Raw genomic sequence first — 68,067 nt, 5'->3', positions numbered from 1 at the left:
TCAACTCACAGGCAGAGCGGTTACACGTACTTGTTGGGTCATTTTGGGATCTCTAGATTCCTTCCACACCGTAAGGAAACTGCCTTGGGTTTGTATGAAGAGAAATTTGCTATCTTCTGGCCTAAGGGTGGTGGATCAAAGCCTGCTTGGGAAGCAACTCCTCACATGCAATGTCCACCGGGCTACAACAATCCTTCAAGACCACTGCTCAAAGCCCTCACCGTCTTTGAAGACCTGCTGGCAGCCAGGCTCACGACTTCTGCCTTCTGTGGAGTGAGCCGACTGATCTGCCTGCAACAGAGAGGGCAGGGCAGGTGCAGGGCAGGGCAGGTGCAGCAGCAGGAAGCCTCCTGTGTTTGGACGCAAGTCCATCAGCCTGTTCAATTTAACCGAGAACAGATTTCTCCATTCCCACGAGAGAGACAGACAGACAGAAACAGAAACGTGAAGAGAGATTGATTTAAAGGATTGGCTCATGTGACTGTGGGGCTGGTGGAGTTTACCTGCAGGGCAGACCAGCAGGCTGGGGACCCAGGGAAGAGTCAATGTTGCAACTTGAGCCCAAAGGTGTCTGCTGAAGTCCCTCATCCTCAGAGAGCCTTAGTCTTTGCTCTTTAGGCCTTAAACTGACTGGGTGAGGCCCACCCACATTGGGGGGAATCATCTACTTTCCTCATCGCCCACTGATTTACACATTAACCTCATCTTAAAAAGTGCCTGCACACCACCACCTAGATTGGTGTTTGATCAAATATACAGGCACCATGTTCTGGCCACGATGACACAAGAAACTCTCAAAGGCTGAAAGGTCAACAGGTTGAAAGATCTCAGTATTCAAAAAGTTGACAAAACGAGGGGAAAGAAGGGCCAGACCCCAGGTCTCCTTGCCACATTCCATCACTGCCTCACAAAAGCAAAACAAGACAGTACATTAAAAAGAGAAAGCAACAAGACAGATTCTGACAGAAGCGGCAGGACAGATGTCACCGTGGGCCAGGAGCCCAGACTCCGGGCTGGAGGCGGACCTGCTGCTGGGTGCCTCCCCCAGGCCGGTCCCTGCAGGGGCTGTTGCTGGTTCAATGAGGAAGATGAGGGAGCCTCCTGCAGGCCCCCACCCCGCATGCCAGTCCTCCAGACTCTGGAACTGGTGTCCCAAGCAGGGAGCGCGAGCCGCCCCTGGGCCAGAACTGCAGCGATCGTGGCCAGACTTCCAAGGTCTGCAGTGAGCTCGGAGACGCAGTCCCAGAGGGGGGGTCCCCCCGGGCATCTTATCACCCCAGGGCTGGAACACTACTGGCTGGAAGCTACACAACTCCCGTCATAGGAGGGGCTGGAGATGGACTCACAGGCCGGATAACTGCGAGGAAACCAGGGAACACCTTAGCTTTCCAGCTGCGGACAAAAAGGCTACCCACGCGCACTGGACTCACACGGAAACAAGCACCCAACATCCTGGCGCAGTCAAGAAGTTCTACGGATAATGGTGTGAAGGAAGACAAAATTGTTCCCCGACGATTACCCAGACCAAGTGTCTTTTGTACCTCGGCTTGAAACTTGCACAGTCTTCAGGATCGGTGGCAGCGGCTTGGAAGCGCCCCCGCTTGCCCCTTGCTGCTCAGCTGCTCCTGCCGGAGGAGCGCCCGGCGGGCAGGCCCACTGGGCTGGGGCCCCGCTGACCGCCTCAGAGCCAGCCTCACCGCGGACAGACGCACGTCCACAGGCGTGTTTCCCTATTTACTTTTCTGGTCAAGAGCCAACACTCACGGCTGCTCAGAACACCCTGCTCGATTCCTTCCCAAACGGCAGGAACAAGGTGTTTGTGTGACACCCGCCCTGACAGGACAGCTGTCCCCTCGTCGGACCCGCCGCTGCCCGCGTCCTCTCCCAGCGCCTCACTAACACGCTGTGCGCCCCGTCGCCCTCCGCACACACCCTGCAGGCTTTCCGGTGGCCTCGCAGGCACAGCACTCCTCTCCGTGAACGGAAGGCTGATTTGCCTCACTCTGTTCTTAACGCTAGCCAGTCAGCACACTCGACGGAAGGCCGTATTTCACATCAAAACTCTGTCCCGTGTGAGTACAGTTTACACGCTTACACCAACAATAAGGCGGACCTTAGGACTCAGCGTATTGACTGCGGGATCAATAAACGGTGAAGAGCTGGAAGAACACATCGGTTACAGCGGTTTTTCCGCGGTTCTGCTCCGGCCAACGCAGGCGGCAGCCGTGGACTCGCCGCGGGACCCCGGCCGCAGCCGGCTGTCGGGCCGGCAGACCTGCGTCGCGGCGGGACCCGCTCGTCAGTCTTGAACCCCCCCCCGCTGACGCGCCCTTCGCTGCGGCTGCTTCCCGCACAGGAAGCTCCGCGAGCTCTCGGGCCAGCCGGCCGGGCGCCCTCAGCGCGTGCGCGAGGCCCTTGCTCTGCGGCCGGCGCGCGGGAAACCGAGACTAACCCTAGTCTGAACCGTGATCGCCGCAGGCAAACGGACGACGGACTGCGGATAGTCACTCTGCAACAGGCGAAACTCACGGGCAATAACCCTCCATCGCCTTATCCCCCGGGAGCCCGCGACTTCCTATCAGGAGACAGCGAGCTCGCACGCCGAGACACAGCGGGAAAAGTTTCCCCGCGCAAAATAGAAAGTATGGCGTTGACAGGACGCGAAAGGGAGGCCGCCGCAAGAACAGCGCAGCACCGGCGCCCCCGCGCCTGCCTCCTGCACCGCGCCGACCACTCGGGCCGCCCGCGCTCCTGCCGGGGAGCCCGCCCCAGCGACAAACCCGGCCGTCACCCTCAACCGGCGGCCCACACGTGTCTGCACAGCTCGCCCGCCGTCACCGAGGCGGCGCCTGCTGTTTTCTCCCCTCATCAGTTTCCTCCCAGTTCTTCGCGGGAGCCCGGCGCCGCCCTCGCGCCCGTCCCCAGGCCGACTGCACCCCGCCGCCCCGGCCCGGCCCCGCGAGGCCGCGTGCCCCCAGCGTCTCGGCGCACAGGTGAGAGAAGACCCGGCGGAGAAACAGGCCCCGCGCTGCCTTCCCCGGCCCTCGCGGCGCCCGGAGCAGAAACCCCATCTCGCCTTCGACCGGCCACCCAATCCTCTCCCGTGGGGCGCGGTCTCTCGGCGCCTGTGGGCAGAGCACCCGCGCGCCACCCGGAGAAGGACGCTCGCTCAGAAGGAAGCCGGACAGCCCAGCACGGCCTCCGTAGCCCTCCTCCACGTCCGCGCCTGGGGCTGTGGCCCGGCGTCCGCAGGAGGCTCGGCACTCGAGCCTTCTCTCCCCAGCTCAGGCCTTCGCCAGCCGGAGCGGCTTCACTTCCGCAGTCGCAAGAGACGTCTGGGGACTGACGTGACGCACGTGGCACGGTGACCCCACGTCCGTTGACTTCTCACACAACGGTCGCCGCGCGCTCCTCAGACCACGCAGCCGAAGCCGCAGCCCCGGCCCCTGCGGCCGCCCGCCCTCACGCCCACGGGACGCGCCGCCACCATGACCAGCCCGCCAGCGCGTCAAGTGAATACAGGAGCCCCCAGCCCAACCTGGGCTCCTCCTCGTGCGCAGGGCTCCTCAAACGCGAACGAGCGATGGAAACACCCTCCGCGTTCGTCGCCCGCTCCTCAGGCCGCGCTTGGCGTCCCAAAGGCTCCACCCGCGCTGAGCCGTGCCCACCCCACCGCCCCTGCTTGCTCCGGGTCGAGTCCGAAAAGGCCGCCTTCGCTGCCGATGGAGGACGCTGCTTGGAAGCCCCGTCGCACTACCGCAGACCAGCGGTGGTCCCGGAGTGGTAGCATAACCAGCCCTCGAGCCCGGCTCCCCCGCTCCATCCCCGTGTCGCACCGGAGCCCGGCGAGGACGGGCGCGGGCCGCAGGGGCGCTCAAGCCTAACCCTAGACGGGGACAGTGTCTGGCTCGGCCCGAGAACCGGCACGTGAAGCCACAGGAACCCCAACTTGAGAAGCTAGTTTTCTGCCATTGAGTAAAACCGGACTTGGCTCTCCACTAACGAACCACCACGGACGCAACACGCAAACACGACTCTCCCAGAGAGAACCCGTGCCTCAGTAGCAGGAACACAGTGAACAGCCAGCCGTCAACGACGGGCTCGTTCTCCCCTCGGGGCGCAGTCTGCAACGGCCCTGAAAAGGGCCGTTGGCGGGAACGGACGGTGGAGCCCCGGCAGCCGGCCGCGCAGACGCCCAGCCCGGAGCGGAGCGTGCACCGTGGAGCGCAGCACGCACTTCGACTCCGTACGTCAGTCGAGGCCGCGCGCACTCGGCGAGATTGGAGACGGTAGACTGCTGTTCACGCCCGTCAAAATGAACAGGCGGGCGAAAAAATTGACGAGCAATAGTCGATTTTCTGACTACCATCACACAGGACTCCCGTCAGCTTTTCCAGATGCCACTTCCGCAAAATGCAATGACAAATGACTGCCGTACATCGCGTGTGCTCACCGTATTTTATTAGCAGCTGTCGGACCAGACTGAAAGCCTCAAACTTAAGGTCCGAATTTCCCGACTAAACACCATCCTTTAGATTTGGCGCCCTCTCTGGAGGAGAGTGGTCCTACAGCATGTTCTGTGCTCTTGGATTCACAAGTTACACCCAGACTCAGAAAACTGTAGACAGTAAGAAATGAAAATGACATATCAGTTATGGTTCATATATTTTTTTAAAGATTTTGTTTTTCCTTTTTCTCCCCAAAGCCCCCCGGTACATAGTTGTATATTTTTAGTTGTGGGCCCTTCCAGTTGTGGCATGTGGGACACCGCCTCAGCATGGCCTGACAAGTGGTGCCATGTCCACACCCAGGATCCAAACTGGCGAAACCCTGGGCCGCCAAAGCCGAGCACGCGAACTTAACTACTCAGCCACTGGGGCAGCCCCAGTTTTTGTTCATATTTTAACTTACATTTCAATTAAGAAAAACAAAGTAATACTCTTCTTTCTGTAGGGCAACATCTTTTGTTAACAAATCGATTTCTAAAGTTTAGCCAGGGGACGAAATTTGGGAGCGACGTCAGTGAGTGACACATCGCACGTTCTTTACAGATGCATGTGGCCTCACCCAGCACCGGCGCAGTCCTTTCAGCCGTGGTCAGCCCTTCGCTCCCAAGAAAGGGAAGCCAAGCATCATCCCCTCTGTCCAAATCTTGCTTGCGGTGACTGACTCCCACAGAAGTCATCAGGACATAAGGAGACACCGTAAACAGCTTTCCAAAGGCGTGAAATCAGGGAATTCTCCGTATGAAAGATGACATGAGTGGAGCCATATTAAAATAGAGCCACAGCAGCCATTTCAGAAGAATTGCCGTTCACGTCTTGTTTTCTTTATCTTCCGAACTGAACCAAATTGCCAAGATTCCAAGAAGTCAGCAAGGACAAGAATATCCTGTCTGGAAGGACTGATGGAACTGCACGTTGCTGATGACTGAATCTCAACCAATCAAGGAAGTATAAGTCTAGCCTTTTGCCTGATGACGGAAGCTCAAGCCAATCTATGAAGTACAAACCTAGCCTTACCTCATCCAGCACCAGTGAACTCTTCTTTAATACTACTCACCCGTCCTCCCCTTTCCCATAAAACCCTAAGCTCCTTTCTTGTCGGTAAACCGAAATCGGGTCACTATTTGGGTTTCTACCTGAATCTGTGCTCCCTGAATTGTAATTCTTTGATCTCAAATAAACGCTTTGCCTCTTAAACTGGTTTCTGTTTTTGTAGGTTGACATCTGCAATGAGTACTTAGTAAAATGTTTGGGGGGAAATGGTGTTGACTTCCTTCTTTCCCTTCACGTTGGAGCCAATAAAAGCAGTGGCACATTTCTGCTGTGCCTACCGTCCGAAAGAAAGAGAGAGGGAGGGAGAGATGTTCCACAACCTTCTGGAGCTGGAGGTGGCTGGGGGGTGGGAGGAAAGAGAATCTGGGTAGACAACTGCATTTGCCTGCTGGCTAGTTGAGGCTCCTGATTCCTTCCCGCCAACTCACCCCTGTCACTCTGTCCAGCGAGAGGCTTCCAAAGGTGAGAGAAAGTCCCCCACCTCCAAATTCTCCTGTGCATTTTTTTGTTTTGTATCATGTCCTCATTTGAGAGTCCTATTAAGAAAATTCTGTCATTTTGTGAGTTGCTGGGATGAATGGTTAGACAAGATGGAGAGACAAGAAGATTTGGGAAGTTTTTGTTTGTTTTGCATGACTGCTCAAAGCTCAGATTGGCCTACATAAGTGAGACCTAAGGTCCCTTCTCAAGGTGAGATCCACAGTGGCAGCAGCGCCATCAGATGCCCCTGCTAGGAACTGGCTGTTTGTGTCCCTCCAAATTCACATATTAAAGCCCTAGCTCCCAGTGAAACAGTGTGAGGAGTGGGATCTTTGAGAGGTAATGACCTTTAGACTGGGTCATGAGGGTGAAGCTCCCATGATGGGATTTAGAGTCCTTGTTGATCAATAAATGGAAAGCAATAGGGTATATTGGAGTATATGAGGAAGACATTTGGTGTAAAACTAATTTGGCCTGACCTTGTTTTTCCAAAAGGGCCTGATGTGGCCTGTTGAGCATGCATTGTACATCTACTTTAAGCATTTGCTATGTCCCAAAGACAAGAATGACTCCCTTAAAGATAGGGATGTAGCTTTCACCCATATCGGCATTTCCTTAAGGACAAGCATCTCTTCCTGGAAACCAACGATTAATTACCAACCTGCTGTGCTCACTTTGTCACCACTGACCTGCTGACCACTGACCTGCTGTGCCAGCTAAGCATCTCGTGACAGTAGTGAAGAGATATTCCTCTCATATGTGATGTAGGCTCTTTGTTCCAAGATGGCATATAACCACTCTGTACACCCCACTCCTTTGGTGTGCTTCCTTTTTTGGGGAAGGAAGGCCCAAGCCTCCAAGCTGGGTGGTAATGAATTCATCCCAATTTTGATTTATAGATTGATTATGGATTATTTGTGTCACGATTATAAAAGTCAGGAGAGAGCTTGCTCTTTCTTTCTCTCTCTGCTGTGTGAGGACACGGTGAGAAGGCAGGTGTCTATAAGTTGAGTAGTGAGCCGTCCCCAGAACCAGACCATGCTGGCACCCTGATTTTGGACTTCCAATCTCCAGAACGTGAGAAATAAATTTCTGTGTTTAAGCAGCCCAGTCTGTGGTATTTTCTTATGACCACCCAAGCTGACTAAGACATCCCCAAGCCGGAGGACCTTGCCTCTGTCAGGTCCTAGAGAACTGACTAGGCTAAGAGTGCAGCCAGGTGGGGCCACAGGCCACATGGAAGTCACCTGGGTCGTCAAGAAATTCCTTCTGCCCAAGCTTACCTTCAGCCTTCATGGGGTGAGAACCGTCTGAGATCACCCCATCTGGCCACTCTCCGATGCAGGGAGTCCTGCTGCCTTCTGGAGAAGTGGGCAAGAAATCCTGGCAGAATGCTCCCTGGGCAGAGGCTCACCTCCTCACAGGTCAGCCCTCCCATTGTCAGGTGGTAATTTGTAATTCTACACATTAGAAAAGTTTCCCTTGTTCCAAGTTTTAGGATCCAGATACTCATTTGTTCCACCAAGTTGTCAATTCTAAGTGTCCGGTGCTATTTCAACCTCGTCACTCATAGGAGCTCGTTTCACCCTCTCAACAGCCCTACAGAACATACCATGTTGAATATAGACCCTTTTACAGACGTGGAAGCCACACAAGACGTTAAAGATTGATCTCAAAGCACGCGGCTCGTAGGCAGCCCCCAGCAGCCTGGCTTCAAGCACTGCTCCTGGTTTGCACTGGGGTGAAGGCCCGAGGACGTGAGGACTCGCAGCGGGCTCTGTATCCCAGTCCCAATCTCACTGTTAGTCCACCTTCCTCCCAGCCGCACCATCTGGGTTAGCTCTCCTCTTTAGGGTCAAAAGCAAGAGTGACAGTCCTAACCAGTGTCAGTTAAATATGAGACGATGTATCAACTTTAACTTTGAAAATGCATCTAGCATCAGGAATCATGCATGCACTGGCAAAGAAAAATCACGACTTATTGGGATGTTTATGCCCCAGACAGGGACCCAAAAGAGAACTCCAGATGCGTGGTAAAACTGTAAAAGAGAAAGCTCACAGGCAAGTTAAACAGACAAAGACTTTATTCAAGACTATTGCAATAGGGCAGAGAGAGAACACAATTCTGAATACGAGTGAGGGTTTACAGCCCACAGGCAGGCAGAATGAGGGAGATGATGGAAAATTACCCTCAGGACCTTGGCTAGGGATCAGGGGTGGGGGGATTTTTGGTAAACTGGCTTAACTGAATTCTTGCTAAAAATTGATTGGGCTGGCCAAGGATGAGGTCTCATTGAGAACAGAGCTCAGAGGAGCCTGACTAAAGCTGCTCTCCTCAAAAAAGTCAACTCACGCTGGCCCATCCCTGACTCTAGAGATTCAAAACAACAATAGACATGCAAAGACGAAGGAGAAAGAACAGGTGGTCCCAGCCCGAAGGCTCTCCTGATGGGAAGGTCAGGTTGACGTAGTGATCATTAGAAGATATTGTTTTAGGTGCCGTGTTGGATAGCCATCATTTTCATGTCTTGGTTTGAAGGTTACAAATGTTGAACTCCAGTAGCAGTAAGAATTCCATCTGGAGATAGAGGAGTTTTCCTTTGATTCCATCAACATCATCAATACCATGTGATAAAGGAAAGTCCACAGGTTCATGGCACAATGCTGATGCAACCAAGACAGAAATAACTTTTCAGAGTTTGGAGGTGTTTCCAAGTATCCACAAAACTTCCTTTCTAAATAAAGGAGGGAGAGCTTTGCAGACAGGGAGGATCAGGAAGCACAGACCTGCCCTCCCGATGAGGGCAGGCAACTTCGAATCTCCGGGCACAGCTCTGCCGTGGCTGGCCTGCGAGGTTGTGTGTGTGGCCCGTAGACAGAGAGACTGCAGTCCTGAGCAGTGTATCGCAGGCCTGATCATCACTGCGATCTGCAGGAGGGACGTGTGCAAAGGTTGTTTGTAGAGATCTGCAAGAACCGTATTTTAAATCACATATGAAAGTGTCTGTGGTTTCCACGGATGACAAGATCACAGGGGCTGCAAATCTTACTGTGGAGTGTCACTTACATCATCACCAAAGAAATGCTAAATTTTTATTACAGGTTAGTGAAAATGAAAAGTTTACTTTTTTCTCCTCCAAGTTCACAGATGCGTGGAATTAATAACTCGTGCAGTGAACTGTGAAGGAGAAGGTGGCAGGAGATGCGCCCAGAGCTGCCAGGAAGGGTCTCAGGGCCACATCCAGGGACTTTAACACCTTCGTGGTCAGCAGGACATGCCGTTCAACAGTGTCAAATGAGAAAGTGATGGCTCAGATTTGGGTTTTAGACTCTGTGGAAGGGGGATTTGAGGGGTATACAGTTGGAGACAGAGAGATGAGCAAGGAGACTATTTTAGAAATTCACTTGAGAAAAGATGGGACTTGAACTGGGGTAGTGACACGGAAGGAGGTTTGAATATACAGTTTGTATATTTAAGCATTATGTTTACACATGTGTCTATAGTGATTTATAAATGGTGCATTTAATATTTATATATACCCATGTGCTTTGGAGATAAAACGAGTGGGGTTGGTCATTTATTTGATGTGGTGAATGTATGAGAGAGAGAAAGGAGGCAAGAAAGACTCCTGGCTTTTTAGCTTGAGTGACTGAGTTCACAGTAATGACCCAAAACAGCAGATATAAAATGTGCGATTGGGGTCAGCCCGGTGGTGCAGTGGTTAAGTGTGTAGGTTCTGCTTTGGCAACCTGGGGTTTGCCAGTTTGGATCCCGCGTGGGGACATGGCATCGCTTGGCAAGCCATGCTGTGGTAGGTGTCCCACATATAAAAGTAGAGGAAGATGGACACAGATGTTAGCTCAGGGCCAGTCTTCCTCAACATAAAAAAAGAGGAGGATTGGCAGCAGTTAGCTCAGGGCTAATCTTCCTCAAAACAAAAGAAAACAAACAAACAAAAAAAAAGTGCAATTGATTTGAGGCATGTTGGGCTGGTGGTGGCAGGGGGGTGCTACTGTACACTCCCAAGGTAAAAATACATTAGGTGATGAAGAGGTGACTGAACAAAGAAAACATGGATGGAATGAAGTTGCTTAGAAGAACATGCAAGTTAATAAAAGAATAAGCAAAGTTTCCACACAGGAGCAGGACGAGGAGGACATTTCATGGGGAGGCAGCCATGTTGGAATACGGAGGAATGAGGAGGACCCCCCCCCCCACCCCCACCGCCTGCTGGTCATGGATGGGCACACAGGGCACAGGCACAGAGAAGGCACATCCTTAGATCTGCAAAATTCTAACTCACACCTTCCCTGAGTTGGAGATCCAACAGTTGACATTCAATAATGAGGGATGTCTCCACGTGGGTGATCACAACAATGACAAAATCATGACAACTGTATCAACTGAATTCTTACTATGATTCATACATGGTTTTACTCAGATTGTCTCATTTGATCTTCACAAGTGCCCAATGAGTAATTTCTAATTTCTTCTCCTTTTTTCCTGAAGAAGCTGCTAAGGCTCAGAGAGGTATGTGACTTGTCCAACATCACACAGTTAGTAAGGCAGTTGACTGGCAGAAAACAGCCTGTTTTCTTGGCCATCAGAATCAAAATGCCCCAAACGGACGTCCTCATCCTTCCTTCCCTTTTCTGTTGTCAACGTCACCCCAGATCTGGCTCTGTTCCTGGCTGACGGCAGCAGTCTCTAGTGGCTCACCCTGTGTTCTTCAACCACAGTCCTTCATGTCCCTGTTCAAGAAGTTAAAAGGCCTCTTTACTGGCCCAGGCTGTGTCTCCCACTAGAAGATTCTGGAAAACCAGGCTCAGGAGGTGTTTATTAGGCATCACACAAAGAAAAAACCTTGTAGTCAAATACATTTTGTTTTTGTTTTTTTCCAGCTTTACTGAGGTATGATTGTTACACAAAAAACTGTACATAATTAATTAAATGATTTGGTGAGTTTGGACATATGCACACGCCCATGAAGCCACCACCACAATCAAGGTAACAGACCAATGTAATATCCATTACCTCCAGAAGTTTCCTTGGGTCCCTTTTGTTGTCCGCAGCCACAAAGGGCAAGGAATGACAGGTACCGCCAAGGCTACTTGGTTGGTTAAGGAATCAAAGTTTATTGATAAAGGGAAACAGAACGAGGAGGGAGGATAAATGGGAACGACAAATTGGTACTTACAACCTCCACACCACAATCAGCCGGGGAAGTCCCAATAGTTTGTATGGCGGGTGGGAGTGCCGATTGTCTGGGTCTGAGGCAAAGTGTCCTTTCCTCAGTGAGACTTCCAATTGTTCTATGCTGTTATCCCTTTTATCCTAAGGTTTCTCCAGGTTCTGACTCAGGGTTTCAGCCATTTGGATACTTTGAGTTATTTCTTCTTGTTCCCATGGACGGGATGTTTCTAAAGTCCAGTCAGGTGCCCGTCGGGGTGGCCAGCCCAGACAAGGAACATGACGCAGGACATATTCTTTGTAACTTGCGCCTTAGAGTCAGGGCCGAAGTGGTCATCTTTGGCCCCAAGCCCAGACACATTCCTTCATGTAGGGCCCAGGCCCAGTGTCCTTGAAAGGCGGGGAGGTCAAAGAACTCTGTACACCTTTGTTGTGTTGTTTTTTAATGGTGGTAACAACACAACATGAGATCTACCCTCTTAACAGATTTTTAAGTGCGCAGTTAGCTATATAAGTTGTATTATTAACCTTGGGCACTGTGTTTGACAACAGATCGCTGGAACTTACTCATCTTGAATAACTGAGACTTTATACCCACTAGACAGCAACTCTCCTTTCCCCCTCCCCCATCCCCCGGTAACCACCATTCTACTATCTACTTCTACATGTTTGACTATTTTCGATGCCTCACACAAGCGGAGTCATGCATATTTGTCCTTATGTGTCTCACTTTTTTCACTTAGCATAATGTCCTCAAGGTCCTTCCATGTTGTTGCAAATGTCAAGATTGCCTTCTTTTTTAAAGGCTGAATAATAACTCAATAGCAAAAAACTAATAACCAATTAAAAAATGGGCAGAGGATCTGACTAGACATTTTCCCGAAGACGACACACCAATGGCCAACAGAGACATCAAAAGATATCAACATCAGTAATCATCAGGGAAATGCAAATCAGAACCACAATGAGATATCACCTCACACCTGTCAGAATGGCTACTATTAAAGAGACAAGAGGTAACATGTGCTGGCCAGGATGTGGAGAAAAGGGAGCCCATGTACACTGTTGGTGGGAATGTAAATTGTTACAGCCACTATGGAAAACAGTATGCAGGCTCCTCAAAAAGTTAAAAATAGAACTACTGTATGATCCAGCAATTCCATTTCTGGGTGTATATCAGAAGAAAACAAAACTACTAATTCAAAAAGATATATGCACCCCAAGTTCATCCCAGCGTTATTCACAATAGCCAGACATGGAAACAACCTGAGTGTCCTTTGATGAATTAATGGATAAAGAAGACATGGTATATATGTATATGCAATGGAATGTTATCCAGTCATAAAAAACGAGGAAATCCTACCATTTGCAGCTACATAGACGGACCTTGAGGGCAACATGCTAAACGAGATAAGTCAAACAGAGAAAGACAAATACGATCTCATTTATATGTGGAATCTAAAAAAACCCCCACCAAACTCCTAGAAAAAGAGATCAGACTTGTGATTACCAGGGAAGGGGAGGGGGGGAGGGGAATTGGAGGCAGGTGCTCAAAGGCACCAACTTCCAGTTATCAGGTAATAAGTCCCGGGATGTGATGCACAGCGTGGTGACTGTAGCTCACGCTGCTGTGTGTCATAGAGGAAGGTCGTCAAGAGAGCAGATCCTGAGTTCTCACCACAAGGAGAATTTTTTTCCTTTTTTTTGTATCTATATGAGGTGATGGATGTTAACTAAATTTATTGTGATAATCATTTCACAATATTTGTAAATCAGATCATCACTCTGTAAACCTTAAACTTATACAGTGATGTAGGTCAATCATACCGCAATAAAACTGAAAGAAAAAATATGCAACTGCTTTTCCAGAAAATCTACATCAGAGAATTTATACCAAGGAAGATACTCTGGAGCTGTGCAAAAATGTAGTGACTTGGCTGCTTATCATAGCAGTGTTCACAGCAGCAAAAATTGGACACAACGGAAATGCCAAGGTGCTGCTTTTTTTTCTTTTGTGAGGAAGATTCACCTTGAGCTAACATCCATTGCCAACCTTCCTCCTTTTTTTTGCTTGAGCAAGATTAGCTCTGAGTTAACATCTGTGCCAATCTTCCTCCACTTTCCACATGGGATGCCTCCACAGCGTGACTTGATAAGCAGTGTGTAGGTCCACACCTACGAATCCGAGGCCACCGAAGCAAAGTGCATGGACCATTAACCACTCAGCCACGGGGCTGGCCTCCCGAGGTGCTCTTTAAACAGAGTCCAGCCACTCATACAGGGGATTGCACATGAGAAAATTGCTCAGGGCGTTCCACAACAGGAGGTGTGGTTTATTCCACGTTCCTAAGAGGATTTCAGGATCACACGCAGCACTGGACACAGTCCCATTTTCCTGCAGAAACAAGAAGCCTGAACTCCACCTGCAGATGCGAACAGCGCCCTCCCTGGGTCTGCGTGATGTGCTCGTCCGTGGCTGACTTTCCTGCGTTTATTAATCTTTCCTAAGTGCCCAGTAACTTACAGCTCTGTCTGCACAGACCAGGAGGGACTTGAGCATCTGGGTGGTGATGCGGGGTGGGACCCCTGTGGTGGCACTGCTCACTTGGGGACAGTGCAGGCAGCCGGACAGCCGGGGTCTGGGACACAAGTGCTCTGTTCCCTTCTACATCAGGTGCGTCCTCACACAGTCACTCATTTACCTTCAGAGACCTGCACACACTCACACACATGCTTGTGCCCTGTCTTCACACACTTACACACTCACAGGCTGAGCTAATACAATAGGCAGCCGGTCCCCATGGTCTCGCCAGGTCACCTAGTGGGGACAGCACAGCCAGAAGCCTCCTCTGGGTCTAGTGGGTTATTGAAACCCCAAGAAGACAAAATAGAAAAATCTAGGAAGACTAAGGAAGGCAATCCAAGTTGGATAACGAATGAAAAAAACACAAGTGGGAAGCAAAAAATAATAGGAAACAATTAAGCCAGGGATCAATAGTTTGATCATTATTTGTGTGAAGATTCTGATCAGTTTTCAACCACTGTCTGATGTATTGGCGGTATTTAGATGGCTTGTCAGGGCTTTGAAAAATTTAGATCTTAGGATGTATTATGCATAATTTTAATTAGATTTTTATAAATTTTTGATTAAGTATATAACCAGTGTTTAAAGTTCAGAAAACATAGTTTGTAAGATTGAAAAGTTTTAATTTTTATACTTGTGCAAATAGTCTATTTATTGAGTATTTACGTCAATTTGAGTACTGAGTATTTAGGACAAAATTGATTATTGGGTATTTTTTAAATGACTGTTTAGTAAATTCACATTATTTTTTATAGTAAATTCACATTATTAATATATTAGCCATTAAGCAAAAAAGCAAAAAAAAAAAAAAAAAGTGAGTAGAGAATGACTATTCACACACAAACTTCCAGAACACTAAAGAATGTCAAAAATAGCAAGCCAAAGGAAACAGGTAAAAATATATCTGCTTAACTTATTTACTTTTAAATTTAAAGTTATTTTAAAAATTAAAAGAAAACATATGGCTAATAAATCCAATATAGGATTTTTAACGACACCAAAACCACAGATCATAAAGGAAAAAATGAAAAAAATGGATCATGCCCTTGTCAATATGTAGTTAAGAATAGGAACCACTATGCACACATGGGGCAGAATACCATAGTGTGCACGCTAAAGAGCTCACGATTATATTTGTAAAATACTCCTCAATAAAGCTGAAATTAAAAAGAAAAGCAGAAGTGAAGCCACATCGATTCAACAGAGGGCTCACAAGCGTAAATACGGAACGGCCCTGAGCGCACGAGGAACCCCTGCAATTCCATATAAGACAACAGCCCCATAGAAGAAATGGGCAAAGGATTGGAGCCGGCAGTCGCGGGAGGAGAGAGAGGACGCCGCGAGCCGACGGAAGGATGCCCGTCCCCGTCAGCCGAGGGATACGAACCACAGCACGCGCAGCGCCCGCACACGCGCTGCAACCGCGAAAGTGGAGGAAGATGCTGCGGCCGCGGCATCACCCCTGCGGGCGAGGGTGCGGAGCACCTGGAACCCTCCAACCCGCTGGCGCGAACGCAACGTGGTGCGGCCACTCTGGGGACCCGGTGGCAGTTCCTCAGGGGCTTCAGAATAACGTGCCCCTCGCTCCTAGGGGTTTATCCAGGAGGAAGGAACGCACACGTCTGCACGAGCACCGTGCGCGAGCGTTCGTGGGCCTCACTCGGAATAGCCAGCAGCTGGAAACGACCCGAATCCGAGCCGGGGAGCAGAGGAGGTGGGCGTCGAAGACCCGTCAGCGATGAGGGGACGAGCGATGCTTATGATGTCAGTGTAATGTCCAGTGGAACTCACCAGCAAAGAGCACGTGCGTGTGATTCCATGTATTTGACGTTCTAGAACAGGAAACACTGCAGAGCGCGCCTGGGCGGGGTGGGGAGGAGGGACCAAATGGAACAGACTCGGGGAGGCCGGCGTGGAGGCTGTCCCTCTCCTGGTGGAGGTGTGGTTACCCCATTGTACACAATCTCCAGAGTTCCTCCAACTGTGCTGTGAAACCTGGCAGGTCTTATTACAGGTCAATGTGACCGTAATTAACAAAGAAGAGGCCTTTCCACTGCTTTCCTGGCCACTCCATCCACTGACCACCGTGGTGCTCCCAGCTCCGAACTCCTGGAACCCTAGGTGCTGGGACGCTATTATAACCTTCATCCCGGCTTCGTGTGAGGAACTGGACTCTGTGAAGCAGTCGTAGATTCCTGGGGTCCTCGTTTCCCATGTTCCTCCGTCAAGCCCTTCTATCTCAACTCCACACCCCCTGCGGCGGGCTGAACGAGACCCCAAAAAGATGAGTCCAAGTCCTCACCCCCGCTACCTGTGATGGGCCCTTCTTTGGAAATGGGGTCTTGGCAGCTGCAGTTCAGGTAAGGGTCTGGAGGCGAGACGACCCTGGAGGAGGACGGGCCCTGAATCCAATGGCAGGTGTCCTGATCACAGAAAAGAGACAGACGTATGAGACCCAGAGACTCAGGAGACGGTCGTGTGACAATGGAGGCAGAGACTGGGGTGATGCGGCCACAAGCCCAGGAGTGCCCGGAGCACCAGGAGCTGGGAGAGGTGTACAGCAGACTCTCCCTCAGGCTTCCAGAAGGACCAACACCGCCGACCCTTTGATTGTGGGCATCTGGTCTCCAGAACTGTGAGAGAACAGGTCCTGGGTCTTAAGCCCCCAGTGCTGGTGCTCTGTTGGGGCAGCCCCAGGCACCACCACAGGCCCCCTGTGCTCTGCTGTGGGGTAGGGGCCCCGACCCAACAAAGTTCACATCGGCTGCTCCCCATTAGGTCTGGCAACGGGAAGCAAGGGGGAGCACGTAGGATGGGACAGTCCTCATCCTGTCCCTCTCAGGGCCACCAGGCTCCCAGCCCCAGACCCCCATTTGCGTTCTCCCAGCACCCGAGGAACCAGCCACACTGGGCCTCTGAGCAACATCCCAGCTCCTGGGCTCCTCCCAGCTTCCCTCTGCCCCCAGACACAGGGTGGAAGTGGCTCTGACAGCACGAGGCTGCCATCCCTCAGAGTTCCCTCCTTGTCCTCTGAGCTGTTGCATTCCCGGCACTTAAGGTCTAGTCTGTTCTCCCTGTCACACTGCCCCTGTGGTCTCCACCCACCTGGACCCTGACCGACACCAAGGGCAGCCTGGGAGGTCTGGAGTCTGTGGCTTGGCCTCCACCTGGCCCTGGGCCAACCCTCCAGGGTGAGGGAGGGAGAGAGAGGGACCCAAGGTCGACCAGACATCTGGGGGTTGTGAGGAGATGGAGGGGGAGGAGGTGTTGGAGGGGGAGGGGGGATGAGGAAGAGGAGGGGAGGAGGTGGAAGGCTGGGTTTTATTGAGCTACTAGCACGTGCCTGGCTCTGGGGTCAATGTTTTACAAATGCCCCAAGCACGTTTCCCAGAGTCACCCAGTGGTGTATAATAACATGGAGGCTCAGTCAGCTTGGGCTGCGTAAGAAAAATCACAGACTAGGGCTCAATCCACAGTGTTCATTGTCTCCCAGTCTGGAGGCTGGAAGTCAGAGGCCCAGGTGAGGGCAGGGCTGCTCCCTCCTGAGGCCTCTCCTGGGTGTGGAGATGGCTGTCTTCTTCATGTCCTCACATGGTCATCCCTCTGTGTGTGTCCGTGTCCTCCTCTCCTCTTCTTATAAGGACACCAGTCGTGTAGGATCAGGGCCGCCCCCCAGTGACCTCATTTTACCCCCATCACCTCCTTAAATGCCCTGTCTCCACATACACTCCCTTTCTGAGGTCCTGGGGTTTGAGCTCCAACATATGAATTGGTGGGCGGGACACAATTCAGCCTATAATGTATTGTCATCATTTTACAGAAAATAAAGGTAAAATAGGATAATTCACAAAGTTGCACCCTTGTGAGGGGCCCCGCTGGGATATAGGAGATTGGATGCATCTCCCAAAGATCTGGGCTGGGCTGGGCTGGAGAGGACATGGGTGCTGTTGGAGGAAGGTTCCTGTCCCTCTCTTGTCCCTGACCCTGGGGAGGGTCTGAGGCCTCAAGGGCCAATGTCCTCAGCAGATCGTCAGGGGGCTGGAGTCGTGTGTCCACAGGCAGAAGAACGGCCGCAGAGGGACTGAGCGAGAAAGTCCAGAGAATGTGCAGATGAGGCATCTGTCATCCACGCTGTAGAAGGAGACCCTGCCAGCGTCACAGTCCAGGAGAATGCCCACCCGGTGCAGGGGCTGTGGAAGCTGGAGGCGAACCCTCGGGTAGGTGAGGGCCCAGTACTCCTTCTTGGACAGTTCCACGGCCCAGACCCCATGCTGGGGTGCCTTGGCGACCCTTCCCTTCCGATTTAAGCTCTCCACACACACTCCAAGGACCCAGGCCTCCCTGCGCCCCACCTCGACCTCCCAGTAATGCCGCCCAGAGGAGAACCGCTCCCGGCCCAGCACGCAGGGGTCCAGATCGAATCTGCTGGGGTCATCAGGCAGCTCCAAGTCGAAGGGCAGTCGCATCACACTCTTCCTATCATCAAACAGCAAGAGTTTGGAGCTTGCAGTGTCAGGGTCGAGGGATGGGCTGACTGTGGGAAGAGAAGAGGGTCAGCTTTGGGAGTTCTGGCCCCTGACCCACACTCTTGCACAGAGGAACCCCAGGGCCTCTCCCTCACGTCTCTGGGGAGGTGGAGGCACAGCAGCCCTGCGAATCCCTGTGTTTCCCTATTTTCTGCCCAGGACCCCATGCACAAAGCCCGCCCCAGAGCAGGTGAGGTGACTCCAGGTGGATCCAAGGGCCATTGCCCGGGAGAATAGGAGACATGGCCAGGGCAATGTGAGCTCTGCTCATTGCCCAGGGTTCTGGTTCCCTGTGCATGTGTGTGAGAGAGACAGAGAGACACAGAAACAGAGAGAAGAGAAAAGGAGACAGAGCAAGGGAGAGACAGAGAGAGGCAGAGCTGGAGGGAGGACATGAGATGGTACCACAGGGGCACTGATGCAGGTGCTGTAGGACAGCTGGGGTGTCAACCACTGGGGAGTCCCGTCTGGAAAACCTGAGAGGGATCTCATAGCCCTGAAAGCTGAGACCAACATCTTCCACAGCAGCCTACTTTGCTCCTGCCTGTGCTCCCTGCCCGGTGTCCCTCTGGGAGCTCTCAGGCCCCCAGCCTGTGACCTGGGTGGAGGGTCCATCTACACTGGGCTCCCTAATGAGAGGCAGGGAGGGTGTTTGGGGCCAGGCTGGGGCTCCTCTCTTCTGGAAGCTGCCTTTCCAACCAGGGGAAGGTTCAGGGCCCCAGGACCAGAGCCAGTGCCCGCCCTCATTGACCTAAAGCCCCACATGCTTGAGTCTCCCCCTGGATGTCCCAGACACTCACATTTCCTGCACTGGAGAGGACCACACTCTCCTACTGTGAAAACCTCCACGTTCCCCCAAATGTCCCTTCACCTCCTTCCTGGAGTGGCACCCTGCACCCTCTCACCTTCTACCAAAGACTGTTTCTTTGTTTCCCCAAAAATTCTCACTCCATCTTCCTGAATTCTCCCTGCTCTGCCCACCCAGCCCTTCCTGTAGAGTCTGAGCCTGAGGATGGAGGCACCCACGTGGCATCTCCATTACAGTCAAACTCAGACTCCTGTTTCCTTCTCTTCCACATCCTCTCATCCTTTAAAAAAATTATTCACATTAAAAAATAGACTCACAAAAAGAAGCAAAATGGCATAAGAATATGCTTATGACACCATCCTGCATAATGACAGTGAAAGGATGAAAACCAGAAAATCAGCATTGACACACACTGTCAATAACTACATCACAGCCTCCAGACCGTATTCAGATCTGGCCAGCTGCTCCAATCACCAATCACGCCCTTTCCTGGTCAGTCTGTTCTTTTTCAAATTGCTACATGGCACTCTATTGTTGATCCCACACACAACACTGGATGGACAACAGGATTGTTGTCAGTTTTAGCAAATCTGAATGGCTGCTAAGGACATCCTTGTCCTGGTCTTTCTGGGGACACACTTTCATTCCTCCGGGGTCTCCGGCAGGAATTCAGTCGCAGGGGTCACGGGGTAACTGAACGTTCTGCCTTCTCATCAGCTGCCACCCCGTTCCCCAAAGTGGTTGCGCCATTTTGTATTCCCATCGGCATCTTGGACAACCCCGACATCCAGGAGGACCTGACTTCCTCTCACCAGTCCTCCTGCGTCCTCCCCCCACCCTCTTCATTCCCCTTCTCTTCTTGCTGGCGCAGATTCTGTGCTTATGAACCCTTATAATCCTTCTCTAGTGAGCATTCTCAAGTACGTCCCTCAGGAAACCCAAAAGCTAGAGGAGCCTCTGAGGCTCCAAGATCAGAGCCTGTGCGATCCCGCGCTGGACTCCTGTTCCGCCCTCTCCTGTTCGTCTCCCGACAGCTGGGACCTGCGCCCATCCCTCCCACAGCCGCAGGCTGCCCTCCCTGCAGAGACGTCGTCTTCGCTCCTTCCTCATCCCTGCAGCGTGGTCTCTCCTCACACTGCATCATTCCTTTCAGGGAACAAACATGTTTACTGCCTTTTCCTTCAGCTAAAACCAAGCCAGCCACACTCCAGCTGATTCCCACTCTCCAGTTTTCAGCCCAGCCTAACATCAGTAATTTTGGAATTTTCTACACAGAGCTCTCCGCAGGGGGAACCTCACTCATCACCCCAGTGGTGGTTTTTCCGGGTCATTTTCTGTGCTCCTCTCACTCCACTGCTCAGCTGCATGGACACCATCAGCCACCCGTGAACACACTGTCTCTGATGTCAGGGTGAGGCATCTCCTGGTCCCTCCCCAGCTCTGTCCACGTGTCCTGACTCCTTCATCAGGAGCCATCCTGCTCGGACAGACCTCCAGACAGTGAGGTTCTCCAAGACTAGAGCTTGGCTCTCTCTTCTTTGTCCTGGGTCTTTCCCTTACTTGTTTTTAATTCTTATTCCTTTCTTAAAAGAATTTGTTAAAGAATAATTTTAGGTTTACGGTTAAATTGAGGCCCCAGCAGGACCTGGTGATGCCATGTGGCCAACTTCATTATTGCACCCAATCATTCCTGTAATATTCACCCTGACCTATTCCAGTCTCAGCTAAAATTTTTCATTGGTTTATGGCGTGCCTCCCCACATAGATTCGATGCCCCATGAGGATGGGAGGAAGCCATTTCACTCCCTAATAAATACCTGGTTGCTCGCCCACTAAGCCATCGCTCACTGTTTGTGATGAATGAATGAAGGGATGAACGCATGAGTTCTCTCTGTCTCCTCCTTGGTCCTGCAGCAGGTGGCCATGTTTGGACCAGCTCCCCGGCTTCCCTTAGTCCTCTCACTTGCCCCGTCTCGTGCCCTGCCAGTTTCTCCTCTCCAGGTCCTGGGAGCTCCAGCCACAGATTCTGCCCCTTGCACCCTATCCCTCCCGCCTATGAGATGGTGTCCAGGGGCCCAAAGTCACTGGTTTCTCCACTCTCCAGGGTAACAGTGTGCCCCCAGTGCCCTTTCTCAGAAAAGCTGACCATCCTGGCAGCTCCCACAGGCAGGATCCACTGCCAGAGGCTCTCCCAGGGCCTCAGGAAACAAAACAGAAGGAGGTAAGGTGTCTTGGGGCCACTGAGACCAGACATTCACAAGGATGGAGCTGCCTCTCACCAGCATGTAACTCAGCATTTCTGCACCCTGGACTAGAACACATGGACATGCACACAGATGACCACACACATGCACACTCACACGTGTCCACATACTTATGCTTATGGACACATGCACTTAGACATGCACACACGTACATGCGCACATGGATGCACATGCAAAATGCACACGCTTATGCACACTCATGAGCACACACACATGGGAATGAGCATCGGAATGCAGACTGAAGCCAGAAAGGGTCTGGACTTGCCCCCTGGGGCCCTTCATCGTCCCGCCCTCACCATCCTCTTGAGTAGCTCTGACCTTCCCACACTATCTCCATCAGAAGCCAGTGTGTGAGGGAGAGAAGCCGAGACACGTATGTCACTGAAGGAGGCCCCTCCTGCCCTTTCCTGTTTCCCCGAGACCAGCTCTGATTGTGTGGTCCCTAGGACAGGCCTCCCACCCTTTCACCCGTGCTCTCTGGAATTGGGGCTGCACTTCTGGCTGCCTTTGCCTTTAGGGAGCGGGACTTGGGGGTGTGCTGGGGGCAGAGACCCCCCAACCCTCCAGCATGGCCCTCACCACCGAGGAGGCCGACCTCTCTCCAGCCCGCCCTGAAACAGAAGGATGGGAAACCGAGGGCCTCAGCGTATAAAGTGGGGCCAAAGCTCCTGTTCTGGGAAGCTACGTCAGAACAGGACTCACCGAGCTCGTCCCCTGGTCTCTTGTAAAACAAGAACAAATGCACCTCCTTTAGTGCTCAGGGAAACAATAGTGGGGCATTTGTCCCCGGGGAGGGCAGTTTGTGGGCCCAGCCCCCTGGCCTGAGGCTTCCTCTCCACCTTAAAGCCATAATGAGGCTCTAACACCAGCCAAGGGACAGTCTGCTCTGCTCCTCCAACTGGGCCTGACCTCAGGGGGCAAGTCCCCAGCTCCTGAAATGGCACAGGAGGCAGGGCTGGACCAGTGGGGAGGGAGACGGTCAGTGAGGCTGACGGTCCTGACGACGGCAACAACAGAGGCTCACGTGCCCGGCTCGCTGCCTCGTGTCACCACTGCCCAGCCTTTCAGGACCAGGCCCAGCCTTGTCTATTCCCAGAGGGAGTGCTGCCAGCCTTCGTGAAACCTCCTGGGGAGGAATCACCGGGCCTCTCGGAGAGAGGGGGCTTCCCTGGGGCTGTGGGGACTGGGCCACCCATGGGCTGGGCCTGCACAGGGCGCTCCCTTCCTACTGAGTTTGGGGCACACAGGTGAAAGTCAGTCCAGGGCTTAGCGTGAGCACCCATGGTCTGGAGGGGCAGGCCTGTGCTGTTGGGGTCCCTGCCCACCAGACAATGGCAGGTCCCACTCCTCTGCGCGCGAGCTCCCTCTTCTTCCAGCAGTTTCCTGTTCTTACCCCTTTGAGGCTTCCACAACAGGGAGATGATTGTGGCCACTCCGAGAACTGCTGCCACAAGAATCAGAGGCAGAGCTATTTTCCAGGCTGTGGACCGGAACCATCTGGAGGTGGGATCTGCAGGGATTCCAGGGGTGAAGAAGACAGTGAGAGAGCTTCAGTGTTCTCAGGGTGGAAACGCTGCAGGGTTCACGGGTCGGGGGTACGATGCTTACAAACCGCTCTGAAATGGTTCAGAAAACCGTGTGTGTTCTGTTTGTACAGACGGATGTAGGTGGATGCACAGGAGAGAGACAGTAGACGAGTGGAGAGAGATGGTCAAACAAAGGGCAGGACGTTAACTGTTGGGTGAATCTGGGTAAAGTCTGCACAGGACTCTGTGTATTAGTCCTGCAAATTTTCTGTAAGTTTGAAATCATTTAGAAATGAAAATTTTATACAAAGTTGGGCATCGAAGCCATGGAGGGGTCCTTCAGAAGCCACCAAGGGGTCTTTCGGGGGACGAATGGATAAGTGAGTGAACTGTGCTGCAGCCCGACAATGGAAGATTCTTCAGCGCTGTACAGAAATGAGCTGTGAGCCCATGAAAAGACATGGAGGAAGCTGAAGTGCACAGGACTCCGTGAAAGAGGCCCGTCTGCAATGGCTCCACACTGCACGATTCCAAGCATGTGGCGCTCTGGGAACAGCAAACCAGGGAGACCGTGCAATACCCTTCCAGTGGTCTCAGGGGCTGGGAGAGCGAGGGATGAATGGTGGCGCACAGAGGACTTTCCGGACAGTGAAACCACTCTGTCTGATACTGTGATGGTGGATCCAGGTCACTGTGCATTTGTTCAAACCCACAGAAGGCACCATACCCAGCGTGACCCCTGATGCGCACCACGGACTCGGGATGATGATGTGTCCACGTCGGTTCATCAACTGTAACAAATGTACCTCTCTGGTGGGGATGTGGATTAAGGGGGCGGCTGTGTGAACGTGAGAAATCTCTGCTCCTTTCCCCAGTTATGCTGTGCACCTGAAACTGCTCCAAAAAGTAATGCCTATTAAAAAAACTTTTAAAAATGTGTATGTGGAGCCAAGGTTTCTGTTTCCCCTGGAAGAGACAGCTGTGCTGGGGGCTCCCTCTGCACCCCAGCTCTGCTCCACCTCAGTAATCAGCACCTGAAGCTGTACATCTCCCCTGACCCCCGGGCAGGCTGTGTACAGGGCCCTGCCTCCTCGTCCACTCTTGCTACAAACCTTGGGATTCCCTCCTAATGTCCTGGCATCCGGGGACACGAGCGCCCGTGCTCAGAGCTTTTGAGGTCAGAACTGAACACTCACCAGACAGGTGGTGCCTGGACACCTTCTTCTCTGGAAAGGGGGGGCTAGAGACGGAGCAGGCCAGGCCGCCCACAGCCTTGTTGGGGACGGTCAGGCTGGAGGCCACAGCCCAGAGGCCAGTCGTCGGCGAGACCGAGATGTTGGTCTCAGAATGAAGGGTCTGTCCCTGGAAGTCTCTCCACTCCACCTGGGGCTCTGGGTACCAGCCTGCCGAGGTGCACTCCGCCTGGACAACTCCATCCTGGTCAACTTGCACTTGGATTCTGGGCTCAGAGCCCAGCCCTGCGGGAAGAGATGCCCCAACCTCTGCAGTCATAACTGCTTCCATCAGAAAAATTAAAATCCTGAGAATTTCCAATAGGTCATTAGGGAATTTTTACAAACTATCTCCCTTGTGTCATATTTACATGCCAAATATGTTACACTTACTCCCAGAAAGAAAACAAAAGCAGAACCAATCAGAAAAGACTTGGAAAGATTAAGTACCTCGCCTGTATCACAAAATTAGTAAATGCAGGAATTCAGCAGAGGTTTGTTGACTTCAAACACAATTTCTGGATCACCGAGGAGACATCTCCATCTTCAGACTCTTCTTTCTGTCTCTCTGCCTCTGACTTTGTCTCTATCTCTCTCTTTGTCTCTGTCTCTCTCTCTCTGTCTCAGACTCTCTCTCCCTGTGTTACTTTCCCTCTCACTGTCTGTCTATCTTTCTGTCTCTGCGTCTCTGTCTGTCTGCCTGTCTCTCTCTGTTGCTCTGTTTGTCTCTGTCTCTTATTCTGTCTCTGTCTTTCTCTGTTGCTGACTGTCTGTCTCTGTCTCTCACTCTGACTGTCTCTCTGTCTCTGTCTCTTCTTCCTCCCTCCCTCCCCCTTTTCTCCAGGGGGCAGAGAAGAGAAGGAAGTTAGAAAACAGAGCCGCGTGTTCAGAGACACATTTTCTGGGAAGACCTGGCTGTGACAGCGCCTGGAACACGGGATGCCAGGAGCACCTGTCATGGGAGTGCTCAGGCTTAGGAACATGGGCCACGACCTGGAGCTGGGACGAAACTTCAGGGAGAAGCTCCCGGGGAGACCAGGGACTCACTGGCCGGCCCTCACCTGCCACCGTCAGCCAGAGCGTGGCCTCTGCAGTCATGGTGCTGTCATTGAACTGGCAGTGGAACATCCCGTTATCGAAAGTGGTGACGTTGTGTATCCTCACCGAGGCCTGGCCCTGGGCCACACCATCCTTCAGGAAGGTGGTCCTTCCCTGATACAGTGCCATCTGCTCTTCAGGCACGTCCTTCCCTTTCCAGTGCACGTGCACGGCGGGGGAGGGCTGGTCCCTGTACCACCGCATCTCCATGTCCTCGGCGCTGATCTCGGGGGACAGATAGCATGGCAGGTCTGCGTCCTCCCCCACCTTGGCCAGAACAGGCTCACTGGGCCCATAGACCTCGAAATCGGCTTTCTGTCCTACAGGCAGATCCGAAAGGACTGGTTAGACCAGGGGCCAGGAGACCAGCCTCTCCCACCCACGGCTATGGTCCCCTGGGCTGGGGTCCTTGGGTCCTGAGTTGACCCGGGAAGGTGTCGGCCTGGCTCCCCTCTGGCCTTCCCCTCCCTACACTGGGGCATCCTCCTAGCACGGGGAGGGAAGCTCTCCTACCGTTTCCAGGGATGGCGCCAGACAGCAGCTGCAGGAGGAGGAGGGGAACGGAGCCAATGGGCCGAAAGGCATCTTGTCCATGGGTCTTGGCCATGCCTCCTGGGGACAGAGAGAGCCTGGATGCCAGAGACAAGGTGGGGACTGCATTAATTTCTCTCACTGTCTCTGTCTCTCTTGCTATTTCAATCTCTGTCTCTCTGTATGTCTCTCTCTATCCATGTCTCTGTTCCTCTCTCTGGATCTCTGTCTCTCTGTTTCTTTCTTTCTCTGTCTCTCTGTCTCTGTCTTGGGGGGAGCCACTGCACTGCCAGGAGGCTAATGGGAGTGAAGTAAAAAGGATCTTCGAAGAGAAAGGTCATTTTTAACAATCTCAGCCCCTCCCCATCCCTCACAAGTTATGAATCCCAGACAGAGAGACCACAACTCAGCCAGTCCTGTGTCCACCTGCTTATTGGTAAGGTGTCTTTTATCAGCATCCATCCACAGAGTTCCACGGAGACCCCTCTACTGTGAGGAGCTTCACTTCCTCACCTGCTCAGTTAAGATTATTTTCCAATCTCTAGCCACGATCTGTCATGAATCACAAGCAGTCTGGAGAAGAAAATGTAAATCCAAGGTCAAAATCATGTCCACAGAGCCCCTTAAAGCCTCCTCTTTTCCTGTTGTCCTCAAGAGGACTTCTGCAGTTGGAGAGGGGACACAGAACCCTGCGTTCCATGGCAGCAAGAGCTTGAGGCCAACACACCCCATACTTTAGTCCTTATTGTGAACTCGGTTTAGAGAGTCAGATTCCAAACAGGTGTGCTGGCCTGACTGCTCCACCCGGGGTCTCCCTGGAACTCAATGATGGGAAGAAAGCGGAGAAAGGAGAGATGTAGGTGAAGCCCCAGGAAAGCCCAAGGTACCCTGCCCTTGAGGATGGGAACAGAGAGGAGAAAGCAGAGATGTGGATGAGGCCCCAGAAAAGCCTGAGGTGCCCTGGCCCTCAAGGATGGGAGGAACGTGGAAGAAGCAGAGATGGACACGAGGGCCCCAAGCAGCAAGTCCTCACCCAGCCCGAGTCCAGCCACAGGCTTCCTGGGAATCCTGGTGGTGGTGAGGAGCAGTTTAGTTCTCTGCCAGCTCCCGGTGGGCCATCGAATTAGTGAAGCTGGCCGTCTGCAGGTGGTGTGAGGGGAGCCTAGAAACAGCCCACGCAGCTGAGTCCCCGATCTCTGGAGGATCCTCCTAGGACTTTTCTGCCAAAATAACCAACTGTGCCTCTTTGGGAGCTGCCACACAAAACACCCCAAACCTGAGGGCTCCCTGAGGGGTGTGGTCACCAGAACTGAACTCCTGAGGGCGAGGAGCACGACCCTGGCAGCAGGAGATAAGGGGGGAGACGGAGAGCGAGTGGGGCGGCCGGTGGCGGATGGCGTCGGGGTGGTGTCAGGAGCCTGAGGAGGAGACTCACATCTCGAGGGCTCAGACCCGGGCCAAGGGCAGAGGCTGGGCCTTCAGATAAAGTTGCTCCGTTACCCAAGACCTCCATCCTTGCCAAGGTGGGCCCGCCTCCTTCGGGAAAGTTTCTCATGACCAGGTTTAACTTGACCAAAATCTGGCATTTCACCCCCAGAGACCCCTGGGCGGATTTCAGGCCAGCCCCTTCCCCATCCCCTCAGCTGTGGCAGTCTGTCCTCGCTGGGAGTCAGACTCAGATGGCTCAGAACACCCACCTGAGGAAGATGCTGGGCTGGACCGTGTTCCTGCCTCTTCTTCCTTCTGTTGACTCAAGTCTGGAATTCTCCAGAAGGGTTTGGTGGGAAAGAAGAAGGGCTGCTTGACTTTCTTGGAGGTGGGGTGTCTTCTTCTATTTGGCAGAATGCCAGGCGCTGAAGGTCTGTGTCCCCCCAAAGTCAGAGCTCACACGGGGGCTGGTGTTGCCCCCATTCCTCCTCGGGGAGCCGCTGACCCCAATGGGAGAGCCGCCACGAGGAGGCGAGGGCTCCACACCTGCAGAGTGACCGTCCTCCAGGTCCACAGCGGCCACATCGCTGAGTGGCCCTCGCTGGGCATGAGCTCCTGTGTGGCCCAGGGCCTTTCTCCGGGCGTCGAGGGCTACGAGAGACGTCCACCCAACTCGTGAGGTGCAGCCTTTACACGGGGTGGGGAGAGGCCCCCTAAAAGGGCCGAGGGAGGAGAGGGTGGCAGGCAGACTTGGGGCCCCGTCCTGTAGGTTCCACGTGTGTGAAGTGTCCAAGAGGCGACTCTAGAGACACAGACCACAGATTGGTGGCATCAGCCATGGGGAGAGGGCGAGAACAGGGTGTGTTGGCCTGGTGGTTTGGGGTTTTAGTTGAGGGTGATAAAAATATTTTGGAAACGATAGTGGTAGTGGTTGCAAGGACTGTGAATGTGCAGAATACCACTGAATTAGCACTCTAAAACGGTTAATTTCATGTTATGTGAATTTCACCTCAATGGAAGAATGGAAAAAGAAAAAAAGAGAAATCAACAAAGAAAAGAGAAAAACAAAAAATTAGAAAGAAAATTAAAAAATAAAAAAGAATCAAAAAATGGAAAAAGGAAGTCAAGGAAAGATAGGAAGAAAAGAAAAATAATAAAAGAGAAAAGATTAATAATGTAACGAAAAAATAAAAGAAAGTTGAAAAAGAAAAGAGAAAATTAAGAAAAAGGAAAAAATATGAAAACTAAAAAGTATGACAGAAAAGAAATAGAAAAGAAAATAGAAAAATAAGACAAGAATGAATCAAAAAAAGGAGAACTGTGCTTACATGCTTGCAGATGTATTAAGTTTCAAAGGAACGCATACCCAAAGTCCCATGGACCCCATTAAACATTGCTGCTCTTTGGCGCCCCGACCAGGAACATGTGTGCAGTCCGCCAGCCCCCTTCCCAGGTTCTCGGGGGTCCCCAAACAGGGCGTCTGTCCTCCCACCTCCTGCGCTGGGCCTGGGCACAGCTTCCCGCCGGGGCCCTGGGCACACAGGCCTTTTTGTGCTCTCTTCTCCCAGAACCCCCTGGAAACGCTCTGCCAGGACCCCCTGCAGCCCCCTCTGTCCCACAGAGGGGCTGGTCTGGGAGTCTCAGAGGACACAGCGCTCTCTCTTCCATTTCGCCCCCACCTCCCCGCACAGCCTCCTGCTTCCTGCCCCTGGACTCTCACAAGGTGCTTCCAGATCCTCCAGGCACTGAGAGTGGTGTCAGCCCAGATCAGGAGCCTTTGGCTCAACTCCCTCTGGGACCTAAATTCAGTCCCCGTGGCCTCACGGCTCTCAGACCCTCCTGGCCTGGTCCAGGTCCCAAGGGCAGTTTTCAGGAGCTGTCAGGTCCTCATGGTTTCCCTGGGCCCCCCGTCCTTTGATGGGAAACCTTCCTTGTTCACAATATTAGGTCAAGTGCTCTGTAAATGTAGCTGGGAGATCCTCCTTAGAACCAGAGCTGTCACATTTCTGAGTTTGCCTTGTGTCTTGGGCTTTGGAAACGGTGATTGTCAGACGCCCGATGGCTGAACACAGTGAAGACAAACGCCTTGGCTTGCTCAGGGCGTTCCACAACAGAAGGTGTGGTTTATTCCACGTTCCTAAGAGGATTTCAGGACCACACGCTGCACTGGACACAGTCTCGTTTTCCTGCAGAAAGGAGAAGCCTGAACTCCAGCTGCAGATGTGAACAGCGCCCTCCCCGGGTCTGCGAGATGTGCTTGCCCGCGGCTGCCTTTCCTGCATTTATTAACCTTTCCTAAGCGTCTTGTGAAGTGACGTCCCACCTGCCCAGTAACTTACACTCTGCACAGACCAGGAGGGACTCGAGGGTCTGGGTGGCCACGAGGGGTGGGATCCCTGTGGTGGCACTGCTCACTTGGGGACAGTGCAGGGAGCTGGATGGCTGGGGTCTGGGACATGTCGGCCCCCTTGCCTTCCACACCAGGTGCGTCCTCACACAGTCACTCATTTACCTTCAGAGACTTGCACACACACACACACACACAGACGTTTGTGTACCATCTTCACACACTCACACACAGGGCTGACTAATACAACAGGCAGTCCGTCCCCGTGGTCTGGCCAGAGCCCCCAACGGGGCACAGTCCAGCCCAGAAGCCTCCTCTGGGTCTAGCAGGATAATCGAAACCCCAAGAAGACAAGATAGAAAAATCCAGAAACACTTAGGAAGGCAATCCAATTGGGATAATGGATGAAAAAAATACAAGTAGGAATCAAAAAATAATAGGAAACAATTAAGCCAGAGATCAATACTTTCGTTACTATTTCTGTGAAGATTCTGATTAGTTTTCGAATCACTGTCTCATCTATGGGTGGTGTTTGGGTGACTTGCTATGACTTTGAAAAATTTAGGTCTTAGGACATAATGTATAATATTGCTTAGCTTTTTACAAATTTTTTATTAAGTTTGTAACCTGTCTAAAGTTTGGGAAATACATTTTATAAGATTGAAAAGTTTTAATTTTTATACTTGTGCAAATAGTCTGTGACTATTTAGGGCATAATTGACTGTTGAGTATTTTTAAAATGATGATTGTTTAGTAAATTCACCTTACTAATATATTAGCCATTAAGCAAAAAAGTGAGTAGAGAATGACTGTCCACACAGTAACTTCCAGGACACCAAAGAATATGTCAAAAATAGCAAACCAAAGGCTACAGGTAAAAATGTATCTACTTATTTATTTATTTTTATTTTTTGAGGAAGATTAGCCCTGAGCTAACATCTGCCACCAATCTTCCTCCTTTTTGCTGAGGAAGACTGGCCCTGAGCTAACATCCGTCCCCATCTTCCTCTACTTTATATGTGGGACGTCTGCCCCAGCGTTGCTTGACAAACGGTGCACCAGTCAGCGATTGGAGAAACCACCAAACCCCAGCCTCTGAAGCAGAGAACGCGAACTTAACCACTATGCCACTGGGCGGACCCCTAATTTATTTCTTTTTGAACTTAGAGTATTTTAAAAAAATTAAATGAAAACATACGGCTAATAAATCCAATATAGGATTTTTAAACGGGACACCAAAAGCACAAATCACAATGGAAAAAAGAAAAATATGGATCATGCCCCTCTCAGTATGTAGTTAAGAATAGGAACCACTATGCACACATGGGGCAGACCACCACGGTGTTCACTTTAAAGAGCTCGCGATTACATTTGTAAATTACTCCTCAATAAAGCTGAAATTAAAAAGAAAAGCAGAAGTGAAGCCACATCGATTCAACAGAGGGCTCATAAGCGTAAATACGGAACGGCCCTGAGCGCACGAGGAACCCCTGCGATTCCATATAAGACAACAGCCGCATAGAAGAAATGGGCAAAGGATTGGAGCCGGCAGTCGCGGGAGGAGAGAGAGGACGCCGCGAGCCGACGGAAGGATGCCCGTCCCCGTCAGCCGAGGGATACGAACCACAGCACGCGCAGCGCCCGCACACGCGCTGCAACCGCGAAAGTGGAGGAAGACGCTGCGGCCGCGGCATCACCCCTGCGGGCGAGGGTGCGGAGCACCTGGAACCCTCCAACCCGCTGGCGCGAACGCAACGTGGTGCGGCCACTCTGGGGACCCGGTGGCAGTTCCTCAGGGGCTTCAGAATAACGTGCCCCTCGCTCCTAGGGGTTTATCCAGGAGGAAGGAACGCACACGTCTGCACGAGCACCGTGCGCGAGCGTTCGTGGGCCTCACTCGGAATAGCCAGCAGCTGGAAACGACCCGAATCCGAGCCGGGGAGCAGAGGAGGTGCGCGTCGAAGACCCGTCAGCGATGAGGGGACGAGCGATGCTTATGATGTCAGTGTAATGTCCAGTGGAACTCACCAGCAAAGAGCACGTGCGTGTGATTCCATGTATTTGACGTTCTAGAACAGGAAACACTGCAGAGCGCGCCTGGGCGGGGTGGGGAGGAGGGACCAAATGGAACAGACTCGGGGAGGCCGGCGTGGAGGCTGTCCCTCTCCTGGTGGAGGTGTGGTTACCCCATTGTACACAATCTCCAGAGTTCCTCCAACTGTGCTGTGAAACCTGGCAGGTCTTATTACAGGTCAATGTGACCGTAATTAACAAAGAAGAGGCCTTTCCACTGCTTTCCTGGCCACTCCATCCACTGACCACCGTGGTGCTCCCAGCTCCGAACTCCTGGAACCCTAGGTGCTGGGACGCTATTATAACCTTCATCCCGGCTTCGTGTGAGGAACTGGACTCTGTGAAGCAGTCGTAGATTCCTGGGGTCCTCGTTTCCCATGTTCCTCCGTCAAGCCCTTCTATCTCAACTCCACACCCCCTGCGGCGGGCTGAACGAGACCCCAAAAAGATGAGTCCAAGTCCTCACCCCCGCTACCTGTGATGGGCCCTTCTTTGGAAATGGGGTCTTGGCAGCTGCAGTTCAGGTAAGGGTCTGGAGGCGAGACGACCCTGGAGGAGGACGGGCCCTGAATCCAATGGCAGGTGTCCTGATCACAGAAAAGAGACGGACGTATGAGACCCAGAGACTCAGGAGACGGTCGTGTGACAATGGAGGCAGAGACTGGGGTGATGCGGCCACAAGCCCAGGAGTGCCCGGAGCACCAGGAGCTGGGAGAGGCGTAGAGCAGACTCTCCCTCAGGCCTCCAGAAGGACCAACACTGCCGACCCCTTGATTGTGGGCATCTGGTCTCCAGAACTGTGAGAGAACAGGTCCTGGGTCTTAAGCCCCCAGTGCTGGTGCTCTGTTGGGGCAGCCCCAGGCACCACCACAGGCCCCCTGTGCTCTGCTGTGGGGTAGGGGCCCCGACCCAACAAAGTTCACATCGGCTGCTCCCCATTAGGTCTGGCAACGGGAAGCAAGGGGGAGCACGTAGGATGGGACAGTCCCCATCCTGTCCCTCTCAGGGCCACCAGGCTCCCAGCCCCAGACCCCCATTTGCGTTCTCTTAGCACCCAAGAAACCAGCCACACTGGGCCCCTGAGCAACGTCCCAGCTCCTGGGCTCCTCCCAGCTTCCCTCTGCCCCCAGACACAGGGTGGAAGTGGCTCTGACAGCACGAGGCTGCCATCCCTCAGAGTTCCCTCCTTGTCCTCTGAGCCGTTGCATTCCCGGCACTTAAGGTCTAGTCTGTTCTCCCTGTCACACTGCCCCTGTGGTCTCCACCCACCTGGACCCTGACCGACACCAAGGGCAGCCTGGGAGGTCTGGAGTCTGTGGTTTGGCCTCCACCTGGCCCTGGGCCAACCCTCCAGGGTGAGGGAGGGAGAGAGAGGGACCCAAGGTCGACCAGACATCTGGGGGTTGTGAGGAGATGGAGGGGGAGGAGGTGTTGGAGGGGGATGGGGGGATGAGGAAGAGGAGGGGAGGAGGTGGAAGGCTGGGTTTTATTGAGCTACTAGCACGTGCCTGGCTCTGGGGTCAATGTTTTACAAATGCCCCAAGCACGTTTCCCAGAGTCACCCAGTGGTGTATAATAACATGGAGGCTCCGTCAGCTTGGGCTGCGTAAGAAAAATCACAGACTGGGGCTCAATCCACAGCGTTCATTGTCTCCCAGTCTGGAGGCTGGAAGTCAGAGGCCCAGGTGAGGGCAGGGCTGCTCCCTCCTGAGGCCTCTCCTGGGTGTGGAGATGGCTGTCTTCTTCATGTCCTCACATGGTCATCCCTCTGTGTGTGTCCGTGTCCTCCTCTCCTCTTCTTGTAAGGACACCATCGTGTGGGATCAGGGCCTACACCAGTGACCTCACTTTAACTTCACCACCTCCTTAAATGCCCCATCTCCACATACACTCCCTTTCTGAGGTTCTGGGGATTGAGGCTCCAATATATGAATAGGAGGGAACACAATTCAGCCTACAACATATTGTCATCATTTTTCAGAGAAATAAAGCTGAAACAGAATAATTCACAAAGTTGCACGCTTGTGAGGGGCCCCACTCTGATTTAAGAGATTAGATACATCTCCCAAAGATCTGAACTGGACTTGGCTGGGGAGAAGGTGGGCCTCATCGGAGGAAGGTCCCAGTCCGTCTCTTGTCCCTGACCCTGGGGAGGGTCTGAGGCCCCTGGGGCCAATGTCCTCAGTACATGGTCAGGGGGCTGGGGTCGCGTGTCCACAGGCAGAAGAATGGCTGCAGGGAGACGAAGCAAGAGGGTACAGAGAATGTGCAGATGAGGCATCTGTCATCCACGCTGTAGAAGGTGAGCGTGTCGGCGTCACAGTCCAATAGAACGCGCACCCGGTACAGGGGCTGCGGAGGGTGGAGGCGAACCCTCGGAAAGGTGCGGGCCTGGTGCTCCTTCTTGTACAATTCCACAGCCCAGATCCCATGCTGGGGCGACTTGGGGACCCTTGCCTTCTGATCTAAACTCTCCACACACATGCCCAGGATCCAGACCTTCCTGCGCCCGACCTCCACCTCCCAGGAATGCCGCCCAGAGGGGAACGGCTCCCAGTCCAGCACACAGGTGTCTGAGACAAATCTGCCAAGGTCGTTGGGCAGCTTACGGCTGAAGATCAGCTGAATCACACTCTTCCCATCCATAAACAGAAAGAGTTTCGAGCTTGCAGTGTCCGGGTACAAGGGTGTGATAACTGTGGGAAGAGGAGAGGGTCAGCTTTGGGGGTTCTGGCACCCAACCCACACTCTTGCATGGAGGGGACCCCAGGGCCTCTCCTCCACATCTCTGGGGAGGTGGAGGCACAGGAGCCCTGCAAATCCCTGTATCCCTGTTTTCTACCCAGGACCACACGCAGACAGACCACCCCCAAAGCAGCTGAGGTGACTCCAGCTGGAGCCAGGGGCCGGCTCCCAGGGGAGAAAGAGACACAGCCGGTGCAATGTGAGGTCTGCTCAGCGCCCAGTGTTCTGGTTCCTTGTGCATGTGTGGCAGAGAGACACAGAGAGAGAGAAACAGAGAGAAGAGAAAGAGAGACAGAGGGAGAGAGAGACACAGAAAGAGAGATGCAGAGAAAGACAGAGACAGATAGGGAAAGAGAAGGAGAGACAGAGAGAGAGGAAAACAGAGATAAAGGCAGAGAGAGAGTGGGACAGAGAGACGAGAGAGACTGAGAGACACAGAGAGAGATGAAGAGGCAGAGAGATAAACAGACAGAGGGTAAAATAGAGAGACAGTGAGGGAAACAAAGAGAAAGAGAGAGACAGAGACAGAGACAGAGACAGACAGACACAGCTGGCAGGAAGATCTGGGAAGACATGAGATGGTACCACAGGGGCACTGATGCAGGTGCTGTAGGACAGCTGGGGTGTCAACCACTGGGGAGTCCCGTCTGGAAAACCTGAGAGGGATCTCATAGCCCTGAAAGCTGAGACCAACATCTTCCACAGCAGCCTACTTCACTCCTGCCTGTGCTCCCTGCCCGGTGTCCCTCTGGGAGCTCTCAGGCCCCCAGCCTGCGACCTGGGTGGAGGGTCCATCTACACTGGGCTCCCTAATGAGAGGCTGGGAGGGTGTTTGGGGCCAGGCTGGGGCTCCTCTCTTCTGGAAGCTGCCTTTGCAACCATGGGAATGTTCGGGGCCCCAGGACCAGAGCCAGTGCCCGCCCTCATTGACCTGAAGCCCCACATGCTTGAGTCTCCCCCTGGATGTCCCAGACACTCACACTTCCTACACTGGAGAGGACCACACTCTCCTACTGTGAAAACCTCCACGTTCCCCCAAATGTCTCTTTACCTCCTTCCTGGAGTGGCACCCTGCACCCTCTCACCTTCTACCAAAGACTGTTTCTTTGTTTCCCCAAAAATTCTCACTCCATCTTCCTGAATTCTCCCTGCTCTGCCCACCCAGCCCTTCCTGTAGAGTCTGAGCCTGAGGATGGAGGCACCCACGTGGCATCTCCATTACAGTCAAACTCAGACTCCTGTTTCCTTCTCTTCCACATCCTCTCATCCTTTAAAAAAATTATTCACATTAAAAAATAGACTCACAAAAAGAAGCAAAATGGCATAAGAATATGCTTATGACACCATCCTGCATAATGACAGTGAAAGGATGAAAACCAGAAAATCAGCATTGACACACACTGTCAATAACTACATCACAGCCTCCAGACCGTATTCAGATCTCGCCAGCTGCCCCAATCACCAATCACGCCCTTTCCTGGTCAGTCTGTTCTTTTTCAAATTGCTACATGGCACTCTGTTGTTGATCCCACGCACAACACTGGATAGACAACAGGATTGTTGTCAGTTTTAGCAAATCTGAATGGCTGCTAAGGACATCCTTGTCCTGGTCTTTCTGGGGACACACGTTCATTCCTCTGGGGTCTCCGCCAGGAATACAGTCGCAGGGGTCACGGGGTAACTGAGCGTTCTGCCTTCTCATCAGCTGCCACCCTGTTCCCCAAAGTGGTTGCGCCATTTTGTATTCCCATCGGCATCTTGGACAACCCCGACATCCAGGAGGACCTGACTTCCTCTCACCAGCCCTCCTGCGTCCTCCCCCCACCCTCTTCATTCCCCTTCTCTTCTTGCTGGCGCAGATTCTGTGCTTATGAACCCTTATAATCCTTCTCTAGTGAGCATTCTCAAGTACGTCCCTCAGGAAACCCAAAAGCTAGAGGAGCCTCTGAGGCTCCAAGATCAGAGCCTGTGCGATCCTGCGCTGGACTCCTGTTCCGCCCTCTCCTGTTCGTCTCCCAGCAGCTGGGACCTGCACCCATCCCTCCCACAGCCGCAGGCTGCCCTCCCTGCAGAGACGTCGTCTTCGCTCCTTCCTCATCCCTGCAGCATGGTCTCTCCTCACACTGCATCATTCCTTTCAGGGAACAAACATGCTTACTGCCTTTTCCTTCAGCTAAAACCAAGCCAGCCACACTCCAGCTGATTCCCACTCTCCAGTTTTCAGCCCAGCCTAACATCAGTAATTTTGGAATTTTCTACACAGAGCTCTCCGCAAGGGGAACCTCACTCATCATCCCAGTGGTGGTTTTTCCGGGTCATTTTCTGTGTTCTGCTTACTCCACTGCTCAGCTGCATGGACACCATCAGCCACCCGTGAACACACACTGTCTCTGATGTCAGGGTGAGGCATCTCCTGGTCCCTCCCCAGCTCTGTCCACGTGTTCTGACTCCTTCATCAGGAGCCATCCTGTTCAGACAGACCTCCAGACAGTGAGGTTCTCCAAGACTAGAGCTTGGCTCTCTCTTCTTTGTCCTGGGTCTTTCCCTTACTTGTTTTTAATTCTTATTCCTTTCTTAAAAGAATTTGTTAAAGAATAATTTTAGGTTCACGGTTAAATTGAGGCCCCAGCAGGGCCTGGTGATGCCATGTGGCCAACTTCATTATTGCACCCAATCATTCCTGTAATATTCACCCTGACCTATTCCAGTCTCAGCTAAAATTTTTCATTGGTTTATGGCGTGCCTCCCCACATAGATTCGATGCCCCATGAGGATGGGAGGAAGCCATTTCACACCCTAATAAATACCTGGTTGCTCGCCCACTAAGCCATCACTCACTGTTTGTGATGAATGAATGAAGGGATGAACGCATGAGTTCTCTCTGTCTCCTCCTTGGTCCTGCAGCAGGTGGCCATGTTTGGACCAGCTCCCCGGCTTCCCTTATTCCTCTCACTTGCCCTGTCTCGTGCCCTGCCAGTTTCTCCTCTCCAGGTCCTGGGAGCTCCAGCCACAGATTCTGCCCCCCGCACCCCATCCCTCCCGCCTATGAGATGGTGTCCAGGGGCCCAAAGTCACTGGTTTCTCCACTCTCCAGGGTAACAGTGTGCCCCCAGTGCCCTTTCTCAGAAAAGCTGACCATCCTGGCAGCTCCCACAGGCAGGATCCACTGCCAGAGGCTCTCCCAGGGCCTCAGGAAACAAAACAGAAGGAACTAGGGTGTCTTCGGGCCACTGAGACCAGATGTTCCCAGGGATGGAGCTGCCTCTCACCAGCATGTAACTCAGCATTTATACACCCTGGACTCGAACAGACAGACATGCACACCCATGCCCATACACACACACACACTCACACGTGTCCACATACTTATGCTTATGCTCACAGGCACTTAGACATGCACACACTTACATGCGCACATGGATGCGCATGCAAAATGCACACGCTTATGCACACTCATGAGCACACACATGTGGGAACGAGCATCGGAATGCAGACTGAAGCCAGAAAGGGTCTGGACTTGGCCCCTGGAGCCCCTCATCATCCCGCCCTCACCATCCTCTTGAGTAGCTCTGACCTTCCCACACTATCTCCATCAGAAGCCAGTGTGTGAGGGAGAGAAGCCAAGACACGTATGTCACTGAAGGAGGCCCCTCCTGCCCTTTCCTGTTTCCCTGAGACCAGTTCTGATTGCGGGGTCCCTAGGACAGGCCTCCCACCCTGTCACCCCTGCTCTGTGGAATTGGGGCTGCACTTCTGGCTGCCTTTGCCTTTAGGGGGCAGGACTTGGGGTGTCCTGGGCGCAGAGACCCCGACCATCTAGTATGGCCCTCACCACCGAGGAGGCCGACCTCTCTCCAGCCCGCCCTGAAACAGAAGGATGGGAAGCCGTGGGCCTCAGCGTATAAAGTGGGGCCAAAGCACCTGTTCTGGGAAGCTACGTCAGAACAGGACTCACTGAGCTCGTCTCATGGGCTCTCCTAAAACAAGAACAAATGCACCTCCTTTAGTGCTCAGGGAAACAATAATGGGGCGTTTGTCCCCGGGGAGGGCAGTTTGTGGGCCCAGCCCCCTGGCCTGAGGCTTCCCCTCCACCTTAAAGCCATATTGAGGCTCTAACACCAGCCAAGGGACAGTCTGCTCTGCTCCTCCAACTGGGCCTGACCTCAGGGGGCAAGTCCCCAGCTCCTGAAATGGCACAGGAGGCAGGGCTGGACCAGTGGGGAGGGAGACGGTCAGTGCTGCTGACCGTCCTGACGACGGCAATAACAGAGGCTCACGTGCCCAGCTCGCTGCCTCGTGTCACCACCGCCCAGCCTTTCAGGACCAGGCCCAGCCCTGTGTATTCCCAGAGGGAGAGCTGCCAGCCTTCCTGAAACCTCCTGGGGTGGGATCACCGAGGGCCTCTTGGAGAGAGGGGGTTTCCCTGGAGCTGTGGGGACTGGGCCACCCATGGGCTGGGCCTGCACAGGGCGCTCCCTTCCTACTGCATTTGGGGCACACAGGGGAAAGTCAGTCCAGGGCTCAGCATGAGCACCCATGGTCTGGAGGGGCAGGCCTGTGCTGTTGGGGTCCCTGTCCACCAGGCAATGGCAGGTCCCACTCCTCTGCCCCCAAGCTCCCTCTTCTTCCAGCAGCTTCCCGTTCTTACCCCTTGGATGCTTCCGCAAGAGGCAGGTGATTGCGGCTACAAGTACTGCTGCTGCGAGAAACAGAGACAGAACTATCTTCCAGGCTATGGACAGGAACAATCCAGAGGCGGGATCTGCATGGATTCCGGGGGGTGAAGAATACAGTGAGAGAGCTTCTGTGTTCTCAGGGTGGAGACACTGCAGTGTTCAAGGGTCGGGGGCACAAGGTTTACAAACTGCTCTGAAATGGTTCAGAAAACCGTGTGTGTTCTGTTTTTACAGACAGATGCAGGTGGATGCACAGGAGAGAGAGAGTAGACGAGTGGAGAGAGATGGTCAAACAAAGGGCAGGACGTTAACTGTTGGGTGAATCTGGGTAAAGTCTGCACAGAACTCTGTGTATTAGTCCTGCAAATTTTCTGTAAGTTTGAAATCATTTAGAAATGAAAATTTTATACAAGGTTGGGCATGGAAGCCACCGAGGGTTCCTTCAGGGGGCGAATGGATAAGTGAGTAAACTGTGCTGCAGCCCAACAGTGGAAGATTCTTCAGCGCTGTACAGAAATGAGCTGTGAGCCCATGAAAAGACACGGAGGAAGCTGAGGTGCACAGGACTCCATGAAAGAGGCCCGTCTGCAATGGCTCCACACTGCACGATTCCAAGCATGTGGCACTCTGGGAACAGCAACCAGGGAGACCGTGCAATACCCTTCCAGTGGTGTCAGGGGCTGGGGGAGCGAGGGATGAATGGTGGAGCACAGAGGACTTTCCGGACAGTGAAACCACTCTGTCTGATACTGCGATGGTGGATCCAGGTCACTGTGCGTTTGGTCAAACCCACAGAAGGCACCACACCCAGCGTGACCCCTGATGTGCACCATGGACTCGGGACAATGACATGTCCACGTCAGTTCATCAACTGTAACAAATGCACTCTCTGGCATAGACGTGGATAAAGGGGGCGGCTGTGCCCACATGAGAAATCTCTGCTCCTTCCCCCAGTTATTTTGTGCACTTGAAACTGCTGCAAAAAATAATGTCTACTAAAAATAACTATTGCAAATGTCTATGTGGAGTGAATGTTTCTGTTTCCCCTGGAAAGTCAGGTGTCCTGGGGGCTCCCTCTGCACCCCAGCTCTGCTCCACCTCAGTAATCAGCACCTGAAGCTGTGCATCTCCCCTGACCCCCGGGGCAGGCTCTGTACAGGGACCTACCTCCTTGTCCACTCTTGCTACAAGCCTTGGGGTTCCCTCCTAATGTCCTGGCATCTGGGGACACGAGCACCCGTGCTCAGAGCTTTTGAGGTCAGAACAGAACTGAACACTCACCAGACAGCTGGTACCTGGACACCTTCTTCTCTGGAAAGGGGGGGCTAGAGACGGAGCAGGCCAGGCCGCTCACAGCCTTGCTGGGGACGGTCAGGCTGGAGGCCACAGCCCAGAGGCCAGTCGTCGGCGAGACCGAGATGTTGGTCTCAGAATGAAGGGTCTGTCCCTGGAAGTCTCTCCACTCCACCTGGGGCTCTGGGTACCAGCCTGCCGAGGTGCACTCCGCCTGGACAACTCCATCCTGGTCAACTTGCACTTGGATTCTGGGCTCAGAGCCCAGCCCTGCGGGAAGAGACGCCCCAACCTCTGCAGCCATAACTGCTTCCATCAGAAAAATTAAAATCCTGAGAATTTCCAATAGGCCATTAGGGAATTTTTACAAACTATTTCCCTTGTGTCATATTTACATCCCAGATATGTTACACTCATTCCCAGGAAAAAACAAAACAAAACAAAACAGAAAAGACTCAGGGAGATTAAATACCTCTCCTGTTTTGCAAAATTAGTAAATGCGGGAATTGAACAGAGGTTTGCTGACTTCATACAATTTCTGGACCACCAAGGAGACATCTCCATCTCCACACTCTCCTGTCTGTCTCTCTGCCTCTGACTGTGTCTGTCTCTCTCTTTGTCTCTGTTTCTTTCTGTCTCAGACTCTCTCTCCCTGTATTGCTTTCCCTCTCACTGTCTCTGTCTGTCTTTCTGTCTCTGTCTGTCTGCCTGTCTGTCTGTGTTGCTCTGTTTATCTCTGTCTGTTATTCTGCCTCTGTCTTTCTCTGCTGCTGACTCTCTGTCTCTGTCTCTGACTCTGACTGTCTCTCTGTCTCTGTCTCTGTCTCTTCTTCCTCCCTTCCTCCCTCCCTTCCCCTTTTCTCCATGGGGCAGAGAAGAGAAGGAAGTTAGAAAACAGAGCCGCGTGTTCAGAGCCACATTTCCCTGGGAAGCCCTGGCTGTGACAGCGCCTGGAGCACGGGATGCCAGGAGCACCTGTCGTGGGAGTGCTCAGGCTTAGGAACATGGGCCACGACCTGGAGCTGGGACGAAACTTCGGGGAAAAGCTCCCGGGGAGACCAGGGACTCTGCCGGCCGCCCTTACCTGCCACCCTCAGCCACAGCGTGGCCTCCGCAGACACGGTGCTGTCATTGAACTGGCAGTGGAACATCCCGTTATCGAAAGTGATGACATTGTGTATCCTCACCGAGGCCCGGCCCTGGGCCACCCCGTCCTTCAGGAAGGTGGTCCTTCCCTGATACAGCGCCATCTGCTCTTCCGGCACGTCCTTCCCTTTCCTGTGCACGTGCACGGCGGGGGAGGGCTGGTCCCTGTACCACCGCAGCTCCATGTCCTCAGCGCTGATCTCGGGGGACAGATAGCACGGCAGGTCCACGTTCCCCCCAACCATGGCCCAAACAGGCTCACTGGGCCCCAAGACCTTAAAATCGGCTTTCCTTCCTACAGGCAGATCCAAAAGGACTGGTTAGACCAGGGGCCAGGAGACCAGCCTCTCCCACCCACGGCTGTGGTCCCCTGGGCTGGAGTCCTTGCATCCCGAGCTGACCCAGGAAGGCGTCGGCCTGGCTCCCCTCTGGGCTTCCCCTCCCTACACTGGGGCATCCTCCTAATGAGGAGAGAAGCTCTCCTACCGTTTCCAGGGATGGTGCCAGACAGCAGATGCAGGAGGAGGAGGGGAACGGAGCCAATGGGCCAAAAGGCATCTCGTCCACAGGTCTTGGCCATGCCTGCTGGGGACAGAGAGAGCCTGGATGCCAGAGACAAGGTGGGGACTGCATTAATTTCTCTTGCTGTGTCTGTCTCTCTCTCTATCTCTCTCTCTGTGTCTTTCTTGCTGTTTCTGTCTCTCTGTCTCTCTTGCTATTTCTATCTCTGTCTCTCTGTATGTCTCTCTGTGTTGATCTCTCTTGGTGTCTCTGCTTCCCTGTCTTTCTTCCTGTTTCTCTGTCTGTCTCTATCTCCATCTCTGTCTCTGTCTCTCTGTTTCTGTCTGTCTCTGTCTCTGTCTCTCTAGCTCCATCTCTGTCTCTGTCTCTCTGTCTCTCTTTCTGTTTCTCCTTGTTTGTCTCTGTCTGTCTGTCTTTGTCGCTGTCTCTATCTCCCTCTCTATCTCCTGCTCTGTCTCTGTCTCTCTCTATTTCTCTGTCTCTCTGTCTATGTCTCTATCAGTCTCTATCTCCGTGTCTCTGTCTGTCTGTCTCCGTCTGTCTTTGTCTATTCTCTCTAAGTCTCACTGTTTGTCTCTCTCTCTCTGTCTGTATCTCTCTCTCTTTCCCAGTTTGTCTCTCTCTCGGTCTCGCTAGCTCCCTCTCTGTCTCTGACTGCCCCTCTATCTCCCTCTCTCTCTCTGTGTCTCTATGTCTCTCTGTCTCTCTCTGTGTCTCTCTGTCTGCCTGTCTCTCTTTCTTGGGGGGAGACACTGCACTGCTAGGAGGCTGACAGAAGTGAAGGAAAAATGACCTTGGAAGAGAAAGGTCATTTTGAACAATCTCAGGCCCTCCCCATCCCTCACAAGTTATTAATCCCAGACAGAGAGACCACAACTGCCAGCTCATCCTGTGTCCACTTGCCCATGGATAATGTTGCTCTTATTGGCATCTATCCTCGGAGTTCAACCAGACCCCTCCAGAGTGAGGGGCTTCACTTCCTCACCTGCTCAGGTAAGACGATTGTCCAAACTCTGGCTACGTTCTGTAGTGAAACACAAGCAGTCTGGGGGGAGATCCCAAATCCAAGCTCAGAAGAATGTCCACAGAGTTACTTAAAGCCCCCTTTTCCTGTTGTCCCCAAGGGGACTTCCGCAGTTGGAGGAGGGGACACAGACCCCAGGGCTCGTTGGCAGTGATGGTCTCAGGCCCACACATCCCATAAGCTTTATTCCTTATTGTGGACTCAGTTTAGACAGCCAAATTCCGAACAGGTCTGCTGGCCTGGCTGCTCCACCCAGCACAGCCTCCAGGATGGCATCCCTGTGAAGGAATCAGGAGCTATGTTGGCAAATGTTCTCATCCTATGTGTGCCTGTCGTCCAGGAAAGACCAGCGTTTCCCTGGCCCTCGAGGATGAGAGGAAAGTGGAGAAAGCAGAGACGTAGATGAGGCCGCAGGAAAGCCCCGCGGTGCCCCTGCCCCTGAGGATGGGAGGAAAGTGGAGAAAGCAGAGACGTAGATGAGCCCCACAAGCAGCAAGTCCTCACCCAGCCCGAGTCCAGCCACAGGCTTCCTGGGAATCCTGGTGGTGGTGAGGAGCAGTTTAGTTCTCTGCCAGCTCCCGGTGGGCCATCGAATTAGTGAAGCTGGCCGTCTGCAGGTGGTGTGAGGGGAACCTGGAAACAGCCCACGCAGCTGAGTCCCCGATCTCTGGAGGATCCTCCTAGGACTTTTCTGGAAAAATAACCAACTGTGCCTCTTTGGGAGCTGCCACACAAAACACCCCAAACCCGAGGGCTCCCTGAGGGGTGTGGTCACCAGGACTGAACTCCTGAGGGCGAGGAGCACGACCCTGGCAGCAGGAGATAAGGGGGGAGACGGAGAGCGAGTGGGGCGGCCGGTGGCAGACGGCGTCGGGGTGGTGCCAGGAGCCCGAGGAGGAGACTCACATCTCGAGGGCTCAGACTCGGGCCAGGGCAGAGGCTGGGCCTTCAGATAAAGTTGCTCCGTTACCCAAAGACCTCCATCCTTGCCAAGGTGGGCCCGCCTCCTTCGGGAAAGTTTCTCATGACCAGGTTTAACTTGACCAAAATCTGGCATTTCACCCCCAGAGACCCCTGGGCGGATTTCAGGCCACCCCCTTCCCCATCCCCTCAGCTGTGGCAGTCTGTCCTCGCTGGGAGCCAGACTCCAATGGGCTCAGAACACCCACCTGAGGAAGATGCTGGGCTGGACCGTGTTCCTGCCTCTTCTTCCTTCTGTTGACTCAAGTCTGGAATTCTCCAGAAGGGTTTGGTGGGAAAGAAGAAGGGCTGCTTGACTTTCTTGGAGGTGGGGTGTCTCCTTCTATTTGGCAGAATGCCAGGCGCTGAAGGTCTGTGTCCCCCCAAAGTCAGAGCTCACACGGGGGCTGGTGTTGCCCCCAGCCCACCCCACCCCCCATTCCTCCTCGGGGAGCCACTGTTGGTGGGCAGTTGTCCCCCTCACACACCAATATGAGGGTCATGGCTGCTACTCGTTCTCCTCCTCCTGTGCGTTGCTCTGATCAGATGACCACACCAGCTAAAGCTCCGCTGGGTGCTCTCTGAGTTGGGAAGGATGACCGGGCCGTGACAAGACAGCGCACCTCAGATCCGCAAGCTATGAGGAAGCTGGATGCAAGGCTTGCCCAGGACAAGGACAAATGCCGCTATCTGTGTGAATATTCTCATCAGTTTTCTAATCACAGTCTTATCTATTGGTAGCATTTTAGTGGCTTGCTAGGACTTTGAAAGATGTAGATCCTAGGATAAATTATGTATAATTTTAATTAGATTTTTGTAAATGTTTTAAAATTATTTTATTGAGGTCGTAATATTTTATAACTGTGAAATTTCAAGTGTACGTTACCGTTTATTGGTATGTCTATATATGTGCCCCTTTACCCCTTATGCCCACGCCCAACCCCCTTCCTCTCTGGTAACCACTAATCTGTTCTCTTTGTCCATGTGTTTGTTTATCTTCCACGTATGACTGAAATCATGAGGTGTTTGTCTTTCTCTGTCTGACTTACTTCGCTTAACACCATACCCTCAAGGTCCATCCATGTTGTTGCAAGTGGGACGATTTCATCCTTTTTTATAGCTGAAAAGCATTCCATTGTGTATATACACCACATCTTCTTTATCCAGTGATCAATCGATGGGCACTTGGGTTGCTTCCACTTCTTGGCTATTGTGAATGATGCTGCAATGACCATAAGGGTGCATAAGCCTTATGAATTGTTGATTTCAAGTTCTTTGGATAAATACCCAGTAGTGAGATAGCTGGGTTGTATGATATTTCTATTATTAAGTTTTTTGAGAAATGTCCATACTGTTTTCCCTAGCGGTTGCACCAGTTTGCATTCCCACCAGCATTGTATGAGGATTCCCTTTTCTCCAAATCCTCTCCAAGTTTTGTTATTTTTTTGTCTTGGTGATTATAGCCATTCTAACGGGTGTGAGATAATATCTTAATGTAGTTTTGATTTGCATTTCCCTGATGATTAGTGATATTGAACATCTTTTCATGTGTCTGTTGCCCATCTGTATTTCTTCTTTGGAAAGATGTCTGTTCATATCCTCTGCCCATTTTTTGATCAGGTCGTTTATTTTTTTGTTGTTGAGTTGTACAGGTTCTTCATATATTTTGGAGATTAACCCCTTCTCAGATATATGATTTGCAAATATTTTCTCCCAGTTTGTGAGTTGTCTTTTCATTTTGTTCCTGGTTTCCTTTGCCTTACAGAAGCTCTTTAGTCTGATGTGGTGCCTTTTGTTTATTTTTTCTTTTGTTTACCTTACCTGAGTAGGCATGGTATTTGAAAAGATGCTGCTAAGACTGGATGTCAATGGGTATATTACCTAAATTTTCTTCTAGGAATTTTATGGTTTCATGTCTTACCTTCAAGTTTTTAATCCATTTTGAGCTAATTTTTGTGCATGGTGTAAGATAACGGTGTACTTTCATTCTTTGGCACGTGGCTGTCCAGTTTTCCCAACATCATTTATTGAAGAGACTTTCCTTTCTCCATTGTATCTTCTTGGCTCCTTTGTCAAAGATAAGCTGTCCATAAATGTGTGGTTTTATTTCTGGGCTTTCAGTTCTGTTTCATTGATCTTTGTGCCTGTTTGTGTACCAGTACCATGCTGTTTTGATTACTAAGCTTTGCAGCATATTTTGAAGTCAGGGATTGTGATACCTCCAGGTTTGTTCTTTTTTTTCAAGATCAATTTAGCTATTCAGCGTGTTTGGTTGCCCCATATGAATTTTAGGATTCTTTGATCTATTTCTGTGAAGAATGTCATTGGGATTCTGTTTGGGATTGCATTGAATCTGTAGATTGCTTTCGGTAACATGGACATTCTAACTATGTTTATTCTTCCCATCCATGTGCTTGGAAAATCTTTCCTCTTCTTCATGTCATCATCGATTTCTTTCAATAATGTCTTATAATTTTCATTGTATAAGTCTTTCATCTCCTTGGTTAAGTTTATCCTTAGATATTGTATTGTTTTTGTTGCGACTGTAAGTGGGGAATATTCTTGAGTTCTCTTCCTGTTAGTTCCTTACTAGAGCATAGAAAGGCAACTGAGCTTCGTAAGTTGATTTTGTATCCTGCAACTTTGCTGTAGTTGTTTATTTCTAATAGTTTTCTGAAGGATTCTGTAGGGTTTTCTATACACAGAATTGTGTCATCTGCAAAGAGTGACACTGGGGTTCTCCAAGACTAGAGCTTAGCTCTCTCTTCTTTGTCCTGTATCCTTCCTTTTTGGTTTTTAAATCTTATTTAAAAAAATATATATATTCTTCAAGAACACTTTTAGGTTTACAGATAAGTTGAGAAGATAGTGCAGTGACTTCCCAAATCTTATTCACTTTCATAATTGCAAATGCCAGTGCATGCAGTTGACTCCAAATCGCCGTCTCTGTCCACACTTCCCCTGGGAGCCCCAGGCTTGCATATACAACGATGGATTTGAATCTCTCTTTGGACGTCTGAGAACACGTCCATCTTGGGAGGTTCCGAGATAATGCTCACCTCCTTGGCCTGAATCTGTCTGATTTCTCCCAGGCTTTCCCTTTTCAGTGCATGGAGCCACCGCAGCCCAGCTACTCGCCCAGCTGAGGGTCATCTTGGGCTCCTCTGTTTTCCTGGTCCCCATTGACTCTGCCACTTGGGCCTCAGGACCCCTCTTGTGTCTGTCCCTTGTTTTCCTCCATCAGTGCCTCTCCCCTGCTTAAAACTCATCACACATTTTGCATCGCACTTCACATAAAATCCAGACTCCCAACCACGGCCTTCCAGGCTCTGCACGATGGGGTGCCCACTCGCCCCAGCCCGTTGGCATCTCTTCCACACCCCTAGCTCTTGCACCGCAGCCCCCAAGCTCTGTGCTGCTGAGGAGGGGTCTCCTCCTTCTCCCTCTGATGCCTTCTCCCCATCACCCCACCCTCCCTTTAGATGGTACCATCCACAGCAGAGCCTGGCGATGCCATGTGGCCTTCTTCATTATTGCACCCATTCATTCCTGTAATATTTACCCTGATGTATTCCAGTGTCAGTTAAAAATTTTAATTGGCTTATGTGTTCCTCCCCACATAGATTCGATACCCCATGAAGACGGTAGGAGCTATTTCACTCAGTAGTAAATACCCGGTTTCTGGTCCATGAGGCCATCGGTCACTGTTTTAAATGAATGAAGGGATAAATGCATGAGTTCCCTCTGTCTCCTTCTTGGTCCTGCAGCAGGTGGCCATGTTTGGACCAGCTCCTGGGCTTCCCTTAGTCCTCTCACTTACTCCGTCACGTGCCCTGCCAGTTTCTCCTCTCCAGGTCCTGGGCGCTCCATCCACAGATTCTGCCCCCCGCACCCCACGCCTCCCACCTATGAGATCGTATCCAGAGGCCCAAAGTCACTAGTTTCTCCACTCTCCAGGGTAACAGTGTCCCCCCAGTGCCTTGTCTCAGAAAAGCTGACTCTCCTGGCGCCTCCCACAGGCAGGACTCACTGCCGGAGGCTCTCCCAGGGCCTCAGGAAACAAAACAGAAGGAGCTAAGGTGTCTTGGGGCAGCTGAGACCAGACATTCACAAGGATGGAGCTGCCACTCACCAGCATGTAACTCGGCATTTCTGCACCCTGGACTAAAACACACAGACATGCACACACATGCACACGTATGAACTCACACATGTGTACACACAAATGCTTATGCACACATGCACCCAGACATGCACACAAATACATGCATGCACACTTATGCACATGCTTGCATGAAGACATGCACACTCTTATTCACATACATGCTTATGCACACCTGCATCCAGACATGCGCACAGCTACGTTCATACACACTTATGTACACACACATGGGTGGAGACATGAACACACTCTTATGCACACACCTGCTTGTGTGCATGTGCATCCTGACATGCATGCACACATGCATTCAGACATGCACACACTTATACACATAACCAACACATCATACACATGCATGCACACATGGATGCACATGAAAATGCACACTTGTGAGCACACACACACTTGGGAACAAGCATCGGAATGCAGACTGAAGACAGAAAGGGTCTGGACTTCCCCTGGGGCCTTTTGTGACCTTGCCCTCACCATCCTCTTGAGTAGCTCTGACCTTCCCACACTATCTCCATCAGAAGCCAGTGTGTGAGGGAGAGAAGCCGAGACGCGTATGTCACTGAAGGAGGCCCCTCCTGCCCTTTCCTGTTTCCCTGAGACCAGCTCTGATTGCGGGGTCCCCAGGACAGCCCCTACCCTTTCACCCCTGCTGCATCGAGTTAGGGCTTCCGCTGCCTTTGCCTTTAGGGGGCGGGGGTGGGACTTGAGGTTGTTGCCAGGCCAAGGGAGTCCACCTCTTGGTGAGTTAAAATCAAACCTACACCAGGAATAATTGTCACACAAAGTACAATTTTATTCTCAGCATGCAGCCTATGAAATGGAGACCATAGGGAGTAATTTCACAAAGCTATGGCTCCCAGAACACGGAGAGCAGGTGCCTTTTATTTGGGGTACAGAACAAATATGCCAGAGGGACGTTTTGTCATTCCACGTAGAGGCGGGCATAGGCTGGCACAGGTGCACTTCAAATACACGCCTCCACATATGTCGCATGTTATGTTCATAGGGCTTAAGCTCCTCCGCAGGTGGAGACCTTGGCATTAGAATGAGGCAAAGGGTACTTCGGTACATCTTTCCCTGCTTCTGCACAGGTGTCGTCCCCGCAGTCTGTTTGCACTGCTATGAGCTGGTTTAAGCCAGTGGGTAGCTGTTCCTCCTCCTGAAAAATGCCTTGGACGGACTGTTAAATGCTGATGGAACTTACTCTAAGCAACTCTGAAAGACATCTTGAAGCAACTCTGGGCATCCAGCTGGTGACAGGGTGGCCTGGGGGCAGAGGCTCCGAGCCTCCAGCATGATTCTCAACATAGATGAGGCCAACCTGTCTCCAGCCTGTATTGCAGGAGAAAGACAGAAAACTGTGGGCTTCAGCGTATGGATGGGGGCAAAGCTCCTGTTCCGGGAAGCTAAGCAAAACAGCACTCACTGAGCTCTTCTCCTCATCATGCTGTAAAAGAAGAACAAATGCACCTCCTTTAGAGCTCAGAAAACAATAGTGGGGCATTCATCTCTGGGGAAGGTTGTTTGTGGGCCTAGCCTCCTGGCCTGAGGTTTCCCCTCCACCTTAAAGCCATATTGAGGCTCTAACACCAGCCAAGGGACAGTCTGCTCTGCTCCCCCAACTGGGCCTGACCTCAGGGGCAAGTCCCCAGCTCCTGAAATGGCACAGGAGGCAGGGCTGGACCAGTGGGGAGGGAGACGGTCAATGCTGCTGACGGTCCTGAAGACGGCAACAACAGAGGCTCATGTGCCCGGCTCGCTGCCTCGTGTGACCACTGCCCAGCCTTTCAGGACCAGGCCCAGCCCTGTGTATTCCCAGAGGGAGAGCTGCCAGCCTTCGTGAAACCTCCGGGGAGGAATCACGGAGGGCCTCTCGGAGAGAGGGGGCTTACTGGGGCTGTGGGGACTGGGCCACCCATGGGCTGGGCCTGCACAGGGCGCTCCCTTCCTACTGCATTTGGGGCGCACATGGGAAAGTCAGCACAGGGCTTTGTGTGAGCGCCCGTGGTCTGGAGGGGCAGGCCTGTCCCCTTGAGGGTCCCTGCCCACCAGGCAATGGCAAGTCCCACTCCTCTGCCTCACGAGCTGTCTCTTCTTCTGGCAGCTTCCCATTCTTACCCAGTTGTCACCTCCACAAGAGGCAGGTGAATGTGGCTACAAGTACTGCTGCTGCGAGAAACAGAGGCAGAGTTGTGGACAGGAACCATCTGGAGGCAGGATCTGCAGGGATTCCAGAGGGTGAAGAATACAGTGAGAGAGGTTCTGTGTTCTCAGGGTGGAGACGCTGCAGGATCTGTGGATCGGGGGCACAGTGTTTACAAACTGCTCTACAATTGTCAGAAAACCATGTGTGTGTGTGTGTTTGTATCTGTTTGTGCCAAAAGATCTAGGTGGATGAACAGGAGAGAGAGAATAGACGAGGGGAGAGAGATGGTCAAACAAAGGGCAGGACGTTAACTGTTGGGTGAATCTGGGTAAAGTCTGCACAGAACTCTGTGTATTAGTCCTGCAAATCTTCTGTAAGTTTGAAATCATTTAGAAATGAAAATTTTATAGAAACTTGCACTTGGAAGCCGCCAAGGGGTCCTTCAGGGGGCGAATGGATAAGAGAGTGAACTGTGCTGCAGCCCAACAGTAGAAGATTCTTCAGCGCTGTACAGAAATGAGCTGTGAGCCCATGAAAAGACACAGAGGAAGCTGAAGTGCACAGGACTCCATGAAAGAGGCCCGTCTGCAATGGCTCCAAACTGCACGATTCCAAGCATGCGGCACTCTGGGAACAGCAAACCAGGGAGACCGTGCAATACCCTTCCAGTGGTCTCAGGGGCTGGGGGAGGGAGGGATGAATGGCGGAGCACAGAGGACTTTCCGGACAGTGAAACCACTCTGTCTGATACTGCGATGCTGGATCCAGGTCACTGTGCATTTGTTCAAACCCACAGAAGGCACCACACCCAGCGTGACCCCTGATGTGCACCATGGACTTGGGACAATGACCTGCCCATGTCAGTTCATCAACTGTACAAATGTACCTCTCTGGTGGGGATGTGATAAAGGGGGCGGCTGTGTGTACGTGAGAAATCTCTGCTCCTCCCCCCAATTAGCTGTGCACCTGAAATTGCTTCAAAAAGTAATGTCTATTAAAAAAAACTTTTAAAAATGTGTATGTGGAGCAAAGGTTTCTGTTTCCCCTGGAAGGGACAGCTGTGCTGGGGGCTCCCTCTGCACCCCAGCTCTGCTCCACCTCAGTAATCAGCACCTGAATCTGTGCATCTCCCCTGACCCCCGGGCAGGCTGTGTACAGGGCCCTGCCTCCTCGTCCACTCTTGCTACAAGCCTTGGGATTCCCTCCTAATGTCCTGGCTCCCGGGGACACGAACACCTGTGCTCAGAGCTTTTGAGGCCAGAACTGAACACTCACCAGGCAGGTGGTGCCTGGACACCTTCTTCTCTGTAAGGAGGGGGCTAGAGATGGAGCAGGCCATGCCGCCAACAGCCTTGCTGGGGACGGTCAGGCTGGATGCCACAGCCCAGAGGCCGGTCGTCGGCGAGATCGAGATATTGGTCTCAGAAGGAAGCATCTGTCCCTGGAAGTCTCTCCACTCCACCTGGGGCTCTGGGTACCAGCCTGCCGAGGTGCACTGCGCCCGGACAACTCCATCCTGGTCAACTTGCACTTGGATTCTGGGCTCAGAGCCCAGCCCTGCGGGAAGAGACGCCCCAACCTCTGCAGCCATAACTGCTTCCATCAGAAAAATTAAAATCCTGAGAATTTCCAATAGGCCATTAGGGAATTTTTACAAACTATCTACCTTGTGTCATATTTACATCGCAAATATGTTACACTCATTTCCAGGAAAAAAAAAAAAAAGAACAAACCAGAAAAGACTCAGGAAGATTAAATACATCTCCTCTTTGGAAAAATTAGTGAATACGGGAATTGAACAGAGGTTTGCTGACTTCAAACACAAATTCGGAGCCACCAAGGAGACATCTCAATCTTCACACTCTCCTCTCTGTTTCTCTGCCTCTGACTGTGTCTGACTCTCTTTGTCTCTGTCTCTCTCTGTCTCAGACTCTATCTCCCTGTATTACTTTCCCTCTCACTGTCTCTGTCTGTCTTTCTGTCTCTGTGTCTCTGTCTGTCTGCCTGTCTGTCTATGTTGCTCTGTTTCTCTCGGTCTCTTATTCTGCCTCTGTCTTTCTCTGTTGCTGACTCTCTGTCTCTGTCACTCACTCTGACTGTCTCTCTGTCTCTGTCTCTGTCTCTTCCTCTTCCCTCCCTCACTCCCTTCCCCCTTTTCTACATGGGGCAGAGAAGAGAAGGAAGTTAGAAAACAGAGCTGTGTGTTCAGAGACACATTTTCCGGGAGGCCCTGGCTGTGACAGCGCCTGGAACACGGGATGCCAGGAGCACCTGTCGTGGGAGGGCTCAGGCTTAGGAACATGGGCCACGAACCTGGAGCTGGGACGAAACTTCAGGGAGAAGCTCCCGGGGAGACCAGGGACTCCACCGGCCAGCCCTCACCTGCCACCCTCAGCCACAGCGTGGCCTCTGCAGACATGGTGCCGTCATTGAACTGGCAGTGGAATGTCCCATTATCGAAAGTGGTGACGTTGTGTATCCTCACCGAGGCCCGGCCCTGGGCCACACCATCCTTCAGGAAGGTGGTCCTTCCCTGATACAGCGCCATCTGCTCTTCAGGCACGTCCTTCCCTTTCCTGTGCACGTGCACGGCGGGGGAGGGCTGGTCCCTGTACCACTGCAGCTCCATGTCCTCGGCACTGATGTTGGGGTACAGATAGCACGGCAGGTCCGCGTCCTCCCCTACCTTGGCCAGAACAGGCTCACGGGGCCCAAAGACCTCGAAGTCGGCTTTCCCTCCTACAGGCAGATCCAAAAGGACTGGTTAGACCAGGGGCCAGGAGACCAGCCTCTCCCACCCACAGCCATGGTCCCTTGGGCTGGAGTCCTTGGGTCCTGAGTTGACGTGGGAAGGTGTCGGCCTGGCTCTCCTCTGGCCTTCCCCTCCCTACACTGGGGCATCCTCCTAACATGGGGAGGGAAGCTCTCCTACCATTTCCAGGGATGGCGCCAGACAGCAGCTGCAGGAGGACGAGGGAAACAGAGCCAATAGGCCGAAAGGCATCTTGTCCACGGGTCTTGGCCATGCCTGCTGGGTACAGAGACAGCCTGGATGCCAGAGACAAGGTGGGGACCACATTAATTTCTCTTGCTGTCTCTCTTCTCTCTTCCTGTTTCTGTCTCTGTCTTTCTGTATGTCTCTCTCTCTCTTTGTGTCTCTTGGTGTCTCTGCTTCCCTGTGTCTCTGTTTCTCTCTGTCTGTTTCTATCTCCGTCTGTGTCTCTGTTTCTGTCTCTCTGTCTCTATATCTCTATCTCCCTCTCCATCTCTGTCTATCTGTATCTCTGTCTCTTTCTTTTGTGTCTCTCTGTCTGTCTGTTGTCTCTCTGTCTTGAAGGGCGACATGACACATCAGGAGGCCAATAGAAGTGAAGGAAAATGACCTTGGAAGAGAAAGGTCGTTTTCAACCATCTCGGGCCCTCCTCGTCCCTCAAGAGCTATGAATCCCAGACAGAGAGACCACAACTCAGCCAGTCCTGTGTCCACCAGCCCTAGGGTAACGTGTCTCTTATGGGCATCCATCCACAGAGCTCCACGGAGACCCCTCCAGTATGAGGGGCTTCACTTCCTCACCTGCTCAGTTAAGCTTATTGTCCAATCTCTAGCCACGATCTGTCATGAATGACAAGCAGTCTGGGGGAGAAAACCTAAATCCAAGGTCGGAACCATGTCCACAGAGCCCCTTAAAGCCCCCTTTTCCTGTTGTTCCCAAGGGGACTTCTGCAGTTGGAGGAGGGGACACAGACCCCAGGGCTGTGTGGCAGCGAGGGCTTGAGGCCAACACACCCTGTACTTTAGTCCTTATTGTGAACTCAGTTTGAGCCAGATTCTGAACTGGTCCGCTGGCCTGGCTACTCCACCCAGCACAGCCTCCCGTCCTGGCATCTCTGTGAAGGAGTCAGGAGCTATGTGGACAAATGTTCTCCTCCTATGTGTGCCTGCCATCCAGGAAAGCCCAGGGTACCCCGGCCCTCGAGGGTGGGAAGAGAGTGGAGAAAGCAGAAACGTCGATGAGGCCCCAGGAAGGCCTGTGGTGCCCTGGCCCTCGAGAAGGGGAGAAAAGTGGAGAAAGCAGAGACATAGATGAGCCCCACAAGCAGAAAATCCTCACCCAGCCTGAATCCAGCCACAGGCTTCCTGGGAATCCTGGTGGTGGTGAGAAGCAGTTTAGTTCTCTGCCAGGTCCAGGTGGGCCATCGAATTAGTGAAGCTGGCCGTCTGCAGGTAGTGTGAGGGCAGCCTAGAAACAGCGCATGCAGCTGAGTCCCCGATCTCTGGAGGATCCTCCTAGGACTTTTCTGGAAAAATAACCAACTGTGCCTCTTTGGGAGCTGCCACACAAAACACCCCAAACCCGAGGGCTCCCTGAGGGGTGTGGTCACCAGAACTGAACTCCTGAGGGCGAGGAGCACGACCCTGGCAGCAGGAGATAAGGGGGGAGATGGAGGGCGAGTGGGGCAGCCGGTGGCGGACGGTGTCGGGGTGGTGCCAGGAGCCTGAGGAGGAGACTCACATCTCGAGGGCTCAGACCTGGGCCAAGGGCAGAGGCTGGGCCTCAGATAAAGTTGCTCCGTTACCCAAAGACCTCCATCCTTGCCAAGGTGGGCCCGCTTCCTTCGGGAAAGTTTCTCATGACCAGGATTAACTTGACCAAAATCTGGCATTTCACCCCCAGAGACCCCTGGGCGGATTTCAGGCCACCCCCTTCCCCATCCCCTCAGCTGTGGCAGTCTGTCCTTGCTGGGAGTCAGACTCCGATGGGCTCAGAACACCCACCTGAGGAAGATGCTGGGCTGGACCGTGTTCCTGCCTCTTCTTCCTTCTGTTGACTCAAGTCTGGAATTCTCCAGAAGGGTTTGGTGGGAAAGAAGAAGGGTTGCTTGACTTTCTTGGAGGTGGGGTGTCTCATTCTATTTGGCAGAATGCCAGGCTCTGAAGGTCTGTGTCCCCCCAAAGTCAGAGCTCACACGGGGGCTGGTGTTGCCCCCAGCCCACCCCACCCCCCATTCCTCCTCGGGGAGCCACTGTTGGCGGGCAGTTGTCCCCCTCACACACCAATATGAGGGTCATGGCTGCTACTCGTTCTCCTCCTCCTGTGCGTTGCTCTGATCAGATGACGACATCAGCTAAAGCTCCGCTGGGTGCTCTCTGAGTTGGGAAGGAGGACCGAGCTGTGAGAACCAGACAGAGCGCCTAAGATCCGCCAGCCGTGAGGAAGCAGGATGCAAGGCTCACCCAGGACAAGGACAGATGCCGAGAGCCTTAGGAGACTCCAGTAACAGCTGACCCCAATGGGAGAGCTGCCATGAGGAGGCGGGGGTTCCACACCTGCAGAGTGACCGTCCTCCAGGTCCACAGCGGCCACATGGCTGAGGGGCCCTCACTGGGCATGAGCTCCTGTGTGGCCCAGGGCCTTTCTGTGAGCGTCAAGTTCTACGAGAGACGTCCACCCAACTCGTGAGGTGCAGCCTTTACGCAGGGTGGGGACAGGTCCCCTGAAAGAGCCAAGGGAGGAGAGGTGGCAGGCAGATGCGGGGCCTCGTCCTGTAAGTTCCACATGTGTGAAGTGTCCAAGAGGTGACTCCAGAGACACAGACCGCAGACTGGTGGTCGTCAGGCACAGGGAGATGGGGAGAACAGGGTGTGACTGCCCGGTGGTTTGGGGTTTTAGTTTAGGGCAATAAAAATACTTTGGAAGCAGACAGGTGGTGGTTACAATGACTGTGAATTTACAGAATACCACTGAATTAGCACTCTAAAATGATTAATTTTATGCTATGTGAATTTCATCTCAATGGAAAAATGGAAAAAGAAAAACAGAGAAATGAACAAAGAGAAAAACAAAAATATTAGAAAAGAAAATTAAAAAATAAAAAAGAATCGAAAAATAGAAAAAGGAAGTCAAGAAAAGATGAGAAGAAAAATAATAAAAGAGAAAATAAAAATAACGTAATGAGAAAAGTAAAAGAAAATTTAAAAAGAAAAGAGAAAATTAAAAAAATATGAAAACTAACAAATACGGTAAAAGAAAATATAAAACCAAGAGAGGAAAGAATCGAAAAAAGAAAAAAGGAGAGCTGTGCTTACATGCTTGCAGATGTAATTAAGTCTCAAAGGAACTTATACCCAAAGTCCCATGGACCCCATTAAACATTGCTGCTCTTTGGCGCCCCCACCAGGAACGTGTGTGCAGTCCACCACCCCCCTTCCAGGGTCTGGGGCTGGGGGTGGGGGGGGGATGTCCCCAAACAGGAAACCTACAGCTTCCCCCAGACCCTGAGCACACAGGCCTGTTTGTGCTCTCTTCTCCCAGAACCCCCTGGAAACGCTCTGCCAGGACCCCCTGCAGCCCCCTCTGTCCCACAGAGGGGCTGGTCTGGGAGTCTCAGAGGACACAGCGCTCTCTCTTCCATTTCGCCCCCACCTCCCCGCACAGCCTCCTGCTTCCTGCCCCTGGACTCTCACAAGGTGCTTCCCGGTCCTCCAGGCACTGAGAGTGGTGTCAGCCCAGATCAGGAGCCTTTGGCTCAACTCCCTCCGGGACCTAAATTCAGTCCCCGTGGCCTCACGGCTCTCAGACCCGCCTGGCCTGGTCCAGGTCCCAAGGGTGGCTTTCAGGAGCTGTCAGGTCCTCATGGTTTCCCTGGGCCCCCCGTCCTTTGATGGGAAACCTTCCTTGTTCACAATATTAGGTCAAGTGCTCTGTAAATGTAGCTGGGAGATCCTCCTTAGAACCAGAGCTGTCACATTTCTGAGTTTGCCTTGTGTCTTGGGCTTCGGAAACCGTGTTTGTGAGACGCCCGATGGCTGAACACAGTGAAGACGAACGCCTTGGCTTGCTCAGGGAGTTCCACAAGAGAAGGCGTGGTTTATTCCACGTTCCTAAGAGGATTTCAGGACCACACACTGCACTGGGCACAGTCCTGTTTTCCTGCAGAGATGAGAAGCCTGAACTCCAGCTGCAGATGCGAACAGCGGCCTCCCCGGGTCTGCGAGATGTGCTTGCCCGCGGCTGCCTTTCCTGCATTTATTAATCTTTCCTAAGCGTCTTAAGTGACGTCCCACCTGCCCAGTAACTTACACTCTGTCTGCACGGACCAGGAGGGACTCGAGGGTCTGGGCGGCCACGCGGGGTGTGAGCCCTGTGGTGGCACTGCTCACTTGGGGACAGTGCAGGGAGCTGGATGGCTGGGGTCTGGGACACCTCTGCCCCCTTGCCTTCCACACCAGGTGCGTCCTCACACAGTCACTCATTTACCTTCAGAGACTTGCACACACACACACACACACACACACAGACGTTTGTGTACCATCTTCACACACTCACACACAGGGCTGACTAATACAACAGGCAGTCCGTCCCCGTGGTGTGGCCAGAGCCCCCAACGGGGCACAGTCCAGCCCAGAAGCCTCCTCTGGGTCTAGCAGGATAATTGAAACCCCAAGAAGACAAGATAGAAAAATCTAGGAAGATTTAAGAAGGAAATTCAACTGGGATAATGGGTGAAAAAAATACAAGTAGGAAGAAAAATTATTAGAAAATAATTAAACTGGGGGATCAATAACTTAATCGCTATGTGTGTGAAAATTCTCATCAGTTTTCTAATCATGGTCTTATCTATCGGTAGTATTTTAGTGGCTTGATAGGATATTGAAAAATGTAGATCTTAGGATAAATTTTGTATAATTTTAGTTAGATTTTTATAAGTGTTTTAAAATTATTTTATTGAAGTTGTGATAGTTTATAACATTGTGAAATTTCTGGTGCACATTACCGTTTATCAGTATCTCTATATATGTGCCCCTTTACCCCTTATGCCCACCCCCAACCACTTTCCTCTCTGGTAACCACTAATCTGTTCTCTTTGTCCATGTGTTTGTTTATCTTCCACGTATGACTGAAATCATGAGGTGTTTGTCTTTCTCTGTCTGACTTACTTCGCTTAACACCATACCCTCAAGGTCCATCCATGTTGTTGCAAGTGGGACGATTTCGTCCTTTTTTATAGCTGAGTAGTGTTCCATTGTGTATACACCACATCCTCTTTATCCAGCCATCAGTCGACGGGCACTTGGGTTGCTTCCACTTCTTAGCTACCGTGAACAGTGCTGCCATGAACATAGGGGTGCATAAGCGTTATGAATTGTTGATTTCAAGTTCTTTGGGTAAATACCCAGTAGTGAGATAGCTGGGTTGTATGATATTTCTATTACTAATTTTTGAGGAAGCTCCATACCATTTTCCATAGTGGTGGCACCAGTTTGCATTCCCACAGCAGTGGATCAGGGCTCCCTTTTCTCCACATCCTCCTCAGCCTTTGTTATTTTTTGTCTTGGTAATTATAGCCATTCTAATGGGTGTAAGGTAATATCTTAATGTAGTTTTGATTTGTGTCTCCCTGATGATTAGTGATGTTGAACATCTTTCCATGTGTCTGTTGCCCATCTGTATGTCCTTTATGGAAAAATGTCTGTTCATATCCTCTGCCCATATTTTGATCTTCTTGTTTGTTTTTTTTGTTGTAGAGTTGTACAGGTTCTTCATATATTTTGCAGATTAACCCCTTGTTGGATATACGATTTGCAAATATTTTCTCCCAGTTGGCGAGTTGTCTTTCATTTCGTTCCTGGTTTCCTTTGCCTTGCAGAAGCTCTTTAGTCTGCCGTGGTCCCTTTTGTTTATTTTTTCTTTTGTTTCCCTTTCCTGAGGAGATGTGGTATTTGAAAAGATGCTGCTAAGACTGATGTCAACGGGTATATTGCCTAAATTTTCTTCTAGGAGTTTATGGTTTCACATCTTACCTTCAAGTTTTTAATCCATTTTGAGCTAATTTTTGTGCATGGTGTAAGGGAATGGTCTACTTTCATTCTTTGGCACGTGGCTGTCCAGTTTTCCCAACATCATTTATTGAAGAGACATTTCTTTCTCCGTTGTATGTTCTCGGCTCCTTTGTTGAAGATAACCTGTCCATAGATAAGTGGTTTTATTTCTGGGCTTTCAGTTCTGTTCCATTGATCTGTGTGCCTGTTTTTGTACCAGTACCATGTCGTTTTGATTATTAAGCTTTGCAGCGTATTTTGAAGTCAGGGATTGTGATACCTTCAGGTTTGTTCTTTTTTCTCAAGATCAATTTAGCTATTCAGCTTGTTTTGTTGCCCCATATGAATTTTAGGATTCTTTGATCTATTTCTGTGAAGAATGTCATTGGGATTCTGTTTGGGATTGCTTCGAATCTGTAGATTGCTTTAGGTAACATGGACATTCTAACTATGTTTATTCTTCCCATCCATGTGCTTGGAAAATCTTTCCTCTTCTTCATGTCATCATCGATTTCTTTCAATAATGTCTTATAATTTTCGTTGTATAAGTCTTTCATCTCCTTGGTTAAGTTTATCCTTAGATATTGTATTGTTTTTGTTGCGACTGTAAGTGGGGAATATTCTTGAGTTCTCTTCCTGTTAGTTCCTTACTAGAGCATAGAAAGGCAACTGAGCTTCGTAAGTTGATTTTGTATCCTGCAACTTTGCTGTAGTTGTTTATTTCTAATAGTTTTCTGAAGGATTCTGTAGGGTTTTCTATACACAGAATTGTGTCATCTGCAAAGAGTGACACTGGGGTTCTCCAAGACTAGAGCTTAGCTCTCTCTTCTTTGTCTCTATCTTGTTTTTAAACCTTATTTTTTTTAAAAAAAAAAAAGTAGTTTTCAAGAACACTTTTAGGTTTACAGATAAGTTGAGTAGATAGTGTGGTGAATTCCCAAATCTTATTCACTTTCATAATTGCAAATGCCAGTGCATGCAGCTGACTCCAAATCGCCGTCTCTGTCCACACTTCCCCTGGGAGCCCCAGGTTTGCGTATACAACGATGGATTTGAATCTCTCTTTGGACGTCTGAGAACATGTCCGTTTTGGGAGGTTCTGAGATAATGCTCACCTCCTTGGCCTGAATCTGTCTGGTTTCTCCCAGCCTTTCCCTTTCCAGTGCATGGAGCCACCGCAGCCCAGCTACTCGCCCAGCTGAGGGTCATCTTGGGCTCCTCTGTTTTCCTGGCCCCCATCAACTCTGCCACTTGGGCCTCAGGACCCCTCTTGTGTCTGTACCCTCTCTTCCTTCATCAGTGCCTCTCCCTTGCTTAAAACTCATCACTCAATTTGCATCATACTTTACAGAAAATCCAGACTCCCAACCACAGCCTTCCAGGCACTGCACGATGGGCCGTCCACTCGCCCCCAACCTGTTGGCATCTCTTCCACACCCCCAGCTCTTGCACTGCAGCCCCCAAGCTCTGTGCTGCTGAGGAGGGGTCTCCTCCTTCTCCCTCTGATGCCTTCTCCCCATCACCCCACCCTCCCTTTAGATGGTGCCATCCCTAGCAGAGCCTGGCGATGCCATATGGCCTTCTTCATTATTGCACCCATTCATTCCTGTAATATTTACCCTGATGTATTCCAGTGTCAGTTAAAAATTTTAATTGGCTTATATGTTCCTCCCCACATAGATTCGATGCCCCATGAGGACGGTAGAAGCTGTTTCACTCAGTAGTAAATACCCGGTTTCTGGTCCATGAGGCCATCGGTCACTGTTTTAAATGAATGAAGGGATAAATGCATGTGTTCTCTCTGTCTCCTCCTTGGTCCTGCAACAGGTGGCCATGTTTGGACCAGCTCCCGGGCTTCCCTTAGTCCTCTCACTTGCTCCGTCACGTGCCCTGCCAGTTTCTCCTCTCCAGGTCCTGGGCACTCCATCCACAGATTCTGCCCCCCGCACCCCACGCCTCCCACCTATGAGATCGTGTCCAGAGGCCCAAAGTCACTGATTTCTCCACTCTCCAGGGTAACAGTGTTCCCCCAGTGCCTTGTCTCAGAAAATCTGACTCTCCTGGCAGCTCCCACAGGCAGGACTCACTGCCAGAGGCTCTCCCAGGGCCTCAGGAAACAAAACAGAAGAAGCTAAGGTGTCTTGGGGCAGCTGAGACCAGACATTCACAAGGATGGAGCTGCCACTCACCAGCATGTAACTCAGCATTTCTACACCCTGGACTAGATACACAGGCATGCACACACATGCACACATATGAACTCACGCATGTGTACACACAAATGCTTATACACACATTCACCCAGACATGCACACAAATACATGAATGCACATGCTTGCATGAAGACATGTACACACTTATTCACATACATGCTTATGCACACCTGCATCCAGACATGCGCACAGCTACGTTCATACACATTTATGCACACACACATGGGTGGAGACGTGATCACACTCTTATGCACACACGTGCTTGTGTGCATGTGCATCCTGACATGCATGCACACATGCATTCAGACATGCACACACTTATACACATGACCAACACATCATACACATGCATGTACACATGGATGCACATGAAAATGCACACTTGTGAGCAGACACACACTTGGGAACAAGCATCACATTGCAGACTGAAGACAGAAAGGGTCTGGACTTCCCCTGGGGCGTTTCGTGGCCTTGCCCTCACCATCCTCTTGAGTAGCTCTGACCTTCCCACACTATCTCCATCAGAAGCCAGTGTGTGAGGGAGAGAAGCCGAGACGCATATGTCACTGAAGGAGGCCCCTCCTGCCCTTTCCTGTTTCCCTGAGACCAGCTCTGATTGCGGGGTCCCCAGGACAGCCCCCACCCTTTCACCCCTGCTGCATTGAGTTAGGGCTTCTGCTGCCTTTGCCTTTAGGGGGCGGGGGTGGGACTTGAGGTTGTTGCCAGGCCAAGGGAGTCCACCTCTTGGTGAGTTAAAATCAAACCTACACCAGGAATAATTGTCACACAAAGTACAATTTTATTCTCAGCATGCAGCCTATGAAATGGAGACCATAGGGAGTAATTTCACAAAGCTATGGCTCCCAGAACACGGAGAGCAGGTGCCTTTTATTTGGGGTACAGAACAAATATGCCAGAGGGACGTTTTGTCATTCCACGTAGAGGCGGGCATAGGCTGGCACAGGTGCACTTCAAATACACGCCTCCACATATGTCGCATGTTATGTTCATAGGGCTTAAGCTCCTCCGCAGGTGGAGACCTTGGCATTAGAATGAGGCAAAGGGTACTTCGGTACATCTTTCCCTGCTTCTGCACAGGTGTCGTCCCCGCAGTCTGTTTGCACTGCTATGAGCTGGTTTAAGCCAGTGGGTAGCTGTTCCTCCTCCTGAAAAATGCCTTGGACGGACTGTTAAATGCTGATGGAACTTACTCTAAGCAACTCTGAAAGACATCTTGAAGCAACTCTGGGCATCCAGCTGGTGACAGGGTGGCCTGGGGGCAGAGGCTCCGAGCCTCCAGCATGATCCTCACCATAGATGAGGCCAACCTGTCTCCAGCCTGTATTGCAGGAGAAAGACGGAAAACTGTGGGCTTCAGCGTATGGATGGAGGCAAAGCTCCTGTTCTGGGAAGCTAAGCAAAACAGCACTCACTGAGCTCTTCTCCTCATCATGCTGTAAAAGAAGAACAAATGCACCTCCTTTAGTGTTCAGAAAACAATAGTGGGGTGTTCATCCCCGGGGAGGGCAGTTTGTGGGCCCAGCCCCCTGGCCTGAGGCTGCCCCTCCACCTTAAAGCCATAACTAGGCTCAAACACTGGCCAAGGGACAGTCTGCTCTGCTCCCCCAACTGGGCGTGACCTCTAGGGGCAAGTCCCCAGCTCCTGAAATGGCACAGGAGGCAGGGCTGGACCAGTGGGGAGGGAGACGGTCAGTGCTGCTGACGGTCCTGACGACGGCAACAACAGAGGCTCACGTGCCCGGCTCGCTGCCTCGTGTCACCACTGCCCAGCCTTTCAGGACCAGGCCCAGCCCTGTCTGTTCCCAGAGGGAGAGCTGCCAGCCTTCGTGAAACCTCCTGGGGAGGAATCACGGAGGGCCTCTCGGAGAGAGGGGGCTTCCCTGGGGCTGTGGGGACTGGGCCACCCATGGGCTGGGCCTGCACAGGGCGCTCCCTTCCTACTGCATTTGGGGCACACATGGGGAAAGTCAGCACAGGGCTTTGCATGAGCGCGTGGTCTGGAGGGGCAGGCCTGTCCCATCGGGGATCCCTGCCCACCAGGCAATGGCAGGTCCCACTCCTCTGCCACGCGAGCTCCTTCTTCTTCCGGCAGCTTCCCGTTCTTACCCCTTTCACGCTTCCATAAGAAGCAGGCGACTGTGGCTCCAAGTATGGCTGCTGCGAGAAACAGAGGCAGAACTATCTTCCAGGCTGTGGACTGGAACCATCTGGAGGCGGGATCTGCAGGGATTCCAGGGGTGAAGAAGACAGTGAGAGAGCTTCAGTGTTCTCAGGGTGGAGACGCTGCAGGGTTCAAGGGTCTGGGGCACGAGGTTTACAAACTGCTCTGAAATGGTTCAGAAAACTGTGTGTGTTGTGTTTGTACAGATGGATGTAGGTGGACGCGCAGGAGAGAGAGAGTAGACGAGTGGAGAGAGATGGTCAAACAAAGGGCAGGACGTTAACTGTTGGGTGAATCTGGGTAAAGTCTGCACAGGACTCTGTGTATTAGTCCTGCAAATTTTCTGTAATTTTGAAATCATTTAGAAATGAAAATTTTATACAAAGTTAGGCATGGAAGCCATGGAGGGGTCCTTCGGGGGGCGAATGGATAAGTGAGTGAACTGTGCTGCAGCCCGACAGTGGAAGATTCTTCAGCACTGTACAGAAATGAGCTGTGAGCCCATGAAAAGACACGGAGGAACCTGAAGTGCACAGGACTCTGTGAAAGAGGCCCGTCTGCAATGGCTCCACACTGCACGATTCCAAGCATGTGGCGCTCTGGGAACAGCAAACCAGGGAGACCGTGCAAGACCCTTTCAGTGATGTCACGGGCTGGGGGAGGGAGGGATGAATGGCGGAGCACAGAGGACTTTCCGGACAGTGAAACCACTCTGTCTGATACTGCGATGCTGGATCCAGGTCACTGTGCATTTGTTCAAACCCACAGAAGGCACCACACCCAGCGTGACCCCTGATGTGCACCACGGACTCGGGACAATGACATGTCCACGTCAGTTCATCAACTGTAACAAATGTACCTCTCTGGTGGGGATGTGATAAAGGGGGCGGCTGTGTGAACGTGAGAAATCTCTGCTCCTCCCCCCAATTATGCTGTGCACCTGAAATTGCTCCAAAAAGTAATGTCTATTAAAAAACTTTTAAAAATGTCTATGTGGAGCAAAGGTTTCTGTTTCCCCTGGAAGGGACAGCTGTGCTGGGGGCTCCCTCTGCACCCCAGCTCTGTTCCACCTCAGTAATCAGCACCTGAAGCTGTGCATCTCCCCTGACCCCCGGGCAGGCTGTGTACAGGGCCCTGCCTCCTCGTCCACTCTTGCTACAAGCCTTGGGATTCCCTCCTAATGTCCTGGCATCCGGGGACACGAGCGCCTGTGCTCAGAGCTTTTGAGGCCAGAACTGAACACTCACCAGGCAGGTGGTGCCTGGACACCTTCTTCTCCGTAAGGAGGGGGCTAGAGATGGAGCAGGCCATGCCGCCCACAGCCTTGTTGGGGACGGTCAGGCTGGATGTCACAGCCCAGAGGCCGGTTATCGGTGAGACCGAGACGTTGGTCTCAGAATGAAACATCTGTCCCCGGAAGTCTCTCCACTCCACCTGGGGCTCCGGGTACCAGCCTGCCGAGGTGCACTCCGCCCGGACAACTCCATCCTGATCAACTTGCACTTGGATTCTGGGCTCAGAGCCCAGCCCTGCGGGAAGAGACGCCCCAACCTCTGCAGCCATAACTGCTTCCATCAGAAAACTTAAAATCCCGAGAATTTCCAATAGGCCATTAGGGAATTTTTACAAACTATCTCCCTTGTGTCATATTTACATCCCAAATATGTTACACTCATTCCCAGAAAAAAACAAAAACAGAAAAAGCAGAAAAGACTCGGGGAGATTAAGTACCTCTCCTGTGTCACAAAATTAGTAAATGCGGGAATTGAACAGAGCTTTGCTGACTTCAAACACAATTTCTGGACCACCAAGGAGACTCCTCCATCTCCACACTCTCCTCTCTGTCTCTCTGCCTCTGACTTTGTCTCTGTCTCTCTCTTTGTCTCTGTCTCTCTCTCGCTGTCTCAGACTCTATCTCCCTGTGTTACTTTCCCTCTCACTGTCTGTCTTTCTGTCTCTGCATCTCTGTCTGTCTGCCTGTCTGTCTCTGTTGCTCTGTTTGTCTCTGTCTCTTATTCTGTCTCTGTGTTTCTCTGTTGCTGACTCTCTGTCTCTGTCTCTTCTTCCTCCCTCCCTCCCCTTTTCTCCCTGGGGCAGAGAAGATGAGGAAGTTAGAAAACAGAGCCGCGTGTTCAGAGACACATTTTCCGGGAAGACCTCGCTGTGACAGCGCCTGGAACACGGGATGCCAGGAGCACCTGTCGTGGGAGTGCTCAGGCTTAGGAACATGGGCCACAACCTGGAGCTGAGAGGAAACTTCGGGGAGAAGCTCCTGGGGAGACCCAGGACTCCGCTGGCCGGCCCTCACCTGCCACCGTCAGCCACAGCGTGGCCTCTGCAGACATGGTGCCGTTATTGAACTGGCAGTGGAACATCCCGTTATCGAAAGTGGTGACGTTGTGTATCCTCACCGAGGCCTGGCCCTGGGCCACACCATCCTTCAGGAAGGTGGTCCTTCCCTGATACAGCGCCATCTGCTCTTCAGGCACATCCTTCCCTTTCCTGTGCACGTGCACGGCGGGGGAGGGCTGGTCCCTGTACCACCGCAGCTCCATGTCCTCGGCGTTGATGTTGGGGTACAGATAGCACAGCAGGTCTGCGTCTTCCCCCACCTTGGCCAGAACAGGCTCACGGGGCCCAAAGACCTCGAAATCAGCTTTCTGTCCTACAGACAGATCCGAAAGGACTGGTTAGACCAGGGGCCAGGAGACCAGCCTCTCCCACCCACGGCCATGGTCCCCTGGGCTAGAGTCCTTGGGTCCTGAGTTGACACGGGAAAGTGTCGGCCTGGCTCTCCTCTGGCCTTCCCCTCCCTACACTGGGGCATCCTCCTAGCACGGGGAGGGAAGCTCTCCTACCATTTCCAGGGATGGCGCCAGACAGCAGCTGCAGGAGGAGGAGGGAAACAGAGCCAATGGGCCGAAAGGCATCTTGTCCACGGGTCTTGGCCATGCCTGCTGGGGACAGAGACAGCCTGGATGCCAGAGACAACGTGGGGACCACATTAATTTCTCTTGCTGTCTCTCTTCTCTCTTCCTGTTTCTGTCTCTGTCTTTCTGTATGTCTCTCTCTCTCTTTGTGTCTCTTGGTGTCTCTGTTTCCCTGTGTCTCTGTTTCTCTCTGTCTGTTTCTATCTCCGTCTGTGTCTCTGTTTCTGTCTTTCTGTCTCTGTCTCTATATCTCTATCTCCCTCTCCATCTCTGTCTATCTGTATCTCTGTCTCTTTCTTTTGTGTCTCTCTGTCTGTCTGTTGTCTCTCTGTCTTGAAGGGCGACATGACACATCAGGAGGCCAATAGAAGTGAAGGAAAATGACCTTGGAAGAGAAAGGTCGTTTTCAACCATCTCGGGCCCTCCTCGTCCCTCAAGAGCTATGAATCCCAGACAGAGAGACCACAACTCAGCCAGTCCTGTGTCCACCAGCCCTAGGGTAACGTTTCTCTTATGGGCATCCATCCACAGAGCTCCACGGAGACCCCTCCAGTATGAGGGGCTTCACTTCCTCACCTGCTCAGTTAAGCTTATTGTCCAATCTCTAGCCACGATCTGTCATGAATGACAAGCAGTCTGGGGGAGAAAACCTAAATCCAAGGTCAGAACCACATCCACAGAGCCCCTTAAAGCCCCCTTTTCCTGTTGTTCCCAAGGGGACTTCTGCAGTTGGAGGAGGGGACCCAGACCCCAGGGCTGTGTGGCAACGAGGACTTGAGGCCAACACACCCTGTACTTTAGTCCTTATTGTGGACTCAGTTTAGACAGCCAGATTCTGAACTGGTCCGCTGGCCTGGCTACTCCACCCAGCACAGCCTCCCATCCTGGCATCTCTGTGAAGGAGTCAGGAGCTATGTGGACAAATGTTCTCCTCCTATGTGTGCCTGTCGTCCAGGAAAGCCCGCGGTGCCCTGGCCCTCGAGGATGGGAAGAGAGTGGAGAAAGCAGAAACATCGATGAGGTCCCAGGAAAGCCCGCGGTGCCCCTGCCCTCAAGGATGGGAGGAAAGTGGAGAAAGCAGAGACGTAGATGAGCCCCAAGCAGCAAGTCCTCACCCAGCCCGAGTCCAGCTACAGGCTTCCTGGGAATCCTGGTGGTGGTGAGGAGCAGTTTAGTTCTCTGCTAGCTCCCGGTGGGCCATTGAATTAGTGAAGTGGGCCGTCTGCAGGTGGTGTGAGGGCAGCCTGGAAACAGCGCATGCAGCTGAGTCCCCGATCTCTGGAGGATCCTCCTAGGACTTTTCTGGAAAAATAACCAACTGTGCCTCTTTGGGAGCTGCCACACAAAACACCCCAAACCCGAGGGCTCCCTGAGGGGTGTGGTCACCAGAACTGAACTCCTGAGGGCGAGGAGTAGGACCCTGGCAGCAGGAGATAAGGGGGGAGACGGAGGGCAAGTGGGGCAGCCGGTGGCGGACGGTGTCGGGGTGGTGCCAGGAGCCTGAGGAGGAGACTCACATCTCGAAGGCTCAGACTCAGGCCAGGGCAGAGGCTGGGCCTTGAGATAAAGTTGCTCCGTTACCCAAAGAG

At 52.1% G+C, this 68,067-nt stretch overlaps 4 protein-coding genes across 12 annotated transcripts; all 4 read right to left on the bottom strand.

Moving 5' to 3' along the window:
• Positions 1-17,595: 17,595 nt before the first annotated feature.
• Positions 17,596-27,096, bottom strand: LOC100061639 (butyrophilin-like protein 10). Of its 3 annotated transcripts, none has more exons than XM_023618270.2 (7): positions 26,832-27,096; positions 26,312-26,371; positions 25,781-25,896; positions 25,231-25,587; positions 24,134-24,415; positions 22,805-22,921; positions 17,596-18,347 (listed from the first exon to the last, which is right to left on the bottom strand). In XM_023618270.2, the coding sequence occupies exons 3-7, from the start codon at positions 25,872-25,874 to the stop codon at positions 17,833-17,835; spliced, it is 1,365 nt and encodes a 454-aa protein (XP_023474038.2). In that variant the 5' UTR covers positions 25,875-25,896; positions 26,312-26,371; positions 26,832-27,096; the 3' UTR covers positions 17,596-17,832. The 3 variants fall into 3 exon arrangements, with proteins under 3 accessions (XP_023474038.2, XP_070089661.1, XP_023474040.2); XM_070233560.1 differs by having other exon boundaries at positions 25,781-25,879; positions 26,832-26,972; XM_023618272.2 differs by lacking the exon at positions 26,312-26,371 and having other exon boundaries at positions 26,832-27,086.
• Positions 27,097-30,448: 3,352 nt separating this feature from the next.
• Positions 30,449-43,848, bottom strand: LOC138915029 (butyrophilin-like protein 10). Of its 3 annotated transcripts, none has more exons than XM_023618273.2 (7): positions 43,557-43,848; positions 43,014-43,330; positions 41,993-42,108; positions 41,445-41,801; positions 40,349-40,630; positions 39,040-39,153; positions 30,449-34,342 (listed from the first exon to the last, which is right to left on the bottom strand). In XM_023618273.2, the coding sequence occupies exons 3-7, from the start codon at positions 42,084-42,086 to the stop codon at positions 33,828-33,830; spliced, it is 1,362 nt and encodes a 453-aa protein (XP_023474041.2). In that variant the 5' UTR covers positions 42,087-42,108; positions 43,014-43,330; positions 43,557-43,848; the 3' UTR covers positions 30,449-33,827. The 3 variants fall into 3 exon arrangements, with proteins under 3 accessions (XP_023474041.2, XP_070089663.1, XP_070089662.1); XM_070233562.1 differs by having other exon boundaries at positions 33,595-34,342; positions 41,993-42,091; positions 43,557-43,825; XM_070233561.1 differs by having other exon boundaries at positions 33,595-34,342; positions 41,993-42,088; positions 43,557-43,821.
• A 5,107-nt stretch (positions 43,849-48,955) lies between these two features.
• On the bottom strand, positions 48,956-54,728 carry LOC100061672 (butyrophilin-like protein 10). Of its 3 annotated transcripts, none has more exons than XM_014730839.3 (6): positions 54,445-54,728; positions 53,265-53,380; positions 52,715-53,071; positions 51,608-51,889; positions 50,305-50,406; positions 48,956-49,633 (listed from the first exon to the last, which is right to left on the bottom strand). In XM_014730839.3, exons 2-5 carry the CDS (start codon positions 53,356-53,358, stop codon positions 50,312-50,314), a joined length of 828 nt encoding a protein of 275 aa, XP_014586325.2. In that variant the 5' UTR covers positions 53,359-53,380; positions 54,445-54,728; the 3' UTR covers positions 48,956-49,633; positions 50,305-50,311. The 3 variants fall into 3 exon arrangements, with proteins under 3 accessions (XP_014586325.2, XP_070089660.1, XP_070089659.1); XM_070233559.1 differs by having other exon boundaries at positions 50,305-50,479; positions 54,445-54,713; XM_070233558.1 differs by having other exon boundaries at positions 53,265-53,360; positions 54,445-54,576.
• A 7,414-nt stretch (positions 54,729-62,142) lies between these two features.
• On the bottom strand, positions 62,143-67,871 carry LOC100061707 (putative butyrophilin-like protein 10). 3 transcript variants are annotated; one of them, XM_023618269.2, is made up of 6 exons: positions 67,594-67,871; positions 66,407-66,502; positions 65,857-66,213; positions 64,796-65,077; positions 63,494-63,607; positions 62,143-62,820 (listed from the first exon to the last, which is right to left on the bottom strand). In XM_023618269.2, the coding sequence occupies exons 2-6, from the start codon at positions 66,498-66,500 to the stop codon at positions 62,816-62,818; spliced, it is 852 nt and encodes a 283-aa protein (XP_023474037.2). In that variant the 5' UTR covers positions 66,501-66,502; positions 67,594-67,871; the 3' UTR covers positions 62,143-62,815. The 3 variants fall into 3 exon arrangements, with proteins under 3 accessions (XP_023474037.2, XP_014586323.3, XP_014586324.3); XM_014730837.3 differs by having other exon boundaries at positions 66,407-66,522; positions 67,594-67,862; XM_014730838.3 differs by having other exon boundaries at positions 66,407-66,505; positions 67,594-67,862.
• Positions 67,872-68,067: the final 196 nt, after the last annotated feature.

This window comes from Equus caballus, chromosome 14 (genome assembly GCF_041296265.1).
Source record: "Equus caballus isolate H_3958 breed thoroughbred chromosome 14, TB-T2T, whole genome shotgun sequence".
NCBI lineage: Eukaryota > Metazoa > Chordata > Mammalia > Perissodactyla > Equidae > Equus > Equus caballus.
The sequence above is the reverse complement of the archived record's forward strand: the minus strand, read 5'-3'. Positions and strand labels throughout refer to the sequence as shown.

What these genes read in the sequence shown, in the direction of transcription:
- LOC100061639 (XM_023618270.2), bottom strand. Translation starts at nt 25,874, where the DNA reads ATGGCCAAGACCCATGGACAAGATGCCTTTCGGCCCATTGGCTCCGTT. An exon ending in TGGCGCCATCCCTGGAAACG is followed by an intron (nt 25,588 to 25,780) that starts GTAGGAGAGCTT and finishes ATCTGCCTGTAG; the next exon opens with GACAGAAAGCCGATTTCGAG. An exon ending in GTCCAGGCACCACCTGTCTG is followed by an intron (nt 22,922 to 24,133) that starts GTGAGTGTTCAG and finishes GAATCCCTGCAG; the next exon opens with ATCCCACCTCCAGATGGTTC.
- LOC138915029 (XM_023618273.2), bottom strand. Translation starts at nt 42,086, where the DNA reads ATGGCCAAGACCTGTGGACGAGATGCCTTTTGGCCCATTGGCTCCGTT. An exon ending in GCTGTGGCTGAGGGTGGCAG is followed by an intron (nt 40,631 to 41,444) that starts GTAAGGGCGGCC and finishes CTCTTCCCGCAG; the next exon opens with GGCTGGGCTCTGAGCCCAGA. An exon ending in CTTGCGGAAGCATCCAAGGG is followed by an intron (nt 34,343 to 39,039) that starts GTAAGAACGGGA and finishes CTCTTCCCACAG; the next exon opens with TTATCACACCCTTGTACCCG.
- LOC100061672 (XM_014730839.3), bottom strand. Translation starts at nt 53,358, where the DNA reads ATGGCCAAGACCCGTGGACAAGATGCCTTTCGGCCTATTGGCTCTGTT. An exon ending in TGGCGCCATCCCTGGAAATG is followed by an intron (nt 53,072 to 53,264) that starts GTAGGAGAGCTT and finishes ATCTGCCTGTAG; the next exon opens with GAGGGAAAGCCGACTTCGAG. An exon ending in GCTGTGGCTGAGGGTGGCAG is followed by an intron (nt 51,890 to 52,714) that starts GTGAGGGCTGGC and finishes CTCTTCCCGCAG; the next exon opens with GGCTGGGCTCTGAGCCCAGA.
- LOC100061707 (XM_023618269.2), bottom strand. Translation starts at nt 66,500, where the DNA reads ATGGCCAAGACCCGTGGACAAGATGCCTTTCGGCCCATTGGCTCTGTT. An exon ending in TGGCGCCATCCCTGGAAATG is followed by an intron (nt 66,214 to 66,406) that starts GTAGGAGAGCTT and finishes ATCTGTCTGTAG; the next exon opens with GACAGAAAGCTGATTTCGAG. An exon ending in GCTGTGGCTGACGGTGGCAG is followed by an intron (nt 65,078 to 65,856) that starts GTGAGGGCCGGC and finishes CTCTTCCCGCAG; the next exon opens with GGCTGGGCTCTGAGCCCAGA.